This window comes from Aegilops tauschii, chromosome 4 (genome assembly GCF_002575655.3).
Source record: "Aegilops tauschii subsp. strangulata cultivar AL8/78 chromosome 4, Aet v6.0, whole genome shotgun sequence".
NCBI lineage: Eukaryota > Viridiplantae > Streptophyta > Magnoliopsida > Poales > Poaceae > Aegilops > Aegilops tauschii.
The window spans coordinates 278157083-278229171 of record NC_053038.3 but is presented as its reverse complement, the minus strand read 5'-3'; the positions used below and the strand labels follow the sequence as shown (position 1 = coordinate 278229171).

The following is a 72089-nucleotide window of genomic DNA, read 5'->3' as shown; positions in this document are numbered from 1 at the left end:
TGGCACCGCGTCCTCTCAAGCCCCTGGTGCTTTACTTGGCCGCCACGCCTCACTCAGCCAGCGCAACACTGGTGGCCGTCTGGGAAGGGTGCCAGGCCAAGAGCCTGCCACATGATGTCACGCGTTTAGTCGAGATGATGCAGCACCAAGACGGCGCCCTGAAGCCACAGGGACGCCAGCAGATGACCAGGCTCCACAAGACGGCCCTCCTGAGGTCGCAGTTGCCCCAACAGGCGGCCAAGCTCCTGAGGTGCCCCAGTCTCAGGAGGTCTCGGACTCCACTAACACTTCTTCCCTCGTCGAGCACTCAGTGTACTTCGTCAGCACTGGACTGTGTGATGCGCGGGCACGTTACCCCATGCCACAGAAGCTTCTGCTCATGCACCTCGTTGCCTTGTGCAAGTTGCGCCACTACTTCCAAGGCCACCCCATTAAGGTCATCTCAGCTTACCCGCTGGAGAGGGTGCTCCGGAACCCCAATGCTGCGGGAAGGGTCGCCGAATGGAACATTGAACTGCAGGCATTCCAGCTGGAGTTCAGCACCACCAAGGTCATCAAGGGTGCCGCGCTCGCCAACTTCATGGTGGAATGGACCGACTGTGACAGCCTGGATTTTGCCTTCTCTCTTTTTCCAGACTTGCCTTCTCTCTGTTTCCGAACTTGGTTTTTGCCTTGCTTTGATTTGGGTTTTGGAATCAATTCAAATGGACTTGTTTTGTTGGAAATATGCCCTAGAGGCAATAATAAAAGGTTATTATTATATTTCTTTGTTCATGATAATCGTCTATTATTCATGCTATAATTGTATTGTCCGGAAATCGTAATACATGTGTGAATACATAGACCACAACGTGTCCCTAGTAAGCCTCTAGTTGACTAGCTCGTTGATCAACAGATAGTCATGGTTTCCTGACTATGGACATTGGATGTCATTGATAACGGGATCACATCATTAGGAGAATGATGTGATGGACAAGACCCAATCCTAAGCATAGCATAAAAGATCGTGTAGTTTCGTTTGCTAGAGCTTTTCCAATGTCAAGTATCTTTTCCTTAGACCATGAGATCGTGCAACTCCCGGATACCGTAGGAGTGCTTTGGGTGTGCCAAACGTCACAACGTCACTGGGTGACTATAAAGGTGCATTACGGGTATCTCCGAAAGTGTCTGTTGGGTTGGCACGGATCAAGACTGGGATTTGTCACTCCGTGTGACGGAGAGGTATCTCTGGGCCCACTCGGTAATGCATCATCATAATGAGCTCAATGTGACTAAGGCGTTAGTCACGGGATCATGCATTGCGGTACGAGTAAAGAGACTTGCTGGTAACGAGATTGAACAAGGTATTGGGATACCGACGATCGAATCTCGGGCAAGTAACATACCGATTGACAAAGGGAATTGCATACGGATTGATTGAATCCTCGACACCGTGGTTCATCCGATGAGATCATCGTGGAACATGTGGGAGCCAACATGGTTATCCAGATCCCGCTGTTGGTTATTGACCGGAGAGGCGTCTCGGTCATGTCTGCATGTCTCCCGAACCCATAGGGTCTACACACTTAAGGTCCGGTGACGCTAGGGTTGTAGAGATATATGTATGCGGAAACCCGAAAGTTGTTCGGAGTCCCGGATGAGATCCTGGACGTAATGAGAGGTTCCGGAATGGTCCGGAGGTGAAGAATTATATATAGGAAGTCCAGTTTCGGCCACCGGGAAAGTTTTGGGGGTTACCGGTATTGTACCGGGACCACCGGAAGGGTCCCGGGGGTCCACCGGGTGGGGCCACCTATCCCGGAGGGCCCCGTGGGCTGAAAGTGGAAGGGAACCAGCCCTTAGTGGGCTGGGGCGCCCCCCCTTGGGCCTCCCCCCATGCGCCTAGGGTTGGGAACCCTAGGGGGGAGCTTCCCCCTTGCCTTGGGGGGCAAGGCACCCCTTCCCCCCCACTTGGCCGCCGTCCCCCCTTGAGATCCGATCTCTTGGGGCTGGCGCACCCCCCGCCCAGGGGCCTATATAAAGGGGGGAGGGAGGGCAGCAACCTACAGCCTTGGGCTCCTCCCTCCTCCCCTGCAACACCTCTCTCTCTCTCGCAGAAGCTCAGCGAAGCCCTGCCGGAGACCCGCTACATCCACCACCACGCCGTCGTGCTGTTGGATCTTCATCAACCTCTCCTTCCCCCTTGCTGGATCAAGAAGGAGGAGACGTCGCTGCACCGTATGTGTGTTGAACGCGGAGGTGCTGTCCGTTCGGCACTCGGTCATCGGTGATTTGGACCACGGCGAGTACGACTCCGTCATCCACGTTCATTGGAACGCTTCCGCTCGCGATCTACAAGGGTATGTAGATGCACTCCTTTCCCCTCGTTGCTAGTAGACTCCATAGATGCATCTTGGTGAGCGTAGGAAAATTTTAAAATTATGCTACGATTCCCAACAGTGGCATCATGAGCCAGGTCTATGCGTAGTTACTATGCACGAGTAGAACACAAAGCAGTTGTGGGCGTTGAGTTTGCCAATTCTTCTTGCCGCTACTAGTCTTTTCTTGTTTCGACGGTATTGTAGGATGAAGCGGCCCGGACCGACCTTACACGTACACTTACGTGAGACAGGTTCCACCGACTGACATGCACTAGATGCATAAGGTGGCTAGCGGGTGTCTGTCTCTCCTACTTTAGTCGGAACGGATTCGATGAAAAGGGTCCTTATGAAGGGTAAATAGAAATTGGCAAATCACGTTGTGGTCATACGTAGGTAAGAAACGTTCTTGATAGAAACCTACAAACCACGTAAAAAACTTGCAACAACAATTAGAGGACGTCTAACTTTTTTTTGCAGCAAGTGCTATGTGATGTGATATGGCCAGAAGATGTGATGAATGATATATGTGATGTATGAGATTGATCATATTCTTGTAATAGGAATCACGACTTGCATGTCGATGAGTATGACAACCGGCAGGAGCCATAGGAGTTGTCTTTATTATTTTGCATGACCTGCGTGTCATTGAATAACGCCATGTAAATTACTTTACTTTGTTGCTAAACGCGTTAGCCATAGAAGTAGAAGTAATCGTTGCCGTGACGACTTCATGAAGACACAATGATGGAGATCATGATGATGGAGATCATGGTGTCATGCCGGTGAAGAAGATGATCATGGTGCCCCGAAGATGGAGATCAAAGGAGCATGATGATATTGGCCATATCATGTCACTATTTGATTGCATGTGATGTTTATCATGTTTTTGCATCTTATTTGCTTAGAACGACGGTAGAAAGTAGGATGATCCCTTACAATAATTTCAAGAAAGTGTTCACCCTAACTGTGCACCGTTGCGAAGGTTCGTTGTTTCGAAGCACCACGTGATGATCGGGTGTGATAGATTCTAACGTTCGAATACAACGGGTGTTGACGAGCCTAGCATGTACAGACATGGCCTCGGAACACACGCAATACACTTAGGTTGACTTGACGAGCCTAGCATGTACAGACATGGCCTCGGAACACGGAGGACCGAAAGGTCGAACATGAGTCGTATAGAAGATACGATCAACATGGAGATGTTCACCGATCTTGACTAGTCCGTCTCACGTGATGATCGGACACGGCCTAGTTAAGCTCGGATCATGTTCCACTTAGATGACTAGAGGGATGTCTATCTGAGTGGGAGTTCATTAAATAATTTGATTAGATGAACTCAATTATCATGAACTTAGTCTAAAATCTTTACACTATGTCTTGTAGATCAAATGGCCAACGTTGTCCTCAATTTCAACGCGTTCCTAGAGAAAACCAAGCTGAAAGATGATGGCAGCAACTATACGGACTGGGTCCGGAACCTGAGGCTCATCCTCATAGTAGCCAAGAAAGATTATGTCTTAGAAGCACCGCTAGGTGATGCACCAATCCCACAGAACCAAGACTTTATGAACGCTTGGCAATCACGCGCTGATGATTACTCCCTCGTTCAGTGCGGCATGCTTTACAGCTTAGAACCGGGTCTCCAAAAGCGTTTTGAGAAACATGGAGCATATGAGATGTTCGAGGAGCTGAAACTGGTTTTTCAAGCTCATGCCCGGGTCGAGAGATATGATGTCTCCGACAAGTTCTTCAGCTGTAAAATGGAGGAGAACAGTTCTGTTAGTGAGCACATACTCTGAATGTCTGGGTTGCACAACCGCTTGTCTCAGCTGGGAGTTAATCTCCCGGATGACGCGGTCATTGACAGAATCCTCCAGTCGCTTCCACCAAGCTACAAGAGCTTTGTGATGAACTACAATATGCAGGGGATGGAAAAGACCATTCCCGAGGTATATTCAATGCTGAAATCAGCGGAAGGGGAGATCAGAAAAGAACATCAAGTGTTGATGGTGAATAAAACCACCAAGTTCAAGAAGGGCAAGGGTAAGAAGAACTTCAAGAAGGACGGCAAGGGAGTTGCCGCGCCCGGTAAGCCAGTTACTGGGAAGAAGTCGAAGAATGGACCCAAGCCCGGGACTGAGTGCTTTTATTGCAAGGGAAGTGGTCACTGGAAGCATAACTGCCCCAAATATTTAGCGGACAAGAAGAAGGCCGGCAACACCCAAGGTATATGTGATATACAAGTAATTGATGTGTACCTTACCAGTACTCGTAGTAGCTCCTAGGTATTTGATACCGGTGCGGTTGCTCATATTTGTAACTCAAAACAGGAACTACGGAATAAACGGAGACTAGCAAAGGACGAGGTGACGATGCGCGTCGGGAATGGTTCCAAGGTCGATGTGATCGCCGTCGGCACGCTACCTCTGCATCTACCCACGGGATTAGTTTTAAACCTCAATAATTGTTATTTAGTGCCAGCTTTGAGCATGAACATTGTATCTGGATCTCGTTTAATTCGAGATGGCTACTCATTTAAATCCGAGAATAATGTTGTTCTATTTATTTGAGAGAGATGTTTTATGGTCATGCCCCGCTGGTCAATGATTTATTTTTGATGAATCTCGAACATGATGTTACACATGTTCATAGTGTGAATACCAAAAGATGTAAAGTTGATAACGATAGTCCCACATACTTGTGGCACTGCCGCCTTGGTCACATTGGTGTCAAGCGCATGAAGAAGCTCCATGTAGATGGACTTTTGGAGTCTCTTGATTACGAATCATTTGACACGTGCGAACCATGCCTCATGGGTAAGATGACCAAGACTCCGTTCTCCGGAACAATGGAGCGAGCAACCAACTTATTGGAAATCATACATACCGATGTGTGTGGTCCAATGAGTGTTGAGGCTCGCGGAGGATATCGTTATGTTCTCACTCTCACTGATGATTTAAGTAGATATGGATATGTCTACCTAATGAAACACAAGTCTGAAACCTTTGAAAAGTTCAAGGAATTTCAGAGTGAAGTTGAGAATCAACGTGACAGGAAAATAAAATTCCTACGATCAGATCATGGTGGAGAATATTTAAGTCACGAGTTTGGTGCACACTTAAGGAAATGTGGAATAGTTTCACAACTCACGCCGCCTGGAACACCTCAGAGAAATGGTGTGTCCGAACGTCGTAATCGCACTCTATTGGATATGGTGCGATCTATGATGTCTCTTACCGATTTACCGCTCTCATTTTGGGGTTATGCTTTAGAGACTGCCGCATTCACTTTAAATAGGGCTCCGTCGAAATCCGTTGAGACGACACCGTATGAATTATGGTTTGGGAAGAAACCTAAGCTGTCGTTTCAAAAAGTTTGGGGATGCGATGCTTATGTCAAGAAACTTCAACCTGAAAAGCTCGAACCCAAATCGGAAAAATGCGTCTTCATAGGATACCCTAAGGAAACTATTGGGTATACCTTCTACCTCAGATCCGAAGGCAAGATCTTCGTTGCCAAGAACGGGTCCTTTCTGGAGAAGGAGTTTCTCTCGAAAGAATTGAGTGGGAGGAAAGTGGAACTTGATGAGGTGATAGTCACCCCTTCCGCACCGGAAAGTAGCGCAGCGCGGGAAAATGTTCCTGTGGTGCATACACCGACTGGGGAGGAAGTTAATGATGATGATCATGAAGCTTCAGATCAAGTTACTGAACTTCGTAGGTCCACAAGGACACGTTCCGCACCAGAGTGGTACGGCAACCCTGTCCTGGAAATCATGTTGCTAGACAACGGTGAACCTTCGAACTATGAAGAAGCGATGGCAGGCCCGGATTCCAACAAATGGCTAGAAGCCATGAAATCCGAGATAGAATCCATGTATGAAAATAAAGTATGGACTTTGACTGACTTGCCCGATGAGAGGCGAGCCATAGAAAACAAATGGATCTTTAAGAAGAAGACGGACGCGGATGGTAATGTGACCATCTACAAAGCTCGACTTGTCGCTAAGGGTTATCGACAAGTTCAAGGGGTTGACTACGATGAGACTTTCTCACCCGTAGCGAAGCTGAAGTCCGTCCGAACAATGTTAGCAATTGCCGCATACTATGATTATGAGATATGGCAGATGGACGTCAAAACGGCATTCCTTAACGGCTTCCTTAAGGAAGAGTTGTATATGATGCAGCCGGAAGGTTTTGTCGATCCTAAGAATGCTAACAAAGTATGCAAGCTCCAGCGCTCAATCTATGGGCTGGTGCAAGCATCTCGGAGTTGGAACATTCGCTTTGATGAGATGATCAAAGCGTTTGGGTTTACACAGACTTATGGAGAAGCCTGTGTTTACAAGAAAGTGAGTGGGAGCTCTGTAGCATTTCTCATATTATATGTGGATGACATACTATTGATGGGAAATGATATAGAATTCTTGGAAAGTATAAAGGCCTATTTGAATAAGTGTTTTTCAATGAAGGACCTTGGAGAAGCTGCTTATATATTAGGCATCAAGATCTATAGAGATAGATCAAGACGCCTCATTGGTCTTTCACAGAGTACATACCTTGACAAGATATTGAAGAAGTTCAGTATGGATCAGTCCAAGAAGGGGTTCTTGCCTGTATTGCAAGGTGTGCAATTGAGCACGGCTCAATGCCCGACCACGGCAGAAGATATAGAAGAGATGAGTGTCATCCCCTATGCCTTGGCCATAGGGTCTATTATGTATGCCATGCTGTGTACCAGACCTGATGTAAACCTTGCCGTAAGTTTGGTAGGAAGGTACCAAAGTAATCCCGGCAAGGAACACTGGACAGCGGTCAAGAATATCCTGAAGTACCTGAAGAGGACTAAGGATATGTTTCTCGTTTATGGAGGTGACGAAGAGCTCGTCATAAAGGGTTACGTCGACGCTAGCTTCGACACAGATCTGGATGACTCGAAGTCACAGACCGGATACGTGTATATTTTGAATGGAGGAGCAGTAAGCTGGTGCAGTTGCAAGCAAAGCGTCGTGGCGGGATCTACATGTGAAGCGGAATACATGGAGGCAGCACAGGAAGCAGTCTGGATGAAGGAGTTCATTACCGACCTAGGGGTGATTCCCAATGCGTGGGCCCAATGACTCTCTTCTGTGACAACACTGGAGCTATTGCCCTTGCGAAGGAGCCCAGGTTTCACAGGAAGACCAGGCATATCAAGCGTCGCTTCAACTCCATTCGTGAAAGTGTTCAAAATGGAGACATAGATATTTGTAAAGTACACACGGACCTGAATGTAGCAGATCCGTTGACTAAACCTCTCCCTAGGGCAAAACATGATCAACACCAGGACGCAATGGGTGTTCGATTCATCACAATATAACTAGATTATTGTCAGGACCCCGATTCCAAGTCACACCGATCTAGCCTGTAACACCTCATATAACATTGCGGCCTCACGCACGGTACTCCCACGGGTGTCGCCTTACCATGGCCCGGGACCGTTTGCGCCTTTTGGCTCACATATATGATAATGTCGCTAGCATCCATATGACAGAGAACCCGGGCCGACATGGCTAGTCGTGAACCCAAAGCGGCACTAACGTATGGGGCAGGCATACATGAATCAACATCGAACGTGTCGGTCGGCAGCGTGTGAATCCGGGCTGTAGCACTGGGCTAACAGGACTCCGGGAACCCGGGCTGTAGCAGGCTAGGCAGGACTCCGGATGTCACCGCGTGACATTTCCCCGAAGGGACAGACATAGGAACGATATGACTCACATGCCGGCCAGTCAAGTGTCCAGAGCAGTAGTGCTGGGCTAGCAGGACTCCGGTGAACCGGGCTGTAGCGGACTACTATGGCTCAAGGAGGCACTAGACTACATTTCCCCATAAGAGAGGCTGCTAAAGATAAACAACTAGATTGTCGGATCCCACACATACCAAGCATTTCAAACATACACACAATATGCTCGATATGTGCAAATACAACATGGCATCACAACAAAACTCTACAACTCAAGTACTTTATTTAAAGGGCTCCGGAGAGCCTTACATAACTTGTTCATACAGATAGGGGTCACATGACCCGACACTCAAGTCATACAATCATACAAGCACATGCGGAAGCAAACTGTCTGGGTACAGACACTAGAAAGAAAGAAGGCTTGACGAAGCCTGTCTATCTACATAGGCCCTTCACAAGCCTAGATCACCACCTGGGTGGTGCGTCACTCGTCGTCGTCGAGTTCTACGTAGAACCCGTCAGAAGGGGTGGTGTTGTCGTCTGAAAACAGTAATTAGGCAACATGAGTACAAAGGTACTCAGCAAGTCTTACAACAGATCCTACTATACATGCTCATTCTCAAGAAGGTAGTGGGCTTATTGCAGCAAGCCAGCTTTGACTCTTGGCTAAGCTATCCTACGGTACACCACTTGTGAAATAGTTTTCGCACACGAGTCCACTAATCACCATCTCAATACTCCACCGTGGATCCTCCCTCGTCATCCAACGAGAGGGCCATGCACGGTACTCACACTTATCTTGAGGCTTTTAGTAGTATCCATTTACTTGTCTATGAACTACATAAGCGACCAAGTAGTCCTTTACCGCGGACGCGGCTATTCGAATAGTTTCATACCCTGCAGGGGTGTACTTCGTCACACACGCTCTCACCACTTATCGTCGCTACACGACGTGTACTCGGCAACCTTCAAGCGGAAGCCCAACGTGGGTGTCGGCCACAGCCTACCTAAACACTCGAGTCTCTAGTCCAGGTTTATCGCCTATTCAGGTTCCATCCGCAGGGAGTCCGGCCGAGGTTTCCACATACGGCCCCGAACGATGTGTGCAGGGTTCCCGGTCACCAAAAGGGCGACTCGGTACACCGGGCCACGAGCCTACCGCATCACAGCCCACCCCTTGGTCAGCGCTGTCCACGGCCTCCAGCTTACTACAAACACCAGAAACTACGTGCAACTCCTGGACAGAGGACAAGGGTGAATAAGAAGCCGAGGGGGTCCATTGGTTTCGGGCCCAATGTGTGGTAGTAGCTGAATCTTAAATCACGCATACAGATCTCAGTTCTTAGGGACGGTCTCAATGAAACAACCCACCATGTACTCCTACATGGCCTCCCATCGATACCTTTACCAAATCGTATTCAACACTTTACTCTCTTTACCGACACACACACTTTCACTCTAGTTCATCACCCTGATGAGCCAGACCTGACACAACTCTAAGCATAGCAAGCATAGCATTGTAGGAACACAACAAGGCTCAATCAACTCCTACACATGCTAGTGGGTTTCATCTAGTTACTGTGGCAATGACAGGTCATGCAAAGGAAAGTGGGTTACACTACCGCAACACACAGCAGTTTGAATCGCGTTGTCCTAATGCAGTAAACGAGAGCAGAAGCGAGAAGATGGGTTTGTATCGAAATGATCAATGGGTTGCTTGCCTGACAAAGTGGTGGTGGGATTCTGCCCTTCAGTTGGATACTCGTGAATATCCTCGGAGGCAGGACCTACCACAATGAACACATCGAAGCACAATCAACACCAAGCAAGTGCAACAATATGATGCATGCATGGGACATGGCAAAATGGATGTATTGGGCTAATGCAACTAAGACCAGATGGGTTTGGACTAATTTGAATCAAAGATTCAAATTCCAAGTTCATAAATGGCCCATGTTAGTGCTTTATCTTGTTCTGTATAAAACAGTAGGTTAACTTGCTTAATCATGCATGAAACCAGTGCAGATGGATAGAATGGATTTTTCTGATCATTTTTCATATATAAATCTTTTCATTCTGAGCTATAGATTATTTTCTATGATTTTTTGAAGTTTGTGATAATTTCTGGAATTTCCAATATAAGAATAATTCCAGTAAAAGCTTTACTGCGTCAGCCTGACGTCAGTGTGATGTCAGCAGGTCAACGGGGTCGTCCAGGTCAAACCTGACGTGTGGGTCCCCTGTGTCAGTGACACTGTTAGGTAATTAGTTAATTAGGATTAGTTTTAATTCTAACTCAGATTAGTTAGCAGGCGGGCCCCACTCGTCAGTGACCCTGGGGGGGTTGACCTGTGGTCAAACCACGTTGACTCACCGGCGTTTAGCCGCCGGCGACGTCCAGACGCGGCGGTGGAGTGCGGGATCCCCCTCCGGCGACCAAAAGGACGGCGGAGAGTACCTATGTGTAGCTGGGGGCGAACCGCGTCGACTGGTGGTGGTGGAGGAGCTCGGGGTCGCCGGAATCGACGCCGGCGACGAGCCGGGCGGCTGCCGGGTACGGACGTAGTCGAAACCGTAGCTAGAGAGCGCGGCGAGGAATGTGCGAGGGTGCTACGGGTTCCTGGCGTTGCGGTGAAGCTAATGGCTACGGTGGTGTGGCCGTTGGATGGCCGGAGCCTCGTCGGCGACGAGCTCGTGCGGCGGCGCGTACGGGTGAGCTTCGTGCGGTGGCTACAGAGCTCGAGAGAGAGAGAGGAGAGGATGGGAAGGTGGCCATGCTCACGGCGGTTGCGACGGAGCAGGCGGCGAGGTCGGAGACGAGCTGTAGCAGTGGCGACGGCGGAGGGGATCTCCGACGGTGAGCGGCGAAGGCGAGGTCGGTGACGGAGCTTCGGGGCAAACGAGCGCTCGGGGCTCGGCTTGCTCAAAGGAGTGGGCGACGGCGGTGCTGTAGGACACGGTAGTACGGCGCAAGGTCGACGGTGGCCGCGGTTACTCCGGTGAGGTGTCTGCGGCGGCGTCGGCCATGGTGGGGAGAAGGCAAGGGAGAGGCGATGGGGGAGAATGGCGATGTCCGGGGGCTCGGGGCGCGTCGAGAGAGGTCGGCCAGCTCATCCGCGGCGGGGGCGGCAAGCTGCTGGCGCCGTGGCGAGCTCACGCTCGCCGGCGTCACCTCTCTGCCTGCTCTGGCGAGAGCAGGCAGCTGACTGGCGCGGGCCTGGGCCGCCAGGTGGGCTGCCAGGTAAGTCTTCTGCCTTCTGTTCTTTTCTCTTTTTATTTATTTCTGTACTGTGTTTTGAAATAGTAAAAATACTATTTCATTTGGAAAAATCCTGAAAATATTCTGAGGCACCTTTGAGATTATTCCCAACAGCCTAAAAATACCTTCAAGATTATTTGGGCATTTAAAAATATTTATAGCATTTAAAATGCCCAAATGCAAATACTTATGGCTTGTGCAAAAATCCAAGATGGCCTCCAAAAATATGAAACCATTTTTGGCAGAGGTTTTAGCCAAGACCAAAGGTGGTGAACATTTATGGAGGGCATTTCAGGTTCATTGAAAGAATTTTAGTAAACCCTAGTTGTTCCAGGGGGTGCTGGGGGTTTCTGGCATCCCCATTTCAGGTTTCTGTGAAATGTAGACATGATGCAACACTCTAATGCATGAACTAACTAGGATGTGACAACTCACCCCCACTCAAAAGAATCTCGTCCCAAGATTTAGGATCCGTTGGGAAGAAGGTGGGGTACTCAAGTCGAAGACGATCCTCCCTTTCCCAAGTAGCTTCTTTCTCGGAATGGTGTGACCATTGAACTTTGAGAAACTTGATGTTTCGGCGTCGAGTGGTACGCTCGGCTTGATCAAGGATTCGAACGGGATACTCCCGATATGTGAGATTATCTTGGAGATCAAGCGTTTCGTGGTCCACTCCACGGATAGGATCCGAGAAGCAACGCCTGAGTTGAGATACGTGGAAGACATCATGAACCTTGGAAAGATGCGGAGGTAGTTCCAATTGGTAGGCAACTTCTCCTCGCTTGGCAAGAATGCGAAAGGGTCCAATGTAGCGAGGGGCCAATTTGCCTTTGATACCGAATCGATGGGTTCCCTTTAAAGGAGTCACCCGAAGGTAAGCCTTCTCGTCAACCTCAAAAGTCATAGCCCTATGTTTGCGATCATAATGGCTCTTTTGGCGAGATTGGGCTGTTTTCAATTTCCCACGAATAATGCGAACCTGCTCTTCTGCTTCCTGGATCATATCCGGGCCAAAGAGTTGTCTTTCCCCGGTTTCCGACCAGTTAAGAGGCGTTCGACATTTTCGTCCATAGAGAACCTCGAAAGGGGCTTTGCCCAAACTAGCTTGGTAACTATTATTATAAGCGAACTCGGCGAATGGAAGGCATTTCTCCCAATCCATGCCGAAGGAGATGACAGAAGCTCGGAGCATATCCTCCAGAATTTGATTAACTCGTTCTACCTGACCACTTGATTGAGGGTGAAAGGCGGTGCTAAAAGAGAGACGAGTTCCCATAGCATTTTGGAAACTTTCCCAAAATCGAGAGGTGAAGAGACTTCCATGGTCTGAGTTAATTTCCAATGGAACACCATGAAGAGACACTATTCGGGAGATGTACAAGTCTGCTAGCTGGCTAGCGGTTATACTCTCACGAACAGGTAAGAAGTGGGCTACTTTGGAAAGACGATCGGCAACAACGAAGATAGCATTATTCCCTCTCTTGGTCCTGGGAAACCCGGTAATGAAATCCATACCGATTTTATCCCATTTCCATTCAGGAGTAGCTAGAGGCTGAAGGGTGCCAGCAGGCCGTTGATGCTCTGCTTTAACTCGACGGCAGACGTCGCAATTAGCAATGTATTGAGCAATTTCTCTCTTCATCCTAGTCCACCAAAACCTCTGGCGTAGGTCTTGATACATTTTAGTACTACCGGGATGAATGGTGAGAGGAGATTCATGAGCTTCCTTAAGGATCAATCGCCTCAGGTTGCGTACCTTGGGAACCACTAGGCGGTCTCCAAAGAGCACAACACCTTGGTCATCAACGGAGAAACAATCCGCAACTCCTTTCTTGATGTTTCTCTTAATACGGGAGATTCCCGGATCTACCTTCTGAGCTTTAATGATCTGATCCGTAAGGGTAGGTTTCGCCACCAGGGTGGATAGAAATCCTTGAGGAACAATGTGAAGGTTAAGCTTACAGAATTCCTCGTGGAGAAGTGGTTGACTTTGTTGTAACATCAAGTTGTTACAATAGGATTTACGGCTTAGCGCATCAGCCATGACGTTGGCTTTGCCCGGGGTGTAAGTAATTCCTAAGTCGTAGTCTGAGATCAACTCAACCCAACGTCTTTGCCTGAGATTCAAATCCGGTTGAGTGAAGATGTATTTCAGACTCTGGTGGTCTGTGAAAATCTCGCAACGTTTACCGAGAAGGTAATGTCGCCATGTTTTGAGTGCATGGACTATGGCTGCAAGCTCTAGATCATGTGTGGGATAATTATCCTCATGTGGACGCAACTGTCGGGAAGCGTAGGCAATCACATGACGATCTTGCATGAGTATGCAACCTAGTCCTTGTCGCGAGGCGTCGCAATAGATAACAAAGTCCTTAGAAAAATCTGGTGGTACGAGTACGGGGGCAGATGTCAGGCGTCTTTTCAGTTCCTGAAAGCTGAACTCGCACTGTGAGGTCCACTCAAACTTTTTATCTTTCTTGAGGAGTTCGGTTAGAGGTTTAGCAACCTTGGAGAAATTCTCGACGAATCGGCGGCAGTAGCTCGCTAAGCCAAGGAAACTCCGAACTTGCTTGACCGTTTCAGGGGGAGTCCAGTCAAGGATGGCTTGAACTCGTTCGGGATTGACAGCAATACCCTTACCAGAGATCACGTGGCCTAGATAGGTCACTTCTGGCAACCAGAATTCACACTTGGAGAATTTAGCATAAAGGCGATGCTCTCGAAGTTTCGTTAGTACTAGCCTTAGATGCTCGGCATGTTCTGCCTTTTCTTGGAGTAGATGAGTATATCATCGAGGTATACTACGACGAATTTATCCAAATACTCCATGAAGATTGAGTTCATTAACCGAGAGAAGGTGGCTGGAGCATTGGTTAAACCGAAGGACATGACTGTATACTCGTATTGGCCATAACGAGTAACAAAGGCCGTTTTAGGAATGTCCCCGTTCTAGATTTTGATTTGATGGTAGCCCAACCTCAAATCCATTTTAGAGAAGACTGAGGATCCAGCGAGCTGATCATACAGGTCGTTGATCCTGGGAAGCGGATACTTGTTCTTGATTGTGACTAGGTTGACGGGTCGGTAATCTACAACCATCCGATCCGTACCATCCTTCTTCTTGACGAAGAGGACGGGGCAAGCCCACGGAGAAGAACTAGGACGGATGAAACCCTTTTTCAAGGACTCATCGAGTTGTTTCTTAAGCTCGGCTAGCTCTAGGGGTGCCATCTTATAGGGTCTTCTGGAGATTGGGACGGTTCCTGGAACGAGGTCTATCACGAACTCAACATCCCTGTCAGGTGGGATACCTGGCAGTTCTTCAGGGAAGACATCCGGAAAGTCACGGACTACCGGCACATCTTCGAGGTCTGGGAGAGGGTTGGCATTTAGTGAGTAGAGCTGACGCTTAGACACTCGGGTCAAAACATTAACTGTCTTGCCCGACGGATGGGTGAGTTGAACAGTTCTAGTAGAACAATCAATCTTAGCATAATGAGCTGACATCCAGTCCATACCCAAGATGATGTTTATGTCCGAGGACTTGAGAGCTATTAGTGATGCAAGGAAGACCAGTCTGTCAACAAGAATTTCATTTCCATGGCTTATCTTAGAGGTTTGCCATCTAGAACCAGGAGTTTGAATTTCCATGGAAGTAGGCATGTCACTAAATGTGGTGTTGTGTAATCGAGCATAGCTCTCAGAGATAAATGAATGAGATGCTCCAGTATCGAAAAGAACAGTTGCCGGATGGCAATTAACAAGGAGCGTACCAAGGACGACGTTGGGATCCTCATGAGTTTCTTCAGCTGAAACGTAGTTGACATGGCCACGTGCAGTGGTGGCTGGCTTGGCGTAGTAAGTCTTTCCTGCTGGCTTACCACGGCCAACGGACTGTCCAGGTTGATTTAGGTTGTTTCGGGGGCACTCGCGCAAATAGTGACCCGTTTCTCCACACTTGAAGCATGTCACAATATTGGGGCGTGGAGCAGCATTAGCAGCGGGGCCACCATAAACCTTGGGCGGTGCATGCTGCTGGTTGGGGCGAGGCGCCTCGAAGGATGGCCTCGGAGTGAACCTGGGTGGCAGAGCAGTATTTGGAATCCAGACCCGGCGCTTCTGGGATCCGGAGCCAGATGAGGAACCAAAGTCACGAGAGTGCTTGCGTGTAGCGTCGTAGTCAGTTTGTCCTGTCTCGGCACTGATGGCCTTATTGACCAACTTCTGGAAAGACGTGCACTCATGCAGACGGAGATCACGGCGAAGCTCGGGGCTAAGTCCCTTGCGGAACCTTGCCTGCTTCTTGGCATCGGTGGATACCTCTTCAGGAGCATAGCGTGCTAGATTTCCAAACTCACGGCTGTAAGCATCCACGGTCAGTCTGCCTTGGGTGAAGTTGCAGAATTCTTCCCGCTTACGATCTATGAGACCCTCCGAAATGTGATGCTCACGGAAAGCCTCACTGAATTCAGCCCAAGTAGTGATTTGGCCAGCTGGGCGCATAGCCTCAAAGTTCTCCCACCAAAGGCTAGCAGGGCCTTCGAGGTGATAGGCAGCGTAGGTAACCTTATCAGCTTCGGCTACGTTGGCAGAACGTAGCTTATGGGTGATGCTGCGAAGCCAATCATCCGCATCAAGGGGCTCGACGGAGTGGTTGAACTTCGGTGGGTACAGCTTGATAAAGTCATTGATGGACACCAGGTCATTCCTCTGGTGACGTGCAGTATTCTGCTCAATTCGCTCTAGCAAGCGGTTAGTCTCACGCTTGTTTCTTTCTGCCTCCAGCATAACTTCGGCCAGTGAAGGCGGTTGGGGCAGATCCTCCGCCCTGGCTGCATTGGCTTCACCCTGCGCCTGGACAGCAGGGTTGTTGCGGGTGTTAACCATCCTAGGAGAAACAAAGCAACGGTTTAGACGAGGATGGCTAAATCTTGATAGGGAAAATGCGGAATGTAATGGATAACACGGAATGCAGAGATGACCATCAGTATGACATGGTAACATAGCAACATACATATACCAATGGTCATACACGCCATACATAGCTTAGTACAAGCCCAGGCCAAGGTACAACTATGATGAAAGACGATACATCTCATCAGAGGCATTCCAAGCTCCTATACATTATTTTTCTACACCTCCGGAACGTGATACACACCAAGTCGTATCCCACATGACACGCAGGACTGTGGGGATTACAACTGTTACAATACAGGTGGAACTACTACCAACTCAGACGTCCCCGTAGTAATCCTCATAGAAGTCACCACCATGTCCTGGAAGCTGAACATGATCATCTGGAAACAGTCGGTCCTGTGGAGCTTGCGGTCCATAGGGACTCGGGTGTGGCCTTGGTCCAACAAACGGTGGCAGACGAGGTCCACGAGGAGGGGTGATGCCTCCTACATCACGCCATTCCATACATTCTGGCAGGCCAGATCGCACGGGGTATATGTCCCTCATGTCCATGAACCCAGCTTGCACGGCAGGTGCAAACCGTGTCAGAGTGGCCCAGTGATCAGCACGAGCATTAAAGAGCTCCATTCGCAAGGCACGATTCTCACGGTCCTTGTCCTCAAGCATCTCGGTGGTGGTACGGAGTAGTGAGTCCTCATGGGTAGAATCACAGTAAGTGGCCTGATAGTACCCCTGTGCCCCAGGGAGTGCTACTGGCATATAGCAGAAGTCGGTGTTCTGAAGCAAGGAAGTTCTGGCTCGCATGATAGTCATCATTGAGTAAGCTGCGTCCTGCACAGACATCTCGATAGTAACCCCAAGTCCATAAGAGCAATGGAGGGGTTCAGTGGCTCCAGGATAGGATGGGTAGATCCTGACTGTGCAAAGATACTGACTTTGATTAAAGTCTCGGAACTGCTCCTCGACGGTATACTCGGGATACCAACGATAGCCTGTCTCAACCATCACTCGGACCAACATGGCCGTGTGACCAGGTACGCCGATGCACCGGGTCAGACAAACCACTTGGTTCTGGGAACGGGTGGCCATCTGAAAGCACGAAATAATGCAAGGCATTAGTATTTCTAGGAGAATTTGGACAGCATAACGGTTGTAAATGCTCGAAAAAAGGATTTGAGACATTCGCAACAGTTTGCAATACCACTCAACAACATCATGTCAAGGTTCTGGTTCAACCGACAACATACTAGGGTAATAGAAACTGAACCGAAGCATGGAACCAACAATCCTATAAGTTACTACGGATTAGTAACACGTGAACCTGATAGAGAGGAGAGAGCCTAGTCCTTAACCCGCGTAGAATGAGAAGAGTATGACTCAGATCAGAGGGCATGAGGTAAAGGAGTAAAAGCACCTTACGTTCCCTCCCACAATCAATTCCCCTACATATAACTAAAGCATTTCTAGACTCGACATCGACCAGTTTGGCTTATCGCACCTACAGGCAGTCCGGCTCTGATGCCAACGCTGTCAGGACCCCGATTCCAAGTCACACCGATCTAGCCTGTAACACCTCATATAACATTGCGGCCTCACGCACGGTACTCCCACGGGTGTCGCCTTACCATGGCCCGGGACCGTTTGCGCCTTTTGGCTCACGTATATGATAATGTCGCTAGCATCCATATGACAGAGAACCCGGGCCGACATGGCTAGTCGTGAACCCAAAGCGGCACTAACGTATGGGGACAGGCATACATGAATCAACATCGAACGTGTCGGTCAGCAGCGTGTGAATCCGGGCTGTAGCACTGGGCTAACAGGACTCCGGGAACCCGGGCTGTAGCAGGCTAGGCAGGACTCCGGATGTCACCGCGTGACATTTCCCCGAAGGGACAGACACAGGAACGATATGACTCACATGCCGGCCAGTCAAGTGTCCAGAGCAGCAGTGCTGGGCTAGCAGGACTCCGGTGAACCGGGCTGTAGCGGACTACTATGGCTCAAGGAGGCACTAGACTACATTTCCCCATAAGAGAGGCTGCTAAAGATAAACAACTAGATTGTCGGATCCCACACATACCAAGCATTTCAAACATACACACAATATGCTCGATATGTGCAAATACAACATGGCATCACAACAAAACTCTACAACTCAAGTACTTTATTTAAAGGGCTCCGGAGAGCCTTACATAACTTGTTCATACAGATAGGGGTCACATGACCCGACACTCAAGTCATACAATCATACAAGCACATGCGGAAGCAAACTGTCTGGGTACAGACACTAGAAAGAAAGAAGGCTTGACGAAGCCTGTCTATCTACATAGGCCCTTCACAAGCCTAGATCACCACCTGGGTGGCGCGTCACTCGTCGTCGTCGAGTTCTACGTAGAACCCGTCAGAAGGGGCGGTGTTGTCGTCTGAAAACAGTAATTAGGCAACATGAGTACAAAGGTACTCAGCAAGTCTTACAACAGATCCTACTATACATGCTCATTCTCAAGAAGGTAGTGGGGTTATTGCAGCAAGCCAGCTTTGACTCTTGGCTAAGCTATCCTACGGTACACCACTTGTGAAATAGTTTTCGCACACGAGTCCACTAATCACCATCTCAATACTCCACCGTGGATCCTCCCTCGTCATCCAACGAGAGGGCCATCCACGGTACTCACACTTATCTTGAGGCTTTTAGTAGTATCCATTTACTTGTCTATGAACTGCATAAGCGACCAAGTAGTCCTTTACCGCGGACGCGGCTATTCGAATAGTTTCATACCCTGCAGGGGTGTACTTCGTCACACACGCTCTCACCACTTATCGTCGCTACACGACGTGTACTCGGCAACCTTCAAGCGGAAGCCCAACGTGGGTGTCGGCCACATCCTACCTAAACACTCGAGTCTCTAGTCCAGGTTTATCGCCTATTCAGGTTCCATCCGCAGGGAGTCCGGCCGAGGTTTCCACATACGGCCCCGAACGACGTGTGCAGGGTTCCCGGTCACCAAACGGGCGACTCGGTACACCGGGCCACGAGCCTACCGCATCACAGCCCACCCCTTGGTCAGCGTTGTCCACGGCCTCCAGCATACTACAAACACCAGAAACTACGTGTAACTCCTGGACAGAGGACAAGGGTGAATAAGAAGCCGAGGGGGTCCATTGGTTTCGGGCCCAATGTGTGGTAGTAGCTGAATCTTAAATCACGCATACAGATCTCAGTTCTTAGGGACGGTCTCAATGAAACAACCCACCATGTACTCCTACATGGCCTCCCATCGATACCTTTACCAAATCGTATTCAACACTTTACTCTCTTTACCGACACACACACTTTCACTCTAGTTCATCACCCTGATGAGCCAGACCTGACACAACTCTAAGCATAGCAAGCATAGCATTGTAGGAACACAACAAGGCTCAATCAACTCCTACACATGCTAGTGGGTTTCATCTAGTTACTGTGGCAATGACAGGTCATGCAAAGGAAAGTGGGTTCAACTACCGCAACACACAGCAGTTTGAATCGCGTTGTCTTAATGCAGTAGACGAGAGCAGAAGCGAGAAGATGGGTTTGTATCGAAATGATCAATGGGTTGCTTGCCTGACAAAGTGGTGGTGGGATTCTGCCCTTCAGTTGGATACTCGTGAATATCCTCGGAGGCAGGACCTACCACAATGAACACATCGAAGCACAATCAACACCAAGCAAGTGCAACAATATGATGCATGCATGGGACATGGCAAAATGGATGTATTGGGCTAATGCAACTAAGACCAGATGGGTTTGGACTAATTTGAATCAAAGATTCAAATTCCAAGTTCATAAATGGCCCATGTTAGTGCTTTATCTTGTTTTGTATGAAACAGTAGGTTAACTTGCTTAATCATGCATGAAACCAGTGCAGATGGATAGAATGGATTTTTCTGATCATTTTTCATATATAAATCTTTTCATTCTGAGCTATAGATTATTTTCTATGATTTTTTGAAGTTTGTGATAATTTCTGGAATTTCCAATATAAGAATAATTCCAGTAAAAGCTTTACTACGTCAGCCTGACGTCAGTGTGACGTCAGCAGGTCAACGGGGTCGTCCAGGTCAAACCTGACGTGTGGGTCCCCTGTGTCAGTGACACTGTTAGGTAATTAGTTAATTAGGATTAGTTTTAATTCTAACTCAGATTAGTTAGCAGGCGGGCCCCACTCGTCAGTGACCCTGGGGGGGTTGACCTGTGGTCAAACCACGTTGACTCGCCGGCGTTTAGCCGCCGGCGACGTCCAGACGCGGCGGTGGAGTGCGGGATCCCCCTCCGGCGACCAAAAGGACGGCGGAGAGTACCTATGTGTAGCTGGGGGCAAACCGCGTCGACTGGTGGTGGTGGAGGAGCTCGGGGTTGCCGGAATCGACGCCGGCGACGAGCCGGGCGGCTGCCGGGTACGGACGTAGTCGAAACCGTAGCTAGAGAGCGCGGCGAGGAATGTGCGAGGGTGCTACGGGTTCCTGGCGTTGCGGTGAAGCTAATGGCTACGGTGGTGTGGCCGTTGGATGGCCGGAGCCTCGTCGGCGACGAGCTCGTGCGGCGGCGCGTACGGGTGAGCTTCGTGCGGTGGCTACAGAGCTCGAGAGAGAGAGAGGAGAGGATGGGAAGGTGGCCATGCTCACGGCGGTTGCGACGGAGCAGGCGGCGAGGTCGGAGACGAGCTGTAGCAGTGGCGATGGCGGAGGGGATCTCCGACGGTGAGCGGCGAAGGCGTGGTCGGTGACGGAGCTTCAGGGCAAACGAGCGCTCGGGGCTCGGCTTGCTCGAAGGAGTGGGCGACGGCGGTGCTGTAGGACACGGTAGTACGGCGCAAGGTCGACGGTGGCCGCGGTTACTCCGGTGAGGTGTCTGCGGCGGCGTCGGCCATGGTGGGGAGAAGGCGAGGGAGAGGCGATGGGGGAGAATGGCGATGTCCGGGGGCTCGGGGCGCGTCGAGAGAGGTCGGCCAGCTCATCCGCGGCGGGGGCGGCAAGCTGCTGGCGCCGTGGCGAGCTCACGCTCGCCGGCGTCACCTCTCTGCCTGCTCTGGCGAGAGCAGGCAGCTGACTGGCGCGGGCCAGCACAGTGCTGGGCGCCAGGTGGGCTGCCAGGTAAGTCTTCTGCCTTCTGTTCTTTTCTCTTTTTATTTATTTCTGTACTGTGTTTTGAAATAGTAAAAATACTATTTCATTTGGAAAAATCCTGAAAATATTCTGAGGCACCTTTGAGATTATTCCCAACAGCCTAAAAATACCTTCAAGATTATTTGGGCATTTAAAAATATTTATAGCATTTAAAATGCCCAAATGCAAATACTTATGGCTTGTGCAAAAATCCAAGATGGCCTCCAAAAATATGAAACCATTTTTGGCAGAGGTTTTAGCCAAGACCAAAGGTGGTGAACATTTATGGAGGGCATTTCAGGTTCATTGAAAGAATTTTAGTAAACCCTAGTTGTTCCAGGGGGGTGCTGGGGGTTTCTGGCATCCCCATTTCAGGTTTCTGTGAAATGTAGACATGATGCAACACTCTAATGCATGAACTAACTAGGATGTGACAATTATTGACTCTAGTGCAAGTGGGAGACTGTTGGAAATAGGCCCTAGAGGCAATAATAAAAGGTTATTATTATATTTCTTTGTTCATGATAATCGTCTATTATTCATGCTATAATTGTATTGTCCGGAAATCGTAATACATGTGTGAATACATAGACCACAACGTGTCCCTAGTAAGCCTCTAGTTGACTAGCTCGTTGATCAACAGATAGTCATGGTTTCCTGACTATGGACATTGGATGTCATTGATAACGGGATCACATCATTAGGAGAATGATGTGATGGACAAGACCCAATCCTAAGCATGGCATAAAAGATCGTGTAGTTTCGTTTGCTAGAGCTTTTCCAATGTCAAGTATCTTTTCCTTAGACCATGAGATCGTGCAACTCCCGGATACCGTAGGAGTGCTTTGGGTGTGCCAAACGTCACAACGTAACTGGGTGACTATAAAGGTGCATTACGGGTATCTCCGAAAGTGTCTGTTGGGTTGGCACGGATCGAGACTGGGATTTGTCACTCCGTGTGACGGAGAGGTATCTCTGGGCCCACTCGGTAATGCATCATCATAATGAGCTCAATGTGACTAAGGCGTTAGTCACGGGATCATGCATTGCGGTACGAGTAAAGAGACTTGCCGGTAACGAGATTGAACAAGGTATTGGGATACCGACGATCGAATCTCGGGCAAGTAACATACCGATTGACAAAGGGAATTGCATACGGATTGATTGAATCCTCGACACCGTGGTTCATCCGATGAGATCATCATGGAACATGTGGGAGCCAACATGGGTATGCAGATCCCGCTGTTGGTTATTGACCGGAGAGGCGTCTCGGTCATGTCTGCATGTCTCCCGAACCCGTAGGGTCTACACACTTAAGGTCCGGTGACGCTAGGGTTGTAGAGATATATGTATGCAGAAACCCGAAAGTTGTTCGGAGTCCCGGATGAGATCCCGGACGTCACGAGAGGTTCCGGAATGGTCCGGAGGTGAAGAATTATATATAGGAAGTCCAGTTTCGGCCACCGGGAAAGTTTCGGGGGTTACCGGTATTGTACCGGGACCACCGGAAGGGTCCCGGGGGTCCACCGGGTGGGGCCACCTATCCCGGAGGGCCCCGTGGGCTGAAAGCGGAAGGGAACCAGCCCTTAGTGGGCTGGGGCGCCCCCCCCCCTTGGGCCTCCCCCCATGCGCCTAGGGTTGGGAACCCTAGGGGGGAGCTTCCCCCTTGCCTTGGGGGGCAAGGCACCCCTTCCCCCCCACTTTGCCGCCGCCCCCCCCCCCCCTTGAGATCCGATCTCTTGGGGCTGGCGCACCCCCCAGGGGCCTATATAAAGGGGGGAGGGAGGGTAGCAACCTACAGCCTTGGGCGCCTCCCTCCTCCCCTGCAACACCTCTCTCTCTCGCAGAAGCTCGGCGAAGCCCTGCCGGAGACCCGCTACATCCACCACCACGCCGTCGTGCTGTTGGATCTCCATCAACCTCTCCTTCCCCCTTGCTGGATCAAGAAGGAGGAGACGTCGCTGCACCGTACGTGTGTTGAACGCGGAGGTGCCGTCCGTTCGGCACTCGGTCATCGGTGATTTGGATCACGGCGAGTACGACTCCGTCATCCACGTTCATTGGAACGCTTCCGCTCGCGATCTACAAGGGTATGTAGATGCACTCCTTTCCCCTCGTTGCTAGTAGACTCCATAATGCATCTTGGTGAGCGTAGGAAAATTTTAAAATTATGCTACGATTCCCAACATGTTTCACTTGGGCATATCCTTGGCTTTCACCCAAGTCACCTATCTACTCCTCATTCAACTATATTTCCCTGATAAATCTCCAAAATAATCAAATGAATATTTTTCATAAAAGAAAAATATTCATTTTCCTCTCTGAAATTCAATTCAGAAACTTGTGCTCCAAAGCAACCCCAATTTTTCTTGCTCCCAAAAATCTGAAATAAATCCTTAATATTCTTTGAACCATGGCACACCTTCCCAAGCAAAAATATTGCATCACTTTTTGTAATATTTTTGCTATAGAAAATCATTTTTCTTCTGGCCCAAAATTCCAGTTTGTACAACAAGTACATTTTTCCTAAGAAAACCTAAACCCCAGGAGATCAGCCCTAATGGCCTTCTAGAAGGTTGCTTAACTTCGCGACCAAATTTCTGGTCAGAAACTTGCCAGCTTAGTAGAGTCAAATCTGGTCGGCCTGAGTATGAGCTATCAACTTTCCTAGACTGAACACTGTGTGGACGAGCGCGTAGACAAGGTTTGGCAGCGTTTGGGCATCGTCTTGACCATGCCAGCATGGTGACCGCGTGAAGACACGGTGCCTGGCAGCGTCTTGACGCGCTCTGGATGGCGCCTTCCTCTCTGTTCAGCGCGTGCTCGTTCCAGCGCTCGCCGACGCCTGCCGCCCCACGCCACCGACCCCGACCCATCGCCCTTGACCTCTCCCTGGCGCTCGCCGACGCCGGAGATGCCGCAACAAGCACGGGCATGTCGCGGCCAAAAGCCACAGTGCGCGCATGCACTTGTCCACTTCTCCCACCGCCTCCTGTGCTCGTCCGCGAGCGTGGGCAGCTCCTGCGTTGACGCTGCGTGCTTGCCCCCTCACACAGGAGCTTCTCGTCGCCGTTCGCCGCGCGTCCAGAGAGCTCTGGTGGCGACATGTTTCCCCCCTTTCTCCGGCTATTTATAGCGACCCCCTCCTCCATTCCTAGCCATGCACCACTCCACACCACCTCCACGAACATGTAGACGGGCCACAGCTCGGTCGGGCAGGCCTCTGGCCGTGGCCCCGACCAGAGAACTTCGGCGACCTCTGTAGCAAGGCCACCGCTATCCGGTGCCCCTCGAGCTCAACCAGCTGCTCGGGCGGGGCATTGGGGGTCTGTTGGTGCTGCCTGGACGCCACTGAGCCCTCGGAGCCGCCCCTACCCGTCGTCTTCAACCACTCCGGCGAAACCCGTCCGCCACCAAGGCTTGCGAGCTTGACTGCGAGCAGCTCTGTCCACCCCAAGCCAAGCCACGGGTATGGGCAGGTGCGCCATGATCCCAGCTTCAATCCTATCCCTCTATCCTAGCCCCAAACCCCCTCGTCGCCGGTGTGAACTCCAGCGAAGCGCCGCCCCTCTTTGATCTCGCTGTCCCCCTCTCTCTCCTGACGTGCGGGACCCACCCGTCAGCCTCACCACTCGCGGCCGAAGCGGTACGAGTGGAGGCGCACTCTCGCTTTACGCCTTCGACGTCACCCCCCCCCCCCAGGATTTCTGTTTAATTCAAAATTTATGAAATAAATTGACTAAACTTTGACCAGCCACCATTTCTAAACCATAAGTCCAAATGAATTGATTCTTTTTTCATTGTCTTTGTTTCAGAAAACTCTAGCAGTACACCAAAAGGTGGATTTTTCCTTGCTGACTAGAATTTCTGGTGATTTTTAAATGTGTTTTGATAATTGTTTTTGTGGTTTTAAATTCTTTTCAGAAGGAGAAGCTTGTCTTGAAGCAAACCAAGAGGGGTGTGATCCTCCTCTACACTAAGGCAAGCCACACCAGCATTTGGATGGTGTTATTTCAATATCTATGATTTTCTACTTGAATATGAGTTCTTATTTGCATTTAAAATTTGATAAATAAATTTTGTTAATTATTAGTTATTTTATCATGCATGATATGCTTGTTTTAGTTACTGGTTGAATGCATGAACTTGTTTGGTCAGGTAGAATAAGATTTTTCACTAGCTATATTGTTATGGTAAATAATGATAGTTCTTTTATGAAGTGATATTTTCATTTAAATGATGAACTAATAAAAATATTGCTTAATAATAAAAATGAGTCATAACCAGAAAAGTTTCTGATCCTGAGTATTGCAAGGTTATTATGTTGATAAGTTTGATCCATATACATGTGTTGTTTTCTTTGCATATCGATTAGTTGCATGGTTATGGCAGAATATCATTGTTATTTTATAAAAAGTTTTGCCAAAGTTAAACTTGATTAAGTTCAACTTGAATATGCTGTTGATCACATCATGGTGCCACTGAATCGGGTTTTTCTTCAGTTCGACCACATTTACCTTGCGGGAAGGTCATGATTCAGTCCTTTGTTGTCCATCTCACAGGTGCCTCCCGCGAGGGAAGGTTATGGGCGTGCATACCCTGGCCTAGTAAGCATACATAACCTTGTGTGCTCGTTTTTGTTTTTATGGTACCTTGTCCCCGTTTGGGACCGTTTTGCCATGACAGTGGCCGTTGGAGTCTTTGGTAGACACGGGGCCACCCAAGACCTAGCCCTGAGAGGGAGTTCGTCGGAGTGGCCGGGAGAGTGCCACAACAAAGGGAGGGTTTCGTCGGAATGCTTTGGTCCACCCGAATGGGTGTGCGAGGCCAGGGTTCCGTAGTGTGGGTAAAGTGCGCTACCTTTACAGAGTATATTTAATCTATCGATAGCCGCGTCCTCGGTTATGGGCATAACTCGTGAGTAAGTCACACCAAGGATCAACTTTTAAAATTAATCTTGCAAACTAAATGATTGTTGTGATGCATTGTTGTTCGAGCGAATCATGAACTCGTGAGTTGTTCATGAGTTGTTGGTTTCACATGTGACCCCGGTATGGTCACCGTTTGGGTTACGAGGTAACCGTCTGGTAAGAGAGTCCGTGAGACTCAGTGCACGTATCGTTTGCATTGCATCTTTAGTAGCTCTTGCATTGCATTAATCTGATTAATTGTCATGATATTGTCTGTCATCATGCTTATGTTTGTTGTGAGCTTGCAAGTACATTCAATGTACAGACCTGGCGTCTTATGCCAGCTTTCAGGCAAGTCGGTTTGCATCGGAGCGCATCTCGTGTCTAGGCCGTGTCCATGTCGGTGTCCCTATGCTATGGAGTTTCCACTTCGTCGTCCTTCCGCTACCGCGTAGTTTGTGTTATCGAGGCCCCCTCCATGTTCATTAAATAATGTACATACTGTCCAGCAGCACCGTGTGTGCCGCTTGGCCTTGTATCTCGATGTAATATCAGACTTATGTAATTCGCTAGCATCGATAAAGTGGTTTTTCTGTACCATGTTGTTGTGTATTGCCAGAAGACTTGATCTCTGGGCTGGCAATGCAAGGTAAACCGGTTGCTCTGAGCCGGGGTGCCACAATGCTTGGTATCAGAGCCGCGCTGATTATAGGACACGCTAGACCGTTAGTGCGTTAGTGAAACGGTAGGTAGCTTCGTTTGAGTGCCGGTAGTCATAGAAACTGGTTGTTGCATCGCATGCATGTTTATCTATTGTTATTACTAACCGTATGGTTTGTGAGTGTAGATGGCTCTAGTACCGTTCTTGTAACATCCTGAGCCAGCTCCGTACACATCGCCGCACCTGCTTCAGAACGTGTGGCGACGACTCTACCCAGAGGGTGCTGATCCAGAGTATCGGGTGTATCGAGAGCATCTGGCCGGTGCATCGTATGAGTATTATGCGTAGGTCACTCCACACCACAGTTCCCCTTCCGGCGCTTACACTCGTTATTCTAAGGGTGGTCTTGCTTCTACGCCATCTCAGGCGGTTCAGTTTGCTGCTATCGAGGCTCTTGTAGGCTTGCGCTACAACGAGGTTCGCATGCACACCCACCCAGGTTTCTTCTACAACACATCTCTGCACGAGAATGGACGAATCCGCTTTCCTTTGATTAATCTGGCATGCGATCGTCCCACTAGCCACCTTTCTCGCTATATCACTTCTAGTTATCTCCTAAACTACGAGTTAGCTCGGGAGCTTTCACGCGCCCGGACAGCTCTCGCGGCTGCTCGTATGAGGAACCCTCTTCCCACTGTCATATACACTTCTTCAGTTCCTCCAGTCTCTGTTCCACTGGTGACATCTCAAGGTGTCGTTAACCCTCTGACGGTGACCCATCGCAGTGCTCCTGCTGCATGGGCTTCCCTTGTCGCTACTACTGCCGCTCCTATGCTTAGATCCCCTCCCGTGCCTTCCCCTGAGGGAGAGCCCTCGAGGCAGCGCCGTCGCGTCTCTCTTAACCCGGAGGTCTCTACTATCAGTTCAGGATCTGGGTCTGGCTCAGGAGAGGGGCCCGCAGCAGCGCAGTCCGAGCAGTAGACCGTTAGAGTATCGCTTTCGTCATGAGTATTATGTATGGGTGTAATTGCACGTGTCATGATGCTTAGCTTCATGTATGAGGGTAGTAGACTCGTTGTTATGTTTACTTTCATGTTGAGCCTATGTATAATTATGTTGGAACCTTTTATTCGCTTTGGTTTTCATTCGTTGTTTTCTTCCGGGATTTGTCTTTGGCTTTCCTCCCATTTTGGAATTTTCTCATCATGGTTGCTATTACTGGGAAAAACAAATAATAGGATGACGCGTGGAGGCAGCAGTAGTCAAGGTTGTGAGGATGTCCATGTCTGTCGCTTCGCAAGGCACGCAGGACATTCCCCGAGCCTTACCAGCCACCTCCGTCTCCACCGCCAAATCCGTCATCCACTGAGCAAATCCTGCGCATGTTTGAAGAAAGAAGGAGCAACGATCTGCTGGAAATACTGAAAAGTGTGCAAGTTATGGTTGGGCAGAATGGAAACCAGAATGGCCATCACTCCAAGCTGTCAGATTTTCAGCGAACCAAGTCTCCCAGCTTCAGCCAAGCTATTGATCCATTGGACGCCGATGACTGGCTAAGGACTATTGAGAGGAAACTGGAAATTGCTCGAACTGAAGGGGGAGACAAGGTTCCCTTTGCAACGCATTATCTCCAAAGAGCTGCCGCAATATGGTGGGATAATGCTAAGGCAATATGGCCCGCGGATGAGGAAATTACTTGGACAAAATTCAAGGATCATTTCCGCAAGTATCATATTCCCACCGGGATTATGAAAAGCAGGCAGCGCGAATTCCTCGCCCTCACTCAAGGCAGCATGACCGTCAACGAGTATCTGAATAAGTTCAACCATTTGGCCCGCTATTCTCTCCACGATGTGGCCACAGAAGAACGGAAGATCGACAGGTTTCTTGGAGGACTGAATCAGCATATCAGGTGCACTCTCAGCATGTTTGATTTTCCGGACTTCCTGACTCTGGTGAACAAGGCCCTCATTGCAGAAAGGGAACACAAACTCCTCCATGACAACAAGCCAGCTGTTAACGACCACAAGCGCAAATTCGAACCGAAGAAGGATATGCAACCAGTGCAGAAGGCTCATACTTGGCAACAGACTCAAGTTGAGTACAAAGCCAACTGGCAGCAGAATGTCAACAAGACTACCACTCAAGTCAAGAATGTCGTGACCAGCCCGGTGCGCGAAGATTGTCAGCGCAATAATTCATGCTTCAGTTGTGGTCAAACCGGACACTATGCCAGACAGTGTCCCAAGAACAACAAACAAGCAGCTCCATTCCATCCGCAAGTCAACTACATGGAGTTGTATTCCGCCCTAGATATGATCTAGGGGCAAAGTCATCATATCTCCCAGACGAAGCCCAAGAGGACCCGGAAGTCGTCATTGGTATGTTTCTTGTTAATGACATACTCGCCGTAATTTTATTTGACTCTAGGGCTTCCAACTCTTTTATTTCGTGGAGTTTTGCTTCCCAAAACAATTTTCCTGGCTCGATTTTGGGAAAACACATGTTGGTACAATCCCCGGGATCCCTAATCAGAAGCAATCTCGTCTGCCGTAATTTGGAAATTGACATCAAGGGTTTCAAGTTTCCAACATCCTTGATAATCATCGACTCCTACAAATTGGATGTTATTTTGGGCATGAATTGGTTAACCCAATATCAAGTATGCATCAGTTGTGCGACCAGAGAACTTACCCTGAAAAATACGGAAGGTCGCACCACAAGTTTTTATGCCCGCAAGTGCATACCCACGAAAGATATGGTTTTCGCAGCAGTGGCAGAAGAGGTGGAATTAATTCCAGTGGTCAGTGAGTATCCAGATGTATTTCCTGAAGAATTACCAGGCATGCCGCCAGACCGAGAATTGGAGTTTGCAATTGACTTGGTGCCTGGAACCACCCCGATACACAAGAAATATTATCGGATGCCTTCATCGGAATTGGTGGAATTGAAGAAACAACTGGATGAAATGCTGCAAAAAGGATACATCCGCCCAAGCTCTTCACCATGGGGGTCACCAGCGATATTCGTGGACAAAAAGGATGGTAGTCTACGAATGTGCGTAGACTACCGACAGTTGAATGACGTCACCATCAAAAACAAGTATCCACTGCCAAGGATTGAAGATCTGTTCGATCAACTCAGCGGGGCCAAAGTATTCTCCAAAATTGATTTGAGGACCGGATATCATCAGCTCAAGCTAAAGAAGGAAGATATTCCTAAGACCCCGTTCACCACTCGGTACGGTCTTTATGAGTATACCGTTATGTCCTTCGGCCTCACCAACGCCGCAGCTTTCTTCATGCATATGATGAACAAGGTGTTTATGGATTTCTTGGACAAATTTGTGGTTGTGTTCATTGACAACATACTCATTTACTCCAAGAGCAAAGATGAACACAAGGAGCATCTCTGAGCAGTTCTACAAAGGCTTCGCGACCATCAACTTTATGCCAAATTTAGCAAATGTGAATTTTGGTTCCAGCAAGTGGGATTTCTCGGGCATGTCCTCTCGGCAGAAGGAATCTCAGTGGATCCAAGCAAGGTGAAGGATGTACTTGATTGGTCCGCACCTACGACAGTCTCAGAAATCCGGAGTTTCCTTGGACTAGCCGGATATTATCGCCGTTTTATTGAAGGGTTCTCCAAGATCGCCAAGCCAATGATGGAGCTCCTAAAGAAGGATAAGAAATTTGACTGGACTGAGGACTGCGAACGGAGTTTCAATGAATTAAAAATTAGGCTGACGTCCGCACCAGTACGGACTCTTCCAGAAATCTACCACAGTTTTCATGTCTACGGCGACGCATCCAGAAAAGGACTTGGATGTGTACTCATGCAAGATGGCAAAGTTGTGGCTTATGCATCCCGACAACTGCGTCAACATGAAGGAAACTATCCCACTCATGATTTGGAATTGGCCGCGGTGGTGCACGCTTTGAAGATCTGGAGACACTATCTGATTGGAAAGAAGTGCCAGATATTTACCGACCACAAGAGTCTCAAGTATATATTCACTCAGCCCGATTTGAATCTTCGACAGCGAAGATGGCTTGAGTTGGTTAAGGACTACGACCTCGGAATAAATTATCACCCGGGCAAAGCTAATGTGGTGACTGACGCCCTCAGCCGCAAACCAGCCAACCTTAATGCTCTCATGGATTCATTGCCTCCTGAGCTTTATGAAGAAATCACTCAGCTCAATTTGGTGATCACCGATGGTCGTCTTGCCAACATATTGGAAGTTGCCCCTACTCTCGAAGAAGAAATCCGCAGTGCTCAGGCAGATGATAAGTTATTGAAAGTATATGTCCAGAAGATGCACCAAGGGCATGCACCGGATTTCTCTAGGGATCAAAGAGGTTCGCTAAGGTTCCGAGGTAGGCTTTGCGTACCCAAGCAAGAAAGTCTGAAGAAGGAAATATTGGCAGAAGCACATGAAGCACCATACTCAATTCACCCCGGCGGTACCAAGATGTATGAAGACCTTCGTCGGGTATTCTGGTGGGATGGAATGAAGAAAGATATCGCATACTTTGTGGCCTGTTGCGATATATGAAACCAGGTAAAGGCGGAACACCAAAAACCCGCCGGACTCCTCCAACCTTTGCCGGTATCCTAATGGAAATGGGACGATATCTACATGGATTTCATCACCGGATTACCAAGGCCTCATCGAGGAAACGACGCAATATGGGTCATAGTGGACACCTTAACACAGGTGGAACACTTCCTTCCCATCCAGACCACATACCATGCAAATCAACTCGCACAGTTGTATGTGTCAAGAATCGTCAGTCTGCATGGAGTACCTAATACTATCACCTCCGACAGGGGATCTCTCTTCACCTCCGCATTTTGGTCCCGACTACATCAAGCCATGGGGACTGCTCTGAAGTACATTACGGCTTATCATCCTCAGACACATGGACAAACCGAGCGAGTAAATTAATCGAAGATATGCTCCGGGCATGTGCACTGGCCCAAGGAACCAAGTGGGAAGACTGTCTGCCCAACGCCGAGTTTTCCTACAACAATAGTTTCCAGACTAGCTTAAAGATGTCACCTTATGAAGCTCTGTATGGCGGGAAATGCCTCACTCCATTGAACTGGTCTCAAACCGGAGACAGCCGTATTTTCGGGACTGATTTAATGCTCGAAGGGGAGAAGCAAGTCAAGGAAATCCAAGACAGACTGCAGCTGGCCAAATCACGACAGAAAAGCTACTATGATGCCAAACACCGTCAGATCAGCTTCGAACCCGGAGAACACGTATATCTCCGAGTCACCCCTATGAAAGGAGTCAAGAGGTTTCAGACTCGCGGAAAATTGGCACCCAGATACATCGGTCCGTTTCCAGTCATGGCCAGGGTCGGAACAGTTGCATATCAATTGGAGTTGCCACCGGAACTGTCAGAAGTACACGATGTGTTTCATATCTCGCAACTGAGAAGATGCATCTCGCCACCGGAGAAAAGGACTGATATGGCAGAGATAGAATTGGCTAAGGACTTGACTTATGAGGAAAAGCCAATCAGGATATTGGATCAGACAGAAAGGGTCATTCGCAGCAAACAAATAAGGTTTTACAAGGTTCAGTGGGAGCATCACACCGAAGAGCAAGCAACCTGGGAAAGAGAGGAATTTTTAAGGACTGCATACCCAGAATGGTTTTCCCAAGCAACCGAATCTCAAGGACGAGATTCATCCTAAGTGGGGGAGGTTTGTGACAGCCTGGATTTTGCCTTCTCTCTTTTTCCGGACTTGCCTTCTCTCTGTTTTCGGACTTGGTTTTAGCCTTCCTTTGATTTGGGTTTTGGAATCAATTCAAATGGACTTGTCACTTGGGCATATCCTTGACTTTCACCCAAGTGACCTATCTACTCCTCATTCAACTATATTTCCCTGATAGATCCCCAAAATAATCAAATGAATATTTTTCATAAAAGAAAAATATTCATTTTCCTCTCTGAAATTCAATTCAGAAACTTGTGCTCCAAAGAAACCCCAATCTTTCTTGCTCCCAAAAATCTAAAATAAATCCTGAATATTCTTTGAACCTTTGCACACCTTCCCAAGCAAAAATATTGCATGACTTTTTGCAATAGAAAATCATTTCTCTTCTGGCCCAAAATTCCAGTTTGTACAGCAAGTACATTTTTCCTTGATCTTTTGGCCCTGATCTTTCTTGAGCTTACACACCCTCCTAAGAAAACCTAAACTCCAGGAGACCAGCCCTAATGGCCTTCTAGAAGGTTGCTTAACTTGGCGACCAAGTTTCTAGTCAGAAACTTGCCAGCTTAGTAAAGTCAAATCTGGTCGGCCTGGGTATGGGCTATCAACTTTCCTAGACTAAACACTTCGTGGACGAACGCGTAGACAAGGTTTGGCAGCATTTGGGCATCGTCTTGACCATGCCAGCGTGGTGTCCGCGTGAAGACACAGTGCCTGGCAGCGTCTCGACGCGCTTTGGATGGCGCCTTCCTCTCTGTTCAGCGCATTCTCGTTCCAGCACTCGCCGACGCCTGCCGCGCAACGCCACCGACCCCGACCAATCGCCCTTGACCTCTCCCTAATGCTCGCCGACGCTGGAGACGCCGCAGCAAGCACGAGCACGTCGCGGCTAAAAGCCACAGTGCATGCATGCACTTGTCTGCTTCTCCCAGTGCCTCCTGTGCTCGTCCGCGAGCGTGGGCAGCTCCTACGTCGATGCTGCGTGCTTGCCCCCTCGCACTGGAGCTTTTCATCGCTGTTCGCCGCGCGTCCAGAGAGCTCCGGCGGTGACACATTTCCCCCCTCGCTCCGGCTATTTATAGCGACCCCCTCCTCCATTCCTAGCCACGCACCACTCCACACCACCTCCAAGAACACGTAGATGGGCCACAGCTTGGTCGGGCAGGCCTCTGGCCGTCGCCCAGACCAGAGAACTCTGGCGACCTCCGCAACAAGGCCACCGCTCTCCGGTGCCCCTCGAGCTCAAGCAGCTGCTCGGGCGGGGCATTGGGGGTCTGTTGGTGCTGCCTGGACGCCGCTGAGCCCTCGGAGCCGCCCCTAGCCGTCGTCTTCAACCACTCCGGCGAAACCCGTCCGCCACCGAGGCTTGCGAGCTTGACCGCGAGCAGCTCCATCCACCCCAAGCCAAGCCACGGGTACGGGCAGGTGCGCCATGAGCCCAGCTTCAATCCTATCCCTCTAGCCTAGCCCCAAACCCCCTCGTCGCCGGCGTGAGCTCTAGCGAAGCGCCGCCCCTCTCGGATCTTGCTGTCCCCCTCTCTCTCCTGACGTGCGGGACCCACCCGTCAGCCTCACCACTCGCGCCCGAAGCGGTACGAGTGGAGGTGCACTCTCGCTTTATGCCTTCGACGTCACCCCCCCCCCCAGGATTTCTGTTTAATTCAAAATTTATTCAGAAATTTGACTAAACTTTGACCAGCCACCATTTCTAAACTATAAGTCCAAATAAATTGATTCTTTTTGCATTGTCTTTGTTTCAGAAAAGTCTAGCAGCACACCAAAAGGTGGATTTTTCCTTGCTGTATACAATTTCTGGTGATTTTCAGAATGTGTTTTGATAATTGTTTTTGTGTTTTTAAATTCTTTTCAGAAGGAGAAGCTTGTCTTTAAGCAAACCAAGAGGGGTATGATCCTCCTCTACACTAAGGCAAGCCACACCAGCATTTGGATGATGTTATTTCAATATCTATGATTTTCTACTTGAATATGAGTTCTTATTTGCATTTAAAATTTGATAAATAAATTTGGTTAATTATTAGTTATTTTATCATGCATGATATGCTTGTTTTAGTTACTGGTTGAATGCATGAACTTGTTTCGTCAAGTCGAATAAGATTTTGCACTAGCTATATTGTTATGGTAAATAATGATAGTTCTTTTATGAAGTGATATTTTCATTTAAATGATGAACTAATAAAAATATGCTTAATAATAAAAATGAGTCATAACTAGAAAAGTTTCTGATCCTGAGTATTGCAAGGTTATTATGTTGATAAGTTTGATCCATATACATGTGTTGTTTGCTTTGCATGTCGATTAGTTGCATGGTTACGGCATAGTATCATTGTTATTTTATAAAAAAATTGCCAAAGTTAAACTTGATTAAGTTCAACCTGAATATGACGTTGATCACATCATGGTGCCACTGAATCGGGTTTTTATTCAGTGCGACCACATTTACCTTGTGGGAAGGTCTTGATTCAGTCCTTTGTTGTGCATCTCACCGGTGCCTCCCGCAAGGGAAGGTTATGGGCGTGCATACCCTGGCCCGGTAAGCAGACATAACCTTGTGTGCTCGTTTTTGTTTTTATGGTACCTTGTCCCCGTTTGGGACCGTTTTGCCACGACGCTGGCTATTGGTGTCTTTGGTAGACACGGGGCCACCCAAGACCTAGCCCTGAGAGGGAGTTGGTCGGAGTGGCCGGGAGAGTGCCACAACAAAGGGAGGGTTTCGTCGGAATGCTTTGGTCCACCCGAATGGGTGTGCGAGGCCAGGGTTCCGTAGTGTGGGTAAAGTGCGCTACCTTTGCAGAGTATATTTAATCTATCGATAGCCGCGTCCTCGGTTATGGGCATAACTCGTGAGTAAGTCACACCATGGATCAACTTTTAAAATTAATCTTGCAAACTAAATGATTGTTGTGATGCATTGTTGTTCGAGCGAATCATGAACTCGTGAGTTGTTCATGGGTTGTTGGTTTCAGATGTGACCCCGGTATGGTCACCGTTTGGGTTACGAGGTAACCGTCTGGTAAGAGAGTCCGTGAGACTCAGTGCACGTATCATTTGCATTGCATCTATAGTAGTTCTTGCATTGCATTAATCTGATTAATTGTCATGATATTGTCTGTCATCATGCTTATGTTTGTTGTGAGCTTGCAAGTACATTCAATGTACTGACCTGGCGTGTTATGCCAGCTTTCAAGCAAGTCGGTTCGCATCAGAGTGCATCTCGTGTCTAGGCTGTGTCCATGTCGGTGTCCCTGTGCTGTGGAGTTTCCACTTCATCGTCCTTCCGCTGCCGCGTAGTTTGTGTTATCGAGGCCCCCGCCATGTTCATTAAATAATGTACATACTGTCCAGCAGCACCGTGTGTGCCGCTTGGCCTCGTACCTCGATGTAATATCAGACTTATGTAATTCGCTAGCATCAATAAAGCGGTTGTTTCTGTACCATGTTGTTGTGTATTGCCAGAAGACTTGATCTCTGGGCTGGCAATGCAAGGTAAACCGGTTGCTCTGAGCCGGGGTGCCACACCGACGCTCCAGGGCGCGAAGCAGGCGAGGACCTGTCCCTCTCGCCAGGGAGCGAAGCACCTGACAGCTGGGTCATGTACTTTGACGGCGCCTTCGCACGCCAGGGCGCCTGGGCGGGAGCCGTGCTCATCTCACCCACCCAAGACAAGCTCTACTATGTCGTGTAGCTCTGTTTCTAACGTGGTGAGAAGGTCTCCAACAACATTGCGGAGTACGAAGGCTTGATCGCCGGTGTCAAGGCTGCGGCCGCTTTAGGCGTGAAGCGCCTCATCATCAAGGCCGACTCCCAGCTCCTCTTCAACTTCTCCAACAAAGTGTATGAGCCGAAGGATGAACACATGGAGGCATACCTGGCGGAGTTACGCAAAATGGAGAAACAATTCTTGGGCCTGGAGCTGCAGCACATGCCTCGCGGCACGAACAAGGAAGCCGACGACATCGCCAAGAGGGCATCCAAGCGCCAGCCATAGGAGCCCGGTGTCTTCGAGGAGCGGCTCTTCAAGCCTTTGGGAGCCCCCGCCTTTGGCCCGACCTCAGGAGCGCGCCTGCTCCGCGCGCTCGAGCCTCAGGAGGGGTTCTGGACCGAAGAATTCAAGGCGTACCTGCTGCAGGGAACCTTGCCGGAGAAGGAGGAAGACACGGAGCGCGTGTCTCGGTAGGCCACAGGCTACTGCATTCAGGACGGTGAGGTATACTGAAAACGACCAAACGATGTTTCCTTGCGATGCATCTCCAGGGAGCAGGGGTGTGAGTTGTTAACCGACATACAAGGCGGAGATTGCGGATATCACTCGTCATCGAGCACCTTGGTGGGCAAGGCATTCCGCAGCGGATTCTACTGGCCCCCGGCACTCAACGACGCAACCGAGCTGGTGAAATCATGTGAAGCCTGCCCGTTCCATGCCAAGCAAATCCACCAGCCTGCTCAGGGCCTCCAGACTATCCCGCTCACATGGTCGTTCGCCGTCTGGGGCTGGACATCTTGGGTCCGTTCCCTAGAGCGCCTGGGGTCTACCGCTACATCTACGTCGCCATCGACAAGTTCACCAAGTGGGCGGAAGTGGAAGCTGTCTGTATCATTCCATCTGGCTCGGCAGTCAAGTTCACCAAAGGTCTCGTGAGCCACTTCGGGGTCCCTAATCGCATCGTCACCGACAGCGGCTCACAGTTCACCAGCAACCTCTTCAAAACATATTGTGCTAACCTTGAACGCAGATATGCTACGCCTCGGTGGCGCACCCCAAGAGCAACGGCCAAGCTGAGCGCGCCAACACGGAGGTCCTGAGAGGCCTCAAAATAAGAAGCTTCAAGAAGAAGCTCGAGGCATGCGGCAGGGGCTGGCTCGACAAGCTCCTGTCTGTGCTGCGGTCCATCCGCACCACCACCACAAAGCCAACGAGCGAGAATGCATTCTTCCTTCTCTATGGTGCTGAAGCGGTTCTCCCACATGAGGTCAAGCATCGCTCTGCACGGGTCTTGGCGTTTAACGAGGCACGCCAGGACGCCACGCGGGGGATGGATCTCGTGCTGGGGGAGAAACGCCGCCGTCAAGCCTCGCTCCAGGCGGCAAGGTACCAGCAGGCGCTGCGGCGGTACCACTGCCGCAACATCCGCTCCAGGACGCTCGAGGTGGGCGATCTCATCCTGAGGCGGGTGCTCTCCAGGGAGGGGCTGCATAAGCTCTCTCCCATGTGGAAGGGCCCATTTAGGATTGCCCGCGTCTCTAGGCCTGGCGCCGCGCGCCTGGAGACGCAGGACGGCAATTCGAGGTTTGTTAGCTTCTTCAGGTAGTAGACTTCCGATATGGTGGTAGTTCTGGCCATGCAGTCGAAAAACATATGGTCCTTTGCCTTTGTTTATTTCTTTGTCAACAGCTCCTCCCATTAATGTGAATGAGAACATTGAGTTGTATGACCTGATATTTTCTCTGAAGTTTGTTGCATGACTTCCTTCACCCGTTAATAGTCCCGCGAGATATGGTGGAGGATATGCTATCTTTGGTAGATCAATTTTACCTTGTTTGCAGCAAATTCCGAAAGAAGGCTTTTTGGTTCCTTTATGAGAATTTAATCTTTCTTCACACCATAGTAGTGCATTGCAATGTTCGCATCTATATGTTGGCTTTCCAAAGTTCCATATCGTGCTAAAATAACTTCTGGATGTAGTGCTGCTGCTTGTTTCTATGATGTTGCTTTCAAGGTCATTGTCCCTCCCATTTCTCCTTGAACGCCTAACATCTCTTATTTCAACGATTTGTTCCTTTCTATTCCGTGAAGCATCTTCTTCTTTTTTTCATGGTTGTTTCCTGTGTATTCCTGCATCTATTACTCCTTTTTTTTCTTGTAGTTATAGCTTTCCTCCTGATAATAGCTTCTCTAGCTTCTTTTGAAAGTGGGCCTGCTGGTTTTGCCGTATACTGTCCCTTCATTTCTGCATTTGACATTCTTTTAGCAATATAGTATCAAATATTTGAAAGGTACTTTATGCACAATGTTGTAAAGAAACTAACAATATATGCACTAAATAAGAGGTGCTGGCTGCATGTAGAAACAACCTATAATTCTTATCAATCATGCTTTCAGGATTATTATGTTATGTGGTTCGAGTTGTAGCGTATCACATTATTGGTGTGACAGTGTGGTTGTTTCTTAGTGCACGACAATTGCTCCACGGGAATTACTATGGGGAAGTAAATCATTTTTAGCACTATACGTAAAATTATTAGGGTTTGTAATATTCACAAAGGGCAATCTTTCAAATGTATATGTTAGAGAAGTACAAGAATATAGTCATTACATGAAGATAGTCAAACATGGTCAATGATATACCTGACAGTGTCTTCTTGCCTTTGTTTTTTAAATTTTGTAAAGCTTCACACGCTTGTGCTAATTAATTATTGCCGTAATTGTATCTTTGGTGCAAAGCAAATCCTGTATTGATCCTGGAAAATATTTTGTACCATGTACAAAATTATATTAGAGCATATCTTTCTATTGCTGCCATTACTTTATCAGTCTGTGTGTAACTTTTAGTTGATGACAGAAGTTGGTACTGTTATCTCAAAGAAAATAGAGCTGATGTGAAGAGCCAAGGCATGACGTGTGAGAATAGTTTATTTGAGTCAGTATTATAAGCCTAAATATAAAACAATGTAATAATGAATAAAATATTTATGAGGTTGCTTTGAATTGTAGATAGTAGTAGTTTTCCACGTACCTTCTAATCTGAAGTCTGGCAGGCCTGATTCGTGTGCTAGTTCTTCCAGCGATTCTATCTAGGTCGATTATGACTAATCTTATTTAGTTTTATACGTGTCGACGATCTAAAGGTCTTGATGATATGATCCCTTTTTTAATCGAAGCGTACGTTCAGCTATATATGGGAAGCACGCCAACGTGTGCTCGGATGAGCCTATTTGATAAGGAGTAGGAACCGAGTTCATAACGATAACGGTATACTGTAGTTTTTTCTTTTTTGAGAAAAATATACTGTAGATAGATAAATTCCAAACCCAACTCTACATTCCCCACGTATGAAGGCCCAGCAGTTTTGATGCGGGCCCATGTATTTTATTTTTTATTTTGATAATCAAGCCCATGTCAGTTTTGACCACCCCGTATAAACAACCCGTACAAAATATTGGCGCTTCGCACAGGGGAATGACCAAGCGATGCTGCTTGGCCCGGACCGCAGGGGCGAATCTACGTACAAGGTTTTGGGGGCGAATGCCCCACTCGATTTTTCTGCCCACGTATACCAGGCCGAGGGTAATATCGTTGCCCCCGCTCAGCCCATGCTATTTGCCCCCACTCCTTAATTTTTTTGTCATATAAAGCCCATCTATTCATGTGTGAGTTGCAGCCCATGTAGAGATTATACGAGCAGGCAGATGCATACGGGCAGTTGCTTGCCAAATCGCTGGAAACCTATGCGCCGCCGCCTGGCTCCTGACTGACTAATCTGCTGCTCATGCGACCGCCGTGACGAGCCGAAGCTGTCAACGCCTGCAACTCTAAGCTACGTACAGGCCTCCCCTCCGACAATCAGCCTTGATCTGCACCATGCACCCCGGCTGGCCGGCCGGGTCGCCGTCCCAAGGAGAAAAAATACGTGCGCTACTCATCAATCTTTCAATCAAGGTAAGCCCTAGGTTCAGTTCTCATTTTTAGCTTCTAATTTTCATATTTTCAGTCTATTCTGATTCCGTGGTAATTAGGTTGATTTAATCTTGCTTATGTAATAATTTCATATGAATAAGTTTGAGCACATGGGAGTAGAATAAATCTCTGGACTATAGTAATATTCTGCCTTCATGTACTTCAATTTATTTAGAAAGCTAATGGACAATTTCTTTTACAAAATCCGCAACTGGTAGTATGCTTGAAATAGTCGATCTATCTGAACAAGCTTACTCGGGATCCACCTAAAAGGAGGATACTTACAGATTTTAATATCAATCATCTAAATGGAAGGGGTAATGTGCTCAAGCTTATATTTTTAGCAGTCAACGTTTACATTCTCTCTTTACATTTAAACACTTTTCTTTTTCCTACAGCTTGAAGGCTAGAATTCACGGACGTACCAACAAAAAGGAACGACATATTCATATTCCTCAACTTATTGTGCCTAAAGTTGTTAGTTTACTTTTATTTTGGCAATGATTTTTTTTTCATATTTACGTGTGTGCTCATACGATTTTTTGCTTTTCTATCACATATGTATGCTTTGTGTGGTTAGTTTCTTAAAGGATCTAGCCATTAGTTTGTATACACATTTCTCAAGAAAAAGAAATTTTGTACCTCATTGCCCCTTCTCGTGTTTCATCCTGGCTCCGCCCCTGCCCGGACCACTTACGTAGATACGTTAGGAACTGCCTAATCTGGTTTTGTTAACCTTCTAGAACGTTTGCCGAACTGGGTATTCGTTTCTTTCATTGGTTTTCCGGTCTTTTCACTTTTCTCTTTCTTTTTTCTTTTTTTGTTTCTTTTCCTTTTCCTTTCTTTTTGTTTTTCGTTTTTTCTTCTTTTTTTTCAACACAAGTTCGCAGTTCTATAAAATGTTTAGGATTTTCCGAAAAAGCAAAGAAATGTTCCTATTTTTTTAGAAAATGTTCTTGTTTTTTTAAATTGTTTCATAATTTCTAGAAATACATGGCAAACAACAATAAAGCCTTTAGTCCCAAAAAAGTTGGGGTAGGCTAGAAGTGAAACCCATAAGATCTCGCAACCAACTCATAGCTCTGGCACATGGATGGCAAACTTCTACGTACCCCTGTCCATAGCTAGCTCTTTGGTGATACTCCAACCCTTCAGGTCTCTCTTAATGGACTCCTCTCATGTCAAATTCGGTCTACCCGCCCTCTCTTGACATTCTCTGCACGCTTTAGCCGTCCTCTATGCACTGGAGCTTCTGGAGGCCTGCGCTGAATATGCCCTAACCATCTCAGACGATGTTGGACAAGCTTCTCTCCGATTGGTGCTACCCCAACTCTATCTCGTATATCATCATTCCGTACTGGTCCCTTCCTCGTGTGGCTACACATCCATCTCAACATACGCATCTTCGTCACACCTAACGGTTTTAGTTCTACTTATCCTAAAGCCTTTCGATTCCAAGGTTTGTCTCCATAACTCTAACTTCCTATTTACCCCCGTCCGACTATCGTCAACTAGCACCACATCATCCACAAAGAGTATACACCATGGGATATCTCCTTTTATAATTTCTAGAAATACATGAAAGTTTTAAAAAATGTTCGTGTTCTTGAAATAGTTTCAAAATTTGAAAAAATATCATGTTTTCTGATTTTCGTTCATCAATTCAATAAATGATGGGAATTTAAAAAAATGTTCCTGTTTTTTAAACTGTTCAGAATATTAAAATATGTTCCTGTTTTTAAATGATGTTCGGGAATTTCAAAAATTATGCATGCTTCTAAAAAACTGTTCAACAATTCAAAAAATGTTACCAATATCGAAAACTATTCAGAATATTAAAAATTATTTCACAAATCCAAATATTGTTCGTGTTTTAAAAAATGTTCTGAAATTTCAAAAAATGTTCCTGCTTTAAAAAAATTATTTAACAATTCAAAAGATGTTCACATTAATAAATTTTCTTCTCAAACTTCTGTAAATGTTCGAGTTTTTAAAAATGTTCGGGAATTTCAAAATATGTTTGAGCTTTACAAAAAATGTTCCCATTATCCAATTTTTTTCTCAAAAGTCAATAAATGTTCAGGAATTCCAAAATTAGTTTTGTCAAAATATGTTCACGTTTTTTATTTTTTGAAAATTTTCAAAAAAAATTCTTCTATTCAAACTTTGCGCGTTGCTACAAAAAATAACAATTTCCAAGAAAAGTTCAGACAATATCAATAAAACTGTCCGGATTCTGCCTTGGTGTTAGTTCTTATACTTCCACGCTCCGAGGTTTTCACTATCAGTTGTTCGGTCTACTGGTTATCCGCTCTGTGGGTTCACCGTCACAATACGTTTATGCCCAGTCGTAATACGCTTTTACGATTCATATAGACAAAATTATAATATAAACGAGGTGGTACTAATAGCATGGTCGTCCGTCCGACCTAGTTCGCCTATCGCACATATCAACCCAATCTGTTCCCAACAAAACCCGATCTATCTCGACCAGCATATGGTTATCGCAAGCAGAGCGATGGCGATGTCCGACGCAGCGCTGAATGTTGAGTATGTATTTTGTACTGCATGCATATTGGAGTTATGACCCATCTCCTAGTCTTGTATAGTTGAGATAAGGCCTTTCCTTGTATTATATATGCGTGCACAGCACCCCAATCAATCATCGTATTGCCAATCATCTGTCTACATGATATCATCCTTTTCGATCTAACCGTAGGGTAGCCGCCGCCGCGGCGGCGCCTCTCCGCGCTGCCGCCGCCGCGCCCCACCTCCCCTCGCTTCCGCCTCCCGCTGCAGCAGCGCTCGCTTTGCAATCCGCCGCATCCCGCTGTTTCGCTCGCTAGCCGCCTCCGCGTTGCCACCCATCGCTAGCTAGCACGTTGACTCATTGCTAGCTTGACCCATTGCTAGCCAGCTCGTTGACTCATCGCTAGCCAGCCCGCGCGCCTCGTGTAGCTGCTATTCCATCCCGCGCTGCCGCTCCGTCAGCCGCAGCGCCGTCTCCCGCTGCAGCCGCGCCATCGCGCGCCGCCGCCGCGCAGCGCCTTCTCGCGCGCGCCGCTGCAGCCGCCGCCGTGCAGCGCCTTCTCGCGCGCCGCCGCCGCCGCCGCGGCGACGCGCCTCCCCGCGGCGCCTCCGCCGCCCCCTTCCTCTTCGCGCCGCTTCTGACGCCTTCCATGGACTCTCCGGGCTACTTCACCATCTGTGGTGGAACTGCTCTACCGACCGCGCTGATCCAGTCGCGTCCTCCCGCACCCGCCGGGTGTTACCCGTTGTCGCCACAAGCGCCTCCCCCGCAGCACCCGCAAGGGGGAGGGGGCCGACGCAACCGGCGTGGCGGCAGTCGCCGCCGCCTGTAGCAGCGGCGGGCCCAGGACGCCGGGGGCGCCACACTATCAGCAGGCTCTCCCCGCTGGCCACCAGGCGTTCATCGGCGCGCCCTTCCAGCTGACTGGCGCCGGCTACGGCGCCCTCCTTGCGCCGCCGCCCCTCGGTGGTTATGGCCCGCCCGTCCCGGCGCCGCCCTACGGGGGCCTTCCGCCGCCGCCGGTACCTGTGCAATGGGACCCCACCCTCCTCGCCGCCCAGCACTCCGCGCCGTCGCCGAGTAGCTCTGTCAGTGGAGGCGACTGGTACATGGACTCAGGTGCTACTGCGCACATGGCAGCTCATCCCGGTAACCTAACCTCCTCCACTCCCGTTCACACACCCACTCGTATCACTGTCGGCAACGGCTCCTCCTTACCTATTACTCACATCGGTAGCACTAACTTTCCCTCCACTTCCACACCCATCACTATGTCTAATGTTCTTGTTTCACCAGATTTAGTCACGAACCTAGTTTCCGTTCGTCGCCTTACTTGTGAGAACCCACTTACTGTTGAATTTGACGGTGTTGGCTTTTCTGTGAAAGACACCCGTACCCGGATGGTCCTTCACCGGTGGGACAGTCCCGATGAGCTCTACCCCGTGCACGCCGGCGCCTCCACCTCCACACCCGTCGCCCTTGCCGCCGGCATTGACCTTTGGCACGCTCGCTTGGGTCACCCCAACCACACCGTCTTACATCAAATTCTTAGGAGTTTCTCTTTCTCATGTGATAAGCTTGACGAGCACTCTTGTGAGGCTTGTCGCTTAGGCAAGCACGTTCGTCTTCCTTTAGTGCGTCTTCCTCAGTTTCCACTTTTCCATTTCAATTACTTCATAGTGATGTTTGGACATCTCCCGTTGTGAGTAACACGGGCTATCTTTACTACTTGGTGATTTTAGATGATTACTCTCATTATGTGTGGACTTTTCCCCTTCGTCGTAAATCCGATGCTTTAGCCACACTCACTGCCTTTTACTCCTATGTCACCACCCAGTTCGGTCGCCCCATACTCGCACTCCAAACTGATAACGGAAAAGAGTTTGACAACGTCGCTCTCCGCACACTTCTCGCCTCTCACGGCACCACCTTCCGTCTGACTTGCCCCTACACTTCCCAGCAGAACGGCCGCGCCGAGCGCATTCTCCGCATTCTTAATGACTGCGTTCGCACGTTACTCTTTCACTCTAATGTGCCCGCTCGGTTTTGGCCCGATGCCCTCGCTACCACCACTCTTTTAGTTAACATTCGTCCATGTCGCCCTCGGTGGAACTACGCCCCTCACCACCTTCTCTTCGGCACACCACCGTCCTATGATGGTCTTCGCATCTTCGGTTATCTCTGTTGTCCTAGCACCGCGTCGACCACGCCACACAAGCTCGCACCACGATCCGTCCCCTGCGTCTTCCTTGGCTACCCTCCTAACACCAAAGGTTACCGGTGCTATGATCCTGTTAATCATCGTGTGTACACCTCGAGGCATCTGTACTTTGTCGAGACGGTGTTTCCTTTTTTTCAGGTTCCTCCGGCTTCGGCCCCTTCGGCGCCGGCCCCCGCGTCCCCTTCGTGGAGCGATGCGCGGCGGCCGCCCCCGACGCCCCCCCGGCACGGCGCCTTCTGCCGCCACCACCTGGCTTCATGACTCCCTTCCCCGAGGTCGAGTCCGAGCGAGCTCCCGGGTCCCCGTCTCCCTCATACGAGGATGAGCCCGGCACCCCGCCCGCCACCCCTGCGACGGGCTCGACGTTAACCTCGCCCGTCGCCTCTTCCGCCGCCGCACCGGGTGCCCCCGCTGCCCCGGCCCCCGCCACCGCCCCGGCCCCTGCCGCCGCGGCACCCACCGGCCCTGCTGCCCCGTCACTTGACGTCGACGCCCTCACCCGTCCCCACCTCCACTCGTGCTACCATTCGGGATCCCCACTGGCTAGGTGCGATGCAGGAGGAGTTCGACGCCTTACAGCGCAACCGCACGTGGCAGCTTGTCCCGTGACCCCCTCGTGCCAACATCATCTCTGGCAAGTGGGTGTTTCGACACAAGACTCGCCCGAACGGTTCTCTCCAGCGCTACAAGGCTCGGTAGGTGGTTCGTGGTTTTCGGCAGCGCGCAGGCGTGGACTTCACCGACACCTTCGCCCCGATTGTCAAACCGGGCACGATTCGCGCCGTTCTTCAGCTGGCGGTCTCGCGCGCCTGGCCTGTGCACCAGTTGGATGTCTCCAACGCCTTCTTGCACAGCCATCTCGCTGAGCAGGTGTTCTGTGAGCAGCCCACTGGTTTCGTCGACGCCGAGCACCCTGACTTCGTGTGCTTGCTCTCCCGGTCTTTTTTACGGGTTGAAGCAGGCACCTCGGGCTTGGTACCAGCGTATCGCAGCCTTCTTGCAGTCTCTCGGATTTCGGTCCACTCGCTCCGATGCTTCACTCTTCGTGTATCATCAGGGAGTTGACACTGCATATCTGCTGCTCTACGTCGACGACATCATCCTCACGGCGTCCGCCCCTGACCTCCTTCAGCGACTGACTGCTCGTCTTCGTGATGAGTTCGCCCTCAAGGACTTGGGGCCCCTACACTACTTCCTCGGCATCGAGGTGGTCCGACCGACTGACGGCTTCTTAATGCATCAGCAGAAGTACGCCCACGAGCTCCTGGAGCGTGCCGGTATGCTTAACTGCAAGCCGGCGCCCACCCCCGTCGACACGAAGGCGAAGGTCTCTGCTCTCTCGAGGGGTCTCTTGCGTCCGATGGAGCGTTTTATCGCTCTATTGTCGGTGCTTTACAGTACTTGACGCTGACTCGCCCCGACCTGCAGTACGCTATCCAGCAGGTGTGCCTCCATATGCACGCCCCGCGTGACTCTCACTGGACTCTGGTGAAGCGTATTCTCCGTTACATACGCGGCACCATGTCTTTGGGACTCACCCTGACGGCCTCCGCCTCCACCGACCTCGTGGCCTATTCGGATGCCGACTGGGCTGGCTGCCCCGACACGCGACGCTCTACGCCAGGCTACTGCGTCTACCTTGGGCCCTTGTTGATCTCTTGGTCTTCGAAGCGGCAACCCACGGTCTCCCGCTCCAATGCGGAGGCAGAGTATCGCGCCGTGGCTAATGTCGTGGCCGAGTGCTCTTGGCTACGTCAGCTGCTCCAGGAGTTGCTTTGTGATGTTCACCAGGCCACTCTTGTCTACTGCGATAACGTCAGCCCGGTCTACCTCTCCGCCAACCCGGTGCACCATCAACGGACGAAGCATATTGAGCTCGATATTCACTTCGTACGCGAGCAGGTTGCCCTTGGTTGTGTTCGGGTTCTCCACGTGCCGACGACGCAACAATTTGCTGATGTGATGACTAAGGGATTGCCTACTACCTTCTTCGAGGAGTTCCGGTCCAGTCTCTGTGTCTCCGGCGACGCTTCGACTGCGGGGGGGTGTTGAGTATGTATTTTGTACTGCACGCATATTGGAGTTGTGGCCCACCTCCTAGTCTTGTATAGTTGAGGTAGAGGCCTTCCCTTGTACTCCCTCCGTTCCCAAATATAAGTCTTTTTAGAGATTCCAACAAGTGACTACATACGAAGCAAAATAAGTGAATCTATACTCTAAAATATGTCTACATACATCTGTATGTTGTAGTCCATTGGAAATGTTTAAAAGACTTATATTTAGGAAGTGAGGAAGTATTATATATGCATGCACCAGCACCCCAATCAATCATCGTATTGCAAATCATCTGTCTACACTGAAGGCGACCCCATCGTGCCCCCACACCCGCCATCTCCCGCCATCGACTCGGAATTCTCTGACATCTCAATCTACCATCAGGTACCTACAGAGGAAGTCCACAGGCGTATCCTGATCGAGTAGTGGCGTTAATGAATGTCTCTTTGGCCTTTACTGAACAAAAGATGAAACGCTTAGAAGGTGCATGCATAGGAGTCGACGACAAGTACCAGCTGCCGGGCGCCAACTTCATCATCCCATCATGTTTGGTATGTACGCAAGGAATTGATAAGTACCGGCTGGCTGCAGTTTCATCATATATGCTCATGTTTGGTTTGATCTCTGCATGCACACATACGTATCTCATGATGGAGGAAAGTAAATGGCGTGAATTTATGCAGGTTTAATCTATGCCCATCCTCAACAAACCTGATGTCTGATTATCACCCAGAGTATAATCTAGGTCTCTATTCTCAATAGAAATTCTACTAATTTTTGTATGAAGCAACCATATATGGTTGGGGTGAGTTCATATACACGGCTTGATTATGTTCCATGCTTAGCTTGCAGACGCACATAATAAGTTATTAAATAAATTTGTACTTATAAGTTGCACAATGATGTCATAATTATAGTTTCAGATGGTGGATTTAAGACAACTGACATAGAGACACAATAAGCCTCAAGGTCAACTCATATGCTAACAGGTGCTACATCACAAAGATTTACTATGTTGTGTACTCATAATAAGTGTCGAAGAAGTGTATCATGTCTGAGCATAAATCATTGAGAAAAATCTTCCATTATTTTCCTTAGTGATATGATCATAGATAGCACAACTTACACCTTGGGGATAGTTGAGAAGTAGTTGCCCAAAGATATAGACCTTTTCAGCATACTGTTACCATTCATTTAGATGTCAATATTTTTTAATACAAATAAGCATAGAGTACAAGAATATATTTTCATACAAATTTATTGACATATATATGCTGCAATCATGGTGGGAAGAAATATAGGCGGCCACACGGGTGGGGGTTAAAATATAGGACATTGACCTGTGTATGGGTGGGGGAGGTGGTCTTAGCAATGCTTATTGAGGCTAGGTGGTGTGATAACTTTTTATCCCGTTGCAATGCACGGGCATTTTTGCTAGTTTATATAAAATAAAAATCTCTCAGCTCAGTCGTTCCCCTCCAACATCCTTATCCATCCGCATGCACCACCTCTTCCATTAGGTGGCTGATTAAGATCTCACCGCTTGCAATCACCACATTGATGCCCAAACCATCACAAATGATTCATTCCTTCCTATTTCTCTTCGTGTAGGTACTGGCGCAGTTTGACGTTGAGCCAAGTACGCGGACGCGTCCATCGCGTTCTCGAGGATGTGGATCCTCGACGACCTCGTGGAGTCCGGCAGAGAGTTCTCAAGGGTTTCGGCCAAGATGGTGACCTCTTCTTGGCCTACGGCTAGATGTCCATGGCACAGGTGTTGTAGTTTGGCCGAGTGGAGGAGGCTGCGAGGGAAATCACCGTGTCACCTGCCGAGTGAGTTATTAGATCTGACATCTGGAAAATACAAATAGCAGCGGATGACCATGAGATGCTGGCCTCCTCATTGTTCTTGCTGTCAGGCCACTACTAACTTTAAGTGCGAACTGAATATTTTTCTTGCACTTTATCCATAGCAACTCCATAGTATTTTTAATTTGTTGTTTGCAAGAAATGATGCCTTTTCTCTTAAAAAGGCCTCATGCACCGGAAGTTGGTTCTTATGTGTCAATTATTTTCTTAAACTGCAAAGGCCTTACCTTGTGTGTGCTAATCCGTCACCCTGGATATTTATTTTGTTATAGGTTTGTTGAGCAGCTCACCTGTGTCAGCGAGATGCCATTGATTTGCTTATATCTAGTCTTTCTTTTAAGTTATTGATGAAGAAGGGTATGTTTCTTTCTATTGTGCCGGCGTCATATAGATTTGACAAAGTATTAGTTTCTTCAAATTGTGAAGTAAATCCTAATGTGCGAAACTCTAGTCTGATAGTATGTTCTTGTCTATTGTGCTGGCCTCATAAAGATTCGCCTGAAATAACATGTGCATAAAGGAAACTACATGAAGAAAGTTATCAATCTATTTTAGACTAAGAACATTGGTAACATTCACACCCTTAATCTAATAAGTATTCTTCTTATCATGGTCGATGTCAATCAAATACTGTACTTACCTTGGCCGATACAAATAGACGGTCGGACTATTTATGTCATAAGCTACTGATCCACTAATTATCTAGGTAACATCCTTTTTCTCCTGGCCTTCGATTTTGGTCCTTCATCTTCAAGCATAGTTTTTTTGGCTTCTGCTTTAACATGTTTCTTGTTCCCACAAACACCTTTTTCCTTTTGTTCAGGCATATTCGTCTCAATGCATTCATCCTCTGACTCATCTGATATTACAACAGATCTCAGTATCCTTTTAGTGCCACTGCGGAGCTCACGTGATGCCGATGATATTTTGTTTTGACTCTTATCTTTATTTAATGCAATCCTAGTGCTGTCATGTGGTTCCTCTTCCACAGGCACCAGTTCACATGAAAGTTTGCTAGGTGAAACTTTATTATTCTATGACTACAAACATATACATTTTCAAAAACTAGACACATTTCTAAAATCTGAAGTGCGTATATAGTTAAAAAAATCAATCACCTTTATGTCTGGCATATTTTGCTTCTTCATTAACATGGTGTCCACCTCATCATCCATCAATTCCTATGAAACATATATAAGATAAATTAGTTAAGGAGTTCTGAAGATGGTAAAAAGTTAAAGCAGCTTTACCTCCTCGGCTTTATTGTCCAAATAGAGCATCTCAAGCCTATCATCAGGCACAAATGTTCTTTTTACTGTATAGTTTTGTGTGCCAAGTGTGAGATTATTACCATTGAGCTTGAATCTAAATATAAGTTTTCTTCCACATAATTGTTGAATAATCTTTGGCGCTTCTTCTGATTTCCCATCCTGTGTGTCCAACAACTTGGATGTAGATGTATTAAGCAATCTTGCAGCCTCCTCGTCAAATAAAGTGCAACTTGTAGTAGATGTATGGTCACTAATTTGGAGTCGAACACGATACCTAACATACGATTCATGTTAGTGGAGAGTAAATATAATATAACAGTTCCTGTTCATATTTTAGTAATGTAATATGCTTACCGAGGTGTGACCTTTTCTGGATATATACCACAACTCTTGCAATAATAATTGTAGGTTTCCTTGGTAGCCAATTTGTGACACTTATCACATGACATGTACCACCGTTAAATATTTTCTTGCAGACGATCCACTGTAGCTATTGTTATGAGCACAAAATCCTAAAAAAGACAACGTTAGCATTTGGGTGGGGTGCGGGATTAAGAGGCATATATAATCACAATATGGTTTTGTTGTAACTAATATTAAATGAATTGTCATACAGGTCTTATCTCGTATCACGGAGATTGATGGTATCATTTATTGGAATTCTGATGCATTACCTGGTCTGACTGGTTTCCGTGCCTCATTGTAGTAAGTTCTTGTAATGTTCTCCTCTTATAAAACATCTGTTCTTCTTGTGTTCCTTGATTACTTATAAAACATCTATACTCATAATTGTTGGTAAGGTTTCTTCTGTTGAGTCACTACACATGTATGAAGTACATAAGAAACCTTGAATCAACCTGAATCACTAATTATGAGTGAAAAATAAATAAACTGGTGGTGTTTCATACCTATCAAGAAGTTCTTGTGTTTCTGGTATATCCAGATCTATATATATATATATATATTCTTACCGCACTCATTTACTTTGGGCACAAACCTATTTAATCAATCAGTTAGAATTTGTAAATGATAAGAATTCCATGTAAGTCTATGCACTTACCATTAAATCTCTGCACCATCGTTGATGTGATAATAAGGACAGTTTGGCTGCCGATTACATCCTCGGTCAAAAAATAAGCAGACTTTCCCCATAACATGATTCTGGTTTTAACACCCCTAAATAATTGAATCCTAGAAGTTAGTGCTAACCACATGGGGGAGGTTTAGTTAAATTTGAGACATGCATATGCATATGGACTTACTCTGGCATTAGGATTTCAATCTCATGGATATATGAAGGTTGTGGGTTCCTTTTTGTTATTCTTGTCTCCACTGGCTTCATTCGAGTCAGTAGTCTAATGACATCTGCATATTTGGAGATTAGTGATATAAAATTAGAAATATCAATTATTTGGAGGTCGTAATTACAACTATAAACATACCTGAGCATTATGTGTCCTTGTCTGCCCTTTCTCTAGTGTGTCCATGGTAGCAAACTCGAAGTAATAATCTGGGAAAACTTTCAAAGAGCCTTTACCTTTACCTTTGTATTGTATGCAAATAATATTTTAACTTCATTGCTCAGTGGCCTATATTTCGTGGATTCCATGACCTGAAAATTGCTGAATGCATAAATATATTTTTCATTGATCTTTGATCTAAAAGTGTCTATAAGATTCTTCCAGATAATAGCATGGATTGTTTCACCCTGTTAAAAGAATCAAATATGGTTGGTTACTTGCTTCATATGACAGAATAATTCTAATTTAATATATTAGAAAACAGACCTGCTCGTCCATCAGTATCATATCTAGGCTAATAAACTCATCGGTCGTAGGATTCACTGAATCCCACATTCTCATTACTTTCACTTGAATATTCCAATTCTGTCCCCTTGTAGTTAAGTCACTCAACTTCTTGTATGCCATATTCTTATGTCTTCAAAATTAACAGGGAACAATTTATCAATTGATATAGTATTTATGAAGATTGTATACATAAAAAGTAAGCTTGCGAAATAACAATTACCAAATCTGATGAATCAGGCCAGGAGTGCTTTGGCGTCATTTCTTCCGGCGTCAATTCGAGCCGGCATCGCTTCGTCGGGCGTCGAGCGTGCTTTCGCGTGATTTGCCGAGCGTCCAGTCAAGCGGCTGGAGGTGGTTTTGCGTTTGGATGTTGAGTCTCATGTGGCGTGTTCAAGTCATCGGCACCGGCTTGTAATTGTTTGGTGGGTCCTTGTGCGTCCGTGTGTACTTATTTATATATGGGTTGTATTTGGTTGTGGTGGCCGAGACTGGTCAGAAATCAGATGCCAACACCGTGTGCAAATCAGACTTGTTTTATTTGCGTGTATTCGTTCCTGATCTGGAACTTTCCTCACATGAGGTGGTTGCCCTAGTTAGTTAATAATAGGTTCCTTATTTGTTTAGGTTTGACTAATATTCTTCATAAGCATTGCCTTAATTCTACATTTTGTTAAGAGTAAATATAGATGTGATAATATAAGAAAAAATGGAGAATATTTAAGATAAGATTAAGAGTGATGCTACATGACCAAGTAGCTATAAATGTAAGTATAGCGATATAGGCAAAAGGTACAAGCCAAGAGCAATGCAGAGCTAAACTTCTTCAGGACCATTGGTGTTATCCAACCTTATGGTAAGAGTAAATATAGATCTGATGCGTAGAAAATGAAGGGCAAAGGAAAATAAGCTGCAGAGTGACGGTATATGAACAACTACCTGTCAATATAAGTACACTGATAAAGGACAGCAGGTACTTACAAGAACAATGCAGAGCTAAAATAATTCATTGGCATTGGATATATTCTACACTAATGTAACCATTCATACAGATTAGAAAATTTGGAGCGAACAATTGATAAGCAAGCTATCATGCATACTGCTATCACATAATGAACCAGGTATGAATGCAAGTATAGTGATACAGGACAACAGGTACTAACAAGAGCAAAGCAGCGGGCAGCATATTTGCGATATCCTGTCGTTCTTTTCAAACTGGAATTCTTCTTCAAGCTGATTTCCTGCAAAAAAGATTCGTAAGGCGCATGCGAAAAAGTCGAAGTTCAAATTGTCATGTGATATCATAGACAGTACCTCATCCTGGGAACGAGACCAGTGCATAACAATGTTTTTCCATTCAGTGTCTTCTAAATTTAGCATAGGATACTTCACCGAAAATTCGTTTATAGACTTGCCATCAAAGTGTGATTTCCTCAGGTAACACCGATACTGTTGCAATGCTTCCTTGAAAAGCGCAAGCAAGATTTGCTCGTCATGACTATCCAGATTGACCCTCGCCTACTTACAACAATGTAATGTAAATCATTGATGTGTTCAATCAGCAGAGAACAGGAAAATAATCACCATGAATAATAGCACTTACACGTAAGTGGGACAGGAAGATGTGAAAATGGTGTTTTTCTTCATTATAATCTTCCCATGATGTGAAAATGGTGTTTGTCTTTAAAACTGGGAATAACTGGAATGGGGTTCCAATCTGCAGGAATTGGCCATCTCTGTGGTTGGGATAGGTCTTCGGCCGGTGGACTTGCTGTACTTTTTGCTGGAGTGGGATTTTTCTGTGGTACGGCTGGTGCTATGGCAACTGAAATCGGCATACGTTTTGCTGGAGTGCAGGTCCTGTGTGGTGGGGCTAGTGGTGTGGCCAGTGAAGTATGGGTACAGTCTGCTGGAGTCGGTCCTACGTTTTGTGTCACTGGTTGTACAGCCAATATAAGTGGGGTGCTGTCTGATTTCTCCGACACCACCACGTTTTTCAAGGACTTTGCTGGTGCTCCTTCAGGTTCGGCAATCACCCTCTTCCTTTTTGATGTCTGATGCACAAGAACAGCATTTGAGTGGAAAAACATGGTATGATGATAGATGGAATATGTATTGATAATGGATGGGCATGGCATCTTCACATATATGATGAGTAAACTAAGCAGATGGCGGTGCAACAAAGTAGAAGAAATGCAAGACAACATATGCAAGATACGCACAATCAATAAAACCTTGCCAAATTAGAACAGACACCTTGATGGGTGAACAGGACAGGCCTCTGCCTTTGACTCCTCGAGGTTAGAATAGTCATTAGGATCATATTCTGAACAAGAATCTACAGGTGGGGAACGTATGAGTCTCATTGCATCCATAATGGCACTCAATGCCTTGGTGCCAATTTTGTAAGTCGTTGTAGTGTTCCACAATATTCTTCTGATTCACGGATTCTGATATTCACTGTAATTACGTATAATATCTGAGAACCATGAAAACATAAATAGTAGTGAGATTATCATTGTAATGCAGAGGATATTCTAATATAGGGGCGCTCCTGTAAACCCTTGTGTGCTATCACTGGATTCTGATGAGAGAGCTCATATGTGCTGTCATATGGTCCATGCATTAATATAATCTGGCACAAGTACACAAAAAATAGGTTTCAGAAGTAAGAATAGTTGGCAGATGATAGGTTCATAATATACTGTACAGAGAGTTTATTGCCAAACCCTGATAACAAGAGCACACAACAACTAGGAAGGTCGTAGTGTACATAAATGGGGTACACCATAACTAAGGGAGTCCTGAACTAAGGGGTCCTCGGGCGTCCGGCCTGTTGGACATGGGCTGGACTAATGGGCTGTGAAGATACAAGACCGAAGACTCTCTCCCATGTCCAGATGGGACTCTCCTTGGCGTGGAAGGCAAGCTTGGCGTCCAAATATGAATATTCCTTTCTCGGTAACGGACTTTGTACAACCCTAGTCCCCTCAGGTATCTATATAAACCGGAGGGCTTAGTCCGGAAAGATATATAGTCATACAGGCTAAACTTCTAGGGTTTTAGCCATTACGATCTCATGGTAGATCAACTCTTGTAATACTCATATTCATCAAGATCAATCAAGCATGAAGTAGGGTATTACCTCCATAGAGAGGGCCCGAACCTGGGTAAACATTGTGTCCCCCGTCTCCTGTTACCATCGACCTTAGACGCACAGTTTGGGACCCCCTACCCGAGATCCGCCGGTTTTGACACCGACATTGGTGTTTTCATTGAGAGTTCCACCGTGCCGTCCTCAAAAGGTTTGATGGCCCCTTCAATCATCTACAACAATGATGTCCAAGGAGAAGTCTTCCTCCCCGGATAGATCTTCGTGTTCGATGGCTTTGCACTATGGGCCAACTCGCTTGGCCATCCGGAGCAGATCGATAGCTACGCCCCTGGCCGTCAGGTCAGATTCGGGAGCTTGAACTATGTCGCGGATACCCGCGGAGACTTGATCTTCGACGGATTTGAGACCACGGTAGTCGCTCCCCGTCACCACGATGAACATGACTTAAATCTGTCATCAGACCATACCCAGGAGATAGCACCTGTAACTGCTCTGGGCCTAGATCCGGAGTAGATCGCACCATCCGAAGACGGGAAGCTCAACCCCGCCACGGATACCGCAGTCCCAGCGGCGTCAGAGCCACACACAGACCCAACCTCGAGTGGGATCTATGTCACCGGAGCCTCGGACTCGTTTTCGGCTACAGGTTCTGAACCGTGTGCGTCCACGTGCGTCGAGCTCGATCAGTCATCGGTCATTGAATTCAGCGCCGCGGACATTTTTTCACACTCACTTCTGGGCGATGTGTTAAACTCGTTAAAAGCGCTGTCCTTAGCGGAGGGGTCACATCCGAACTATATCTGGTTCGAACTGGAGGCTGATGACGGGGAATTTCGCTTCCCACTCACCGCCCACTTTATAGCCACTGTCGAAGATTTAACCGACATGCTCGATTATGGCTCCGAAGACATCGACGGTATGGACGACGATGCCAAGGAGGATCAGGGCCGAAACCCGCCGTTTACCGGACGCTGGACGGCCACCTCTTCTTACGACGTATACATGGTGGATACGCCTAAAGGAATTAACGACGACGACAAAGAAGATCCAGTTGAGGATGAACCTCCTGTGATACAGCCAAAATACCGGTGTCAGTGGCGCCGCTCTAAGTCACGTCGTGGAAAAGACAGCAATACCGGCACGGGAGAAAACAATACTCCGGACGATGCCAAAAATAATGAAGACCCCATTGAGATAACTTCCGAACAGGAGGAACGGGAAAACGGGCAAGTTAGCCCTGATGAACAGGCCATAAACGACGACTCGAAGGACAGTAATTATCTTCCACTCTCCTAGGATGAGGTGATCCTCGGCAACGAGGATTTTATTGTGCCTGAGGAACCTCTCGAGCAAGAGCGCTTTAAGCGCCGGCTAATAGCCACTGCAAGGAGCCTGAAAAAGAAGCAACAGCATCTTCAAGCTGACCAAGATCTGCTCAACGATAGATGGACTGATGTCCTAGCAGCCGAAGAATACGGCCTCAAGCGCCCAGCCAAAAGCTACCCGAAGCGCAAATTGCTACCTCATTTCGATGATGAGGCGTCGGAGCCCATACCATCATCGCGCAATGCGGCTGACCGACCACCACGCGGCCGGGATAAAGCGGCAACTCAAGCCGAACACCAGCCCGCCCCGCCTCATCGTAAAGGCAGAGATAAAACAGCTCGTGGTTATACACATGATCTTCGGCAGGAACTGGACAATAGAGCAGGACATACCAGATTGATCTACGGATCGCGAGGACGTGCCCCGACACGTAACGATGGCTATCTATTCGGACGTGACAAGCCTAGTCACGCCCGGGCCGAAAACCGCAGACGGACTCCATCGGAGCTACGTCGCGATGTGGCCCGATATAGAGGCGCCGCACATCCTCTTTGCTTCACTGATGAAGTAATGGAGCATGAATTCCCAGAAGGGTTTAAACCCGTGAATATCAAATCATACGATGGAACAACTGAACCCGCGGTGTGGATCGAGGATTTTCTTCTCCATATCCATATGGCCCGTGGAGATGACCTCCATGCCATCAAATACCTCCCGTTAAAACTCAAAGGGCCAGCTCGGCACTGGTTAAACAGCCTGCCTAAAAATTCTATTGGCAGCTGGGAGGATTTGGAAGATGCCTTCCGCGACAACTTCCAAGTTACATATGTCCGGCCACCAGATGCCGATGACTTATTTTACATAGTTCAACAGCCCGGAGAGTCAGCCAGGAAATTCTAGACTAGGTTCTTAACTAAAAAGAACCAGATCGTCGACTGTCCGGATGCCGAAGCCCTAGCAGCCTTTAAACACAGCATCCGTGACGAATGGCTCGCCCGCCACCTCGGCCAAGAAAAGCCGAAGTCCATGGCAGCCCTCACGGCACTCATGACCCGCTTTTGTGCGGGTGAGGATAGTTGGCTGGCCCGTAGCAAAAACACAGCAAGCGAAGCGGGCACCTCCGAGGGCAAAAACAGCAATAGCAAGCTCCGACGCAACAGGCACAAACGTCGAAGCAATGGTGATAACACCGATGACACTACATTCAACGCCGGATTCAGTGGCTCCATGTCCGGTCAGCGGAAGAAGCCATATAAAAGAAACAACTCAGGACCATCCAGTTTGGACCGCATACTCGATCGTCCGTGCCAGATCCATGGCACCCTAGAAAAACCAGCCCACCATACCAACAGGGATTGTTGGGGTTTTTAAATAGGCCGGCAAGTTAAATGCCGAAAACAAGGAGAAGGGATCGCAAAGCGAGGACGATGACGAGGAGCCCCGGCCACCGAACACAGGGGGACAGAAGAAGTTTCCCCCTCAGGTCAAAACGGTGAACATGATATACGCTACACACATCCCCAAGAGGGAGCGCAAGCATGCGCTCTGGGACGTCTATGCGATAGAGCCAGTCGCCCCAAAATTTAATCCGTGGTCGTCATGCCCGATTACCTCCGATCGTTGGGATCATCCGACCAGTATCCGTCACGGCGGTTCGGCCGCACTGGTCCTTGACCCAATAATCGATGGATTCCACTTGACGCGAGTCCTAATGGATGGCGGCTGCAGCCTTAACCTGCTCTATCAGGATACAGTGTGGAAAATGGGCATTAATCCATCACGGATCAAGCCCACAAAGACTACCTTTAAAGGAGTCATACCAGGTGTAGAGACCCACTGTACGGGCTCAATCACACTAGAGGTTGTCTTCGGATCTCCGGACAACTTCCGAAGTGAAGAGTTAATCTTCGATATTGTCCCCTTTCACAACGTCTATCACACACTGCTCGGCCGGACCGCATTTGCTCGATTTGACGCGGTGCCACACTATGCTTATCTCAAGCTCAAGATTCCCGGACCACGCGGCGTCATAATAGTTAATGGAAACATGAAACGCTCCCTCCGCACCGAGGAGCACACCGCTGCCTTAGCAGCCGAAGTATAGAGCGGCCTTTTCAAGCAGAACCTTAATTCGGTGGCCGAGCTCCCGGACCCCGTCAAGATAGTCCGGACTATTCTGCAGCAGGATAGCTCGGCTCATCAAGAGCTCGACTAGCAATTTGGCCTCCGTCCCAGTCCTCATCAAGTGGCGGCATTCGTACCGCGCGTACATAACTACGCACTCAAAATACCATGGACATGGACGGAGGCATAACTAGCTTATGATCCACAATATGGCTTGACCGCCCCCGGACACCTGCACTTTCACTGTTTCCTTTTTTCTACTTTTCAGGTGTCTTTTCCACAGGCCTTCCCTAACGGCCTGATCGCAGGTCCTTTCGAAGGATAAATACACCAAGATGGCAGTAAGCATGGACGTAGAGGGGAATTTCCAGGTGGTCTCTTTAAAAGACCACTCTACCTATTTTCAGGACCCACACGCAACTCTCCCTTGGTTGTGGCATATTAAATAGCCTGTTGCTTATTGCACTACTTGTACAAATTAAATGTGCTTTGACGTACCAAACAAATTATAATGGAAATAGTTTGCGGCCCAAATTCTACGGCTCTAGCTTAATAATCTTTCCTATTTTCTTTTTTTTGATAACTTTATCAAATAGCACCCGTACACTTTGGTACGTTTCAATTTGCCAGGGGCTTCATAGCGCCCCGCAACACGGCAACAAAGTCCGATCACTTTTTACAGTATAGTTCGGCACCCCGAATTTAGCACTATATGCACTGGCTCCGAATCATGTCTTTGGTCAATAGTTGGGTTGCTCAGCTCCTGTGCTTGCTACCTTACGTTCCGTTATATCGGCTAGGGTAGTAAAGGGAGAACTACTACGATTGTGCCCTGGTTTACCCGGATGAGCACCTCAGTAGAGAAAGCCGAAAACTGACTGTCATGATACGGCGAGAGCCGGTCAGCTCTTCGGCGGTCTCAAATCTTTAGAGTTTTTTTCCGCATTACGCGAGGGATTGGTACTTGCCCGATCAGGTGTTTACAGCATCCTAGTTCAGATACTAGGGGCTGCGCCTAAATTTTTATTGTCAAACTCCTATGGCTAAGTGAGGGTGTTCAAGCCGCATAGTCTGATTGCCTGGTTCGTTGCACTAAACACCTCCTTCAAGGACCAAACAATTGGATCAAGAGTGTTTAGATTCCATCCCGAACACCCCCGTACTACCTATGTGGGGGCAGAAGCCGACGACTGGCCAACTCTCAGATTTCCTACAATACGGCCGCACAGGAGGTGAAATTTTTAAAAACAAACATTATATTACATAACAACTTTGTTTCATCATACAAGGCAGAGACAACATGAATGTATTCATTCAAAGATAATGTCTTGTGCACATTGCATCGCCACAATGCGAGACCCCTCCAGGACGTCTTCAAAATACCGCTCGGGCGTGCGGTGCTCCTTGCCCTCTGGCGGCCCCTCGGTCACAAGCTTGACGGCGTCCATCTTCGCCCACCACACCTTGACGTGGGCGAAGGCCATGCACGCGCCCTCGATGCAGACCGACCGCTTGACGATGTCCAGCCGAGGGCAGGCATCTACCAGCCGCTTCACAAGACCGAAGTAGCTGCTGGGTATAGCTTCGGTAGCCCATGGCCAGATTATTAAATCCTTCATGGCCAGTTCGGCCACCCTATGCAGCTCGACCAGCTATTTTAACTGATCGGTAAAGGGCACTGGATGTTTCGGATGTTCTGGCGCAAGGTATTGCGACCAGAACAGCTTCTCCGTTGAGCTCCCTTCTTCGGCACGGAAGAATTCCGCATCATCAGAAATACTGCGCGGCAGATCCGCAAACGCCCCTGGAGAACTCCGAATCCGGGTTAGTAAGAAATACTTCTTCTTCACATACTTGCTTTACATACTAAACGCCTTACTCACCGCGATTTTCTTGGCCTCCTGGATCTCCTGGAGGGCGCCCTGGGCTTCTACCTGGGCCTCTTTCGTGCTTTGGCTAGCCGTGGCGAGTTCGGTCTCTCGAGCTGAAACATCACACTCCAAGGTCTCGCATTTTTTCACGGCATCCTGGAGCTCTTGCTGGACCTCATTAAGCCGGGCCTTGAGCTTGTTACGGGTGGCTTGTTCCTTGCCAGCTTTCTCCTCGGCTTGGGCCAGGGCCTTTTTAAGGACATCGACCTCGGTTGCCGCTCCTACAAATACCATGACATTACGGTCATTACACATCATTCATTCTTTTTGAGTATACAGCAAGTCGCAGCATACCTTGCTTGTCCTCTAGCTGCCTTTTTACAAGGCCGAGCTCTCCTTCGGCCCGTTCCAGACTCTGCTTTAGTCCGGAGACCTCCGCAGCATGAGAGGTTGCGGCCAGCAACGACGCCTGCTCACGCATATAAGACATCTTTAGTTAGTTCCTTGCGAAAATAAATTGATCCTCTGTCCGGCTTTTCTTTCCGAACACCGAACAGTGTCTCAGGGGCTACTGTCTATACTAGGACTTTTCCTTTTGCGACACATACCTCAAAGCATGTTAGCAGGCTGCCGCAGGCTTCGGCCAGTCCGCTCTTGACGGACTGAACCCTCTCAATCACCGTACCCATTAGGATACGGTGCTCCTTCACAATGGAAGCGCCTCGTAGCGCTTCCAGAAGATTATCCGATGCTCCGGTTGGACAGAGGTCACCGGCGCGATAGGCACACCTCCTTCTTTCGAAGGAGGCTACACGCCAGATTCCGGAGCCGTATAGGTCTCCGCAACCGTATCCGGTTGGGGGCCGAACTGAACATGGCCCCCATCGCCAGTCTCCATGGGGATCTGCTCCCCCATGTGTTCAGCGGCCGAGGTTTCGCCCTCTAGCGCCAGCCTGACGGCCTCCTGAGCCTCTCCCTGGCCTGGGAAGATCCTTCGAGACAGCACCTCGGCGTCACCCTTGGCTGTGGGAGAGTAAGCGGCTGGCAGCGACTCGCTGGCCATCGCCATTGAATCCAACGAACCTCTTGATGAGGATCGCTGGGAGCTGTCGTGGGCCAGACTGTAATAGCATAATTAACCATATTAATACCATAAAGAGGAGAGGCTGAATACATGGACGTATACATGTTTTTAGTACTTACGATGCGGTCAGGGGCTTGCTTGGGGGGCGTCGTTCTGGATTGCTATCGACGTCCCATGCGGAGTTATCCGCAAGGAGGCCCTTCCCCCTCTTGGGCGCTTCCGCCTCCAGATTTGTGGAGGCCACCCTCTTCTTCCTTCCCCCACCAGGGGGAGAGTTGCTTTCTTCCTCCTCCCCGTCATCGTCTTCGGCGGCGGAGGAGCGAGTCTTGTCTTCAAAGGACACGTTCGAAGCTCCTTTGCGGCGAGGGCCACCTTTGGCCCCCTTGGCCTTCTTCTTGGCCTTCTTCTCCGGCGCCTTGTAGGGCGCCGAAACCAGCATCTTTGCCAGGAGCGGGATGACTGGTTCTTCGGGCAGCGGAGCCGGACACTGAATCCGCTCCGCTTTCTCTGTCCATACCTGAAAAAATAAATGGTGAAGTTTTAGCTATCTTCCTTGAACAAGCAAGTAGAGGATGTACCTTGAGACGAGGAATACTTACCGCACTGGCAGGATGGGCAAGATCATGCCTGCGGTCCGAGTCTATGGCCGGCGGCGTCTCGTTGCCCTTAAAGAGCAACTTCCAGACATCTTCGTGGGTGGTTTCGAAGAGCCTTTCCAGGGTCTGGTGCTTCTCCGGATCAAATTCCCATAAAGGGCATCTTCGGCTCTGGCATGGTAGGATCCGGCGAACTAGCATCACCTGGGTCACGTGGACGAGCTTGATGTTTTAATCCACCATGCTTTGGATGCGCGTTTGCAGCGCTATCAGCTCGTCCGACGAAGACCAATTAGGGCCCTTCTCTATCCAGGAGGTGAGCCGCATTGGAGCTCCGGATTTGAACTCGGGAGCTGCGGCCCAGGTGGCGTCGCGGGGCTCTGTGATATAGGACCACCGTTTCTGCCACTCCTTGACGGTTTCCACAAAAGTACCTTTGGGCCATGTGACATTGGGCATCTTGCTCACCATGGCACCTCCGCACTCCGCGTGTTGGCCATCCACCACCTTCGGCTTCACGTTGAAAATCATGAGCCATAGTCCGAAGTGGGGAGGAATGCGGAGGAAGGCCTCGCACATGACAATAAATGCCGAGATGTTGAGGAAAGAGTTTGGGGCTAGATCATGGAAATCTAGCCCGTGATAGAACATAAGTCCATGGACGAAAGGTTGGAGAGGAAACCCTAACCCACGGACAAAATGAGGGATGAACACCACCCTCTCGTTGGGCTTCGGGGTGGGGACGACTTGCCTCTTGGTCGGAAGCCGGTGGGCGATTCCTTTCGCCAGATACCCGGCCTCCCGAAGCTCGGCGATGTCCTTCTCCTTGATGGAGGAGGCCATCCATTTGCCTTGACCTCTAGATCCGGACATGGTTAAATGCTTTCTTGAAGCAAAAGAGATGAGGACTTGGGCGCTGGAGCTCGAGAATGGAAGGGCGGAGAAAGAGAGAAGGCGTGGGTGAAAGAAGGGAATCCCTATCTTCTTATAAAGGCAGTGAATATCGAGCGCCTCCCCACTCGGCTTAAAACTCGCCTATTCCCAAGGGCTATGCGAACGGCACGGTTGGATTACCCACGCCCGTATTGATGAGAATCTCGTAATAAGGTGACATGATATCTGCTTCGACAAGACGTGCCAATGAAAACCGTGTCTCGAAATGTGGAACGACAGACGAAAACGGTTCGAAATAATGACTGGGCAGACGTGATGCCACCATACAAAAAGTTGTCAGCGGATTGGACTCACGAAATATTATACTCTCTGCGGTTGTGTGTGGTACTTGTGTTGCAGATCCGGATACATTCGTTGCATCCGAAGACTATTTTGGAGTATTGGGAAAAGGGAACCCGCCTTGCAATGCCGAAGACAATCTGCGCGTCGGACACCTCATCATTGAAGCCTGGTTCAGGGGCTATTGAGGGAGTCCTGGACTAAGGGGTCCTCGGTCATCCGGCCTGTTGGACATCGGCCGGACTAATGGGCTGTGAAGATACAAGACCGAAGACTCTCTCCCATGTCCGGATTGGACTCTCCATGGCGTGGAAGGCAAGCTTGGTGTCCAAATATGAAGATTCCTTTCTCTGTAACGGACTTTGTACAACCCTAGTCCCCTCCGGTGTCTATATAAACGGGAGGGCTTAGTCCGGAAAGATATATAGTCACACAGGCTAAACTTCTAGGGTTTTAGGCATGACGATCTCGTGGTAGATCAACTCTTGTAATACTCATATTCATCAAGATCAATCAATCAGGAAGTAGTGTATTACCTCCATAGAGAGGGCCCGAACCTGGGTAAACATTGTGTCCCCCGTATCCTGTTACCATCGACCTTAGACGCACAGTTGGGGACCCCCTACCCGAGATCCGCCGGTTGTGACACCGACAATAACCACGATATATAAATTGGGAAAGTGGAACTGGCTAGAAAATACGATGTTCTATTGCCGCTACTAATTGAAAGCCTATCGATTACAGGCCAACTCGATCAGCTGTTGACTGCAGATGTGCCTGCTCCCCTTCTGGACAAGGAACATACTGTACGTACTACATACAGAATAACAAAAGAGGAACATGTTAAAGAACAGAAGAGGAAGCATTTTCTTGAGGTTCCACTGCATTGCATACAATGTTGGTTGCCTAGTCATGATGAATCACAGCGCCCAAAGAAATGCAATTCCATGTTGTCTCTCTATATGTGGCCACATGCATTTGGAAAATAAAGTGGGAGCATTACCTGACCAATTAAATGTGTGTCTGTTAACTAATATCAGTATTATATCACAATTCGTATTTGAAGAAGTAAGCTTTGGACTTATGATTGGTGTGTTGTTTAGTTTCAAGAGTGGACTGCTGCTAGTGCGACACATAGCAGCTACACAGATCATAGTGTAGATATAACAGGAAAACCGTAAGCATTAGGAGTAAAATCAGCAAAGTGGAACTTGCTGGAATATATGTGCTAGTATTGCCAGTATGGCTAGAAAGGCTTCGGATACCAGCTCTCTTCAACTGAAGGTGCGGTACTGTTAATATCAGTGTAACTCTCAAAGGCGACACAACTCCACGCATTTCCTTGCTAATCTTATAGTATTCAAGTGGGCAGGCCACTACAAATCCTATTCCTATGTTTACAAAATCCTATGAATCAAAGAGGCCCGAAGAGTTCAAAGTGTCCATCACAACCGACCGTATAGACCTCTACACTGCAAATGTCCCTGCTCATCTTCACTACAAGGAACATACTGTACTACTATCATACTCCCTCCGTTCCAAAATATAAGTCTTTGTAGAGATTTCCACTATGGATCACATACAGATGTATACAGATACATTTTAGAGTGTAGATTCACTCATTTTGCTCCATATGTAGTCCATGGTGGAATCTATACAAAGACTTGTATTTAGGAATGGAGAGAGTACTTATTAAAAAAGAACGAAAGAGGAACATGCTAAAGAAGAGCAAGCAGATTTTGGATAATAAAATGTTCGTTGCGCAGTGCCCACACATGATGAACCAGAGCGCATTAAGAATGCAACTCCCTGTTGTCTCTCTATATGTGGTGCACGTGCTTTTCGAAAGTAAAGTAGGAACATTAGCTGACCAATTAAACATTATCTATTTTAGTAATATCAGCATCATATCATATTCGTATTTGAGCAACAAGTTTGGAATTATGAGTGGCACGTTGTTTAGCTTGATGGATTCAGGAGTAGTGCTAAGCAGGTACGATGATGGTACTGAATATAAAGGCATGTTTGCATGCAAGTCTCGTGACTTTTGTCATTTGGGTCAGTCGACCATTTCTGGCAGTTGAATGAAGATCCTACATCTCCTAACCCTTCTTCTTCCTCGCCTCTGATTCTTCCCATACAGAACATCACACGGGCCGCCGGCCGAACCACCGGCCCCGATCCCCGCCCTCCCCTGAACCGCCCCCACCGCTTGTGTTCCTCCGCCACCCCCACCCCCGCCACCACCCGCGTCAAGTTTTCTTCGTTCGGCGAGGCCCCACCACCGTCCTCACACGAGCCCCTTCCTTCGCATCGGCGAACTCCGGCGAGCTCTGAAAAATCGACTGACCCTATTTTTAATTAGTCTACTGTCATTTAACTAGTGTGGAATATAAAAGGGGAAAACCATAAGCATTGCGAGTATAGTGTTGAGCGTGCCATGGCGGATCTGAAGGTGCAAACCAGACAAAGGCAACTTCGCAACCAATGTTTGCTTTCAACTAGCAAGTAAGTGATGGACAAGAAATCAGAGTAAAGCAGTGGTGATCTATTTTCGTGCTGCGATAAATAAGTTGAGCAGATACGAAAGAGTATCGCCTCTGGTGCGGCGCCGTGTATGCATCTGCTAAGAATTTGACGCTGCTACGGTAGCAATGGCTGTCGGCGGCGTGGAAGCAGATTTAGGAGGGTAGAAGGTGGCGGCGGGGTGCGGTGGACGAGACAGTCGTAGGAGCGGCGCCGGCAAGGTGGACGACGGCGGGGATGAACCGAGAGGACTGGATCCAAGGATCTCGGTCCGAAGCCGCGGATGAGAGAGGTCGATCTCTTGTAATGGAAGACGGCGTCGCGGTATCAGCTCCGGCATGGTTGTCGGTGGGAACGACTCCTACGGGATCACTGGGACCCCTTCTACGGTTGGCGGGCGCGGTGTTGTGCAAAGAGCAGGTCTGGCAGGAAGCACAAAGATAGTTTACCCAGGTTCGGGCCACGAGGATGCGTAATACCCTAGTCCTGCTTTGGTGTATGTATTTGAGTGTTCTTGAGTTCTTGAGCTAGCTACGGTGCGTGGGTAGCCCAAAAGATCCGACTCCTTCTCCTGGTCGCCTCGGGCCTCCTTTTATAGGCAAAAGGGTTTGTCACACTGGCACATAGGAGGTGGAAAGGTCTACAGTACACAAGCTTATCGCCTGTCATTATGGGACAAGACGCATTAAATGCGCCTCGTTAGGTGTCCCATTGCTTTATTGGAGATGGCAACGAGGCCCGTCCTGTTCGTCGCCGCCCCACCCTGCTCCGACACGCGTCCAGGCCAACGATGCATGTGGTGCCATGTAGGCTGGCTGGCTGCTGAGATGGCGTGGTGGTAGGGTCTTCACGAAGATCTGCATGCCACCACGCAGGTGCTTGCTGAGCTGGCCTGGAAGCGGCATGTCGCAACGCAGGTGCCTGCCCAGCTGGTCGGGCTGGCAGCTACATGAGAACGGCAGCGGAGTCTTGGCAGATGCAGGCCTGGCTGTGGCCCCGTAGGTGTCTTCGGCAAGACCTTTGCCGGGACCCCGGCAAGGGTCTTGCTGTGGCATCATAGTCATCCCCCGCAAGCATATTGCCGGGGGTCTCGTGGGTTTCCTCGGCTAGGATCCCGCGGAGGATCGTCGTCTTCTTGTCCTCATATGATCTCGTGTGTTTATGATCTTGACGAAGATCCGCATGCCACCACGGAGGTGCCTCCTGAGCCTTGGTTCCAATGTGGTTGTTGGAAACGGTTTGGCTCAAGGGTGGCGCCCCCCGCTGGCGTCAGGCAAGTTGCCCCGACAAGGCTCTTGCCGGGGCCGCGGAGGCCGTCCGGCAAGGGTCTTGTCGGGGGAGTCCACCTCGCCCCTTTGCTCTTTGTGGTCTCTGGTCTTTGCGTTGCTCTGATCGCCTTGTGCTCCGGCTCCCCTCTTCTGCCCTGCTCAGTGTGGCCGCGGGCGTGGCTCCGACTGTCCATGCACAAGCAAAGGGGTTAAAAGGAGAGCCCCTACTTTTGTACACCGGCAGGAGCCCCCGGGCCTGGGACACACATAAGCGCAACACGCTGTTGGGCCAGGCCCAGAACGGTGCGCGGGCAGGCGGGGCGGATTTTTACCGCGGTAACTTTTTCGTTCGCTTGCGCTTCCCCATGACCCGCGTTGAATGTGCGTCATGGAGGGTCGTGCGTGATGTGGGGGGCATGTGTGGGGCGGTTCCCGCACGCATGCGTCACATCATAGTAAAGAGGCGGCTTCGCGCCTTCCCCATAAAAAGAGGAAAACGCAGAGGCGCGGCTCATTTACTAAGCGGACTCGGGTCGTGGTCTTCAAGGCATCCGCGCCCCATGATCACGGGGTGGGGAACTGAAGGAAATATGCCCTAGAGGCAATAATAAAGTATTATATATTTCCTTATATCATGATAAATGTTTATTATTCATGCTAGAATTGTATTAACCGGAAACATAATACATGTGTGAATACATAGACAAACAGAGTGTCACTAGTATGCCTCTGCTTGACTAGCTCGTTAATCAAAGATGGTTATGTTTCCTAGCCATAGACATGAGTTGTCATTTGATTAACGGGATCACCTCATTAGGAGAATGACGTGATTGACATGACCCATTACCTTAGCTTAGCACCCGATCGTTTAGTATGTTGCTATTGCTTTCTTCATGACTTATACATGTTCCTATGACTATGAGATTATGCAACTCCCGTTTACCGGAGGAACACTTTGTGTGCTACCAAACGTCACAACGTAACTGGGTGATTATAAAGGTGCTCTACAGGTGTCTCCAAAGGTACTTGTTGGGTTGGCGTATTTCAAGATTAGGATTTGTCACTCCGATTGTCGGAGAGGTATCTCTGGGCCCACTCGGTAATGCACATCACTATAAGCCTTGCAAGCATTGTGACTAATGAGTTAGTTGCGGGATGATGTATTACGGAACGAGTAAAGAGACTTGCCGGTAACGAGATTGAACTAGGTATCGAGATACCGACGATCGAATCTCGGGCAAGTAACATACTGATGACAAAGGGAACAACGTATGTTGTTATGCGGTCTGACCGATAAAGATCTTCGTAGAATATGTGGGAGCCAATATGGGCATCCAGGTCCCGCTATTGGTTATTGACCGAAGAGGTGTCTCGGTCATGTCTACATAGTTCTCGAACCCAAAGGGTCCGCACGCTTAAAGTTACGATGACAGTTTTATTATGAGTTTATATGTTTTGATGTACCGAAGGTTGTTCGGAGTCCCGGATGTGATCACGGACAGGACGAGGAGTCTCGAAATGGTCGAGACGTAAAGATTGATATATTGGACGACTATATTCGGACACCGGAAGTGTTCCGGAGAAGTTTCGGATTAAACCGGAGTGCTGGAGGGTTACCGGAGCCCCCGGGGAAGTATTGGGCCTTAGTGGGCCTTGAGGGGAGAGAGAGGGCAGCAGCCAGGAGGTGGTGCGCCCCCTCCCAGGAGGAGTCCTAGTTGGACTAGGAGAGGGGGGCGCAGCCCCCTTTCCCTCTCCCTCTCCCTCTCTTTCCTTCCCCCCTTCTTTTCCTAGTAGGACTAGGAAAGGGGAGTCCTACTCCTACTAGGAGGAGGACTCCCCCTCTCTCCTTGGCGCGCCCATAGGCAGCCGGCCTCCCCCTTGCTCCTTTATATACGGGGGCAGGGGGGCACCTCTAGACACACTTGATAGACGATATTTTAGCCGTGTGCGGTGCCCCCCTCCACCAGATTACACCTCGATAATACCGTCGCGGAGCCTAGGCGAAGCCCTGCGTCGGTGGAACATCATCATCGTCACCACGCCGTCGTGCTGACGAAACTCTCCCTCAACACTCGGCTGGATCGGAGTTTGAGGGACGTCATCGAGCTGAACGTGTGTAGAACTTGGAGGTGCCGTACGTTCGGTACTTGATCGGTCAGATCGTGAAGACGTACGACTACATAAACCGCGTTGTGATAACGCTTCCACTGTCGGTCTACGAGCGTACGTGGACAACACTCTCCCCTCTCGTTTGCTATGCATCACCATGATCTTGCGTGTGCGTAGGGAAATTTTTGAAATTACTACGTTCCCCAACAGTGGCATCCGAGCCAGGTTTTATGCGTTGATGCTATGCACGAGTAGAACACAAGTGAGTTGTGGGCGATATAAGTCATACTGCTTACCAACATATCATACTTTGGTTCAGCGGTATTGTGAGATGAAGCGACCCGGACTGACATTACGCGTACGCTTACGCGAGACTGGTTTCACCGTTCGGAGCACTCGTTGCTTAAAGGTGACTGGCGGGTGTCTGTCTCTCTCACTTTAGTTGAACCGAGTGTGGCTACGCCCGGTCCTTACGAAGGTTAAAACAGCACCAACTTGACAAACTATCGTTGTGGTTTTGATGCGTAGGTAAGAACGGTTCTTGCTAAGCCCGTAGCAGCCACGTAAAATATGCAACAACAAAGTAGAGGTCGTCTAACTTGTTTTTGCAGGGCATGTTGTGATGTGATATGGTCAAGACATGATGTGATATAATGTGTTGTATGAGATGATCATGTTTTGTAACCGAGTTATCGGCAACTGGCAGGAGCCATATGGTTGTCGCTTTATTGTATGAGATGCAATCGCCATGTAATAGTTTTACTTTATCACTAAGCGGTAGCGATAGTCGTAAAAGCAATAAGTTGGCGAGACGACAACGATACTACGATGGAGATCAAGGTGTCGAGCCGGTGACGATGGTGATCATGACGGTGCTTCGGAGATGGAGATCACAAGCACGGTGCTTCGGAGATGGAGATCACAAGCACAAGATGATGATGGCCATATCATATCACTTATATTGATTGCATGTGATGTTAATCCTTTATGCATCTTATCTTGCTTTGATTGACGGTAGCATTATAAGATGATCTCTCACTAAAATTTCAAGATAAAAGTGTTCTCCCTGAGTATGCACCGTTGCAAAAGTTCTTCGTGCTGAGACACCACGTGTTAATCGGGTGTGATAGGCTCTACGTTCAAATACAATGGGTGCAAAACAGTTGCACACGCGGAATACTCAGGTTAAACTTGACGAGCCTAGCATATGTACAGATATGGCCTCGGAACACAGAGACCGAAAGGTCGAGCGTGAATCATATAGTAGATATGATCAACATAGTGATGTTCACCATTGAAACTACTCCATCTCACGTGTTAATCGGACATGGTTTAGTTGCTTTGGATCACGCAATCACTTAGAGGATTAGAGAGATGTCTATCTAAGTGGGAGTTCTTAAGTAATATGATTAATTGAACTTAAATTTATCATGAACTTAGTACCTGATAGTATCTTGCTTGTCTATGTTAATTGTAGATATATGGCCCGTGCTGTTGTTCCGTTGAATTTTAATGCGTTCCTTGAGAAAGCTAAGTTGAAAGATGATGGTAGCAATTACATGGACTGGGTCCGTAACTTGAGGATTATCCTCATTGCTGCACAGAAGAATTACGTCCTGGAAGCACCGCTAGGTGCCAGGCCTCCTGCAAGAGCTACGCCAGAAGTTATGAACGTCTGGCAAAGCAAAGCTGATGACTACTAAATAGTTCAGTGTGCCATGCTTTACGGCTTAGAACCGGGACTTCAACGACGTTTTGAACGTCATGGAGCATATGAGATGTTCCAGGAGTTGAAGTTAATATTTCAAGCAAATGCCCGGATTGAGAGATATGAAGTCTCCAATAAGTTCTATAGCTGCAAGATGGAAGAGAATAGTTCTGTCAGTGAGCATATACTCAGAATGTCTGGGTATAATAATCACTTGATTCAATTGGGAGTTCAACTTCCGGATGATTGCGTCATTGACAGAATTCTTCAATCACTGCCACCAAGCTACAAGAGCTTCGTGATGAACTATAACATGCAAGGGATGGATAAGACGATTCCCGAGCTCTTCGCAATGCTAAAGGCAGCGGAGGTAGAAATCAAAAAGGAGCATCAAGTGTTGATGGTCAGTAAAACCACTAGTTTCAAGAAAAAGGGCAAAGGGAAGAAGAAAGGGAACTTCAAGAAGAACAGCAAGCAAGTTGTTGTTCAGGAGAAGAAATCCAAGTCTGGACCTAAGCCTGAAACAGAGTGCTTCTACTGTAAGCAGACTGGCCACTGGAAGCGGAACTGCCCCAAGTATTTGGCGGATAAGAAGGATGGCAAGGTTAACAAAGGTATATGTGATATACATGTTATTGATGTGTACCTTACTAATACTCGCAGTAGCACCTGGGTATTTGATACTGGTTCTGTTGCTAATATTTGCAACTCGAAACAGGGGCTACGGATTAAGCGAAGTTTGGCTAAGGACGAGGTGACGATGCGCGTGGGAAATGGTTCCAAAGTCGATGTGATCGCCGTCGGCACGCTACCTCTACATCTACCTTCGGGATTAGTTTTAGACCTAAATAATTGTTATTTGGTGCCAGCGTTGAGCATGAACATTATATCTGGATCTTGTTTAATGCGAGACGGTTATTCATTTAAATCAGAGAATAATGGTTGTTCTATTTATATGAATAATATCTTT

The 72089-nt window shown here is 48.3% G+C and overlaps 1 long non-coding RNA gene across 4 annotated transcripts; it reads left to right on the top strand.

The window, feature by feature from the left end:
• The first annotated feature begins 48575 nt into the window (after positions 1–48575).
• LOC109770297 (uncharacterized) lies at positions 48576–52825 on the top strand. 4 transcript variants are annotated; one of them, XR_005754346.2, is made up of 5 exons: positions 48576–48734; positions 48826–49047; positions 49356–49440; positions 50971–51059; positions 52400–52825. It is a non-coding gene; the product is annotated as an uncharacterized lncRNA (long non-coding RNA). The 4 variants fall into 4 exon arrangements; XR_005754347.2 differs by lacking the exon at positions 49356–49440 and having other exon boundaries at positions 48577–48734; XR_002234520.3 differs by lacking the exon at positions 48576–48734 and having other exon boundaries at positions 48741–49047.
• Positions 52826–72089: the final 19264 nt, after the last annotated feature.